A 72089-nucleotide genomic window follows, 5' to 3' on the forward strand; every position below is an offset into this window, starting at 1 on the left:
CTGGCTTGGCTTCTATTTCTCTTTCCTCTAATTCTAGGGTGCAAGGCTTCATTGTCAAGATCACAGGTAGATAATTATTGTATTATTATTGTTATCATTATTATCAATACGATGTTTTAAGATATTTGAATTTTGACGTTGCATTTACTTGTAGCAATATTATTTGGAGAACTTAAGCTTATGAAAAACGAAGTTCCAAGGCAAGTGAAGTTCAACATACTAGTGCTGTGGCTTCCATTATTCTGCTATGCAGACAACGGGCTTTCGTATCCAGTATTGACAGGATTCGAGAAGGTTGAGATGGAGAAGACAATGGACGAATTGATCTCATCGCTGCCCACAATCGACCAAGAGGTAATTCTCACCAACTGGCTGCAAGACTTCACGACAACGTCTTCGGACTGGCCAAATCTCCAGAAATCATATGACCTTTGGTGCCAGTCCACTCGGGAGCTCGTTGCATGAGTTGTGCGAAGAAGAAGGATCACACTGTGTCTTAAGTAATATATCGTTGTAAAAGCCGAGCTTTTTTGCTTGACTGTTATATAGTTGGGTTTATACGACCCAATAGAAGTGCCATATGCACCTTGAGTTCGGCCGTTCCTTTTTCTTCCTTTTTATTTTCCAAACTATTTCCTTGGTTTATATAGCTTTCCTGTATCTTTACCTTTTTCACATCTTTATTACTCCTTTCGTTTCAATTTTTGTGAACGTATTTGTTTGGGCACGGAATTTAAGAAAAAATAAAAACTTTTGAAATTTGTGGTCCTAAACAAGTCAAAAAGGGGCCAGAGTATTTGTGTGGTTATAAAAGCTTATCTAAAATTGTAAGTTTAAGTAAAATTATTTTCAAATTTAAAAAGGAATCATTCTTTTTGGAAGGACAATAGAGGTTCACATAAACTGAAACAGAGAGAATAGTAGTAATAAATATAAGCTACATATCCTACTTCTCTTATTGTAATTTGTGATGATCAACACTATTAAGAGCTAATGGATTCTGAATAGATCAAAACACATGCATTACAGATGTATCGCTACAAATTACAAGCGGATTTTCCTAGGGATTATATAGGAAATTTTGCAGGTAATGTAATATCTTGTGAATTTTGCTATGAAAAAAGGTAATTAATTATTACCTTCATAAGTAATTATTACCTGCGAATTTTAAAATTCTTAAGTACGTCACCTTGGAATTTCGAATTCTCATATAAATTACTTGCAGAATTTTTCGCAAGAAACACTAATAATTTGCAGGAAACTTGATAAAAATTCATGAAAGAAAGAAGTTTTCTTACGGATTCTTTGCAAGTAATTTCCCATGAACAACTTCTTGCAGATTTTTCACAATTGGAAAAAAATATGGAAAAAGTGATTTATTGTTTTAGTTATTTTGTTTTCAATTTAATGTCCCCATTATTTCTTTTGGACTACAATATTTTTTCGATTTAATATAACACCAACATTTCCTCCATAACCCAGCCACCGGGAAAGCAAATCTCAATTTAATTTCTTTCATATTAATTCTTTTATGAGTAAAATATTTTTTAGATTTTATATAATTAAATTAACAACACACCCCAATTATCTCCTCCTTACTCACAACCCACCCCATGGGAACAAGCGAACACTAGCCACATCTTCAATTCCAAACCCAGAAATTCAGTTGCTATAACGATCCAACCGGTCGTTCCGAGCTCTAGCATGTTGTTCGGCAGTTTCAGATCTTAAATAGCTTCACTTTGTATATTATGATTTGCACGTGTAGTCGGTTTTAATTTTCGAGAAGTTCGGAATTGATTTAGAAGAATAACTCTCAATTCGGAAGTTTTAAGTTGGAAGAGTTGACCAATGTTTGACTTTTGAGTAAACGACCTCGGAATCAGGATTTGAAGGTTCATATAGGTTCGTAAGGTGATTTCGGACTATGTCGTATGTTCGGGTTGAGTATTGGGTGGTTCGGGGGTGATTCAGCGCTTATTATCGGAAGTTTGCATTTTGAAGGTTTTGAATTAGCTAAGTTTAACCTAGAGTGGACTTTAGCGTCATCGAACTTTGGGATATGTTCCGGGACCTGATAGGTTCATTTAGTTGGTTGGAACTTGTGTGTGAAGATTTGTCGTAGTCCGGAATGTCTAAGTGTGATTGGGACGCGTTCGGCAAAGTTTGAAGGTTTGAACCTTAAAAAAAGGATTTTGATCGTCGATTCTTGGTTTTGATGTTGTTCATGGCGTTTCGAGCTTTGGTTGGAACTTGTATGTGAAGTTTGGTCGTATTCCGGAATGTGTAAGTGTGATTCGGACGCGTTCGGCGAAGTTTGAAGGTTTGAACGTTAAAAAAGGATTTTGATCGTCGATTCTTGGTTTCAATATTATTCATGGCGTTTCAAGCTTTGGATAAGTTTGGATAAAGTATTGGGACTGGCTTGTATAATTGGACGGGGACCCGGGGGCCTTGGGGGTGTTTCGGGGTGGTGTCAGACCATGTTGGAGTGCTTTGGTACTGCTGGTTCTGGTTTTGTTCTTTGCGAACGTGGTGGGAGGCACGCGTTCGCGATGATGGATTTAGGCTAGAGGCCATTTGTGCTTTAAGTTTGTTGAGCCACGTTTGCGGAGGCTTGGTGCAGTAATGCTTCGCGTTCGCGACAGCGAGATCGCCTTCGCGAAGAAGAAGCTGGGACTGGAGGTTGGCCTTCGCGTTCACGAAGGGCCGACCGCGTTTGCGTAGGGCAGGCTAGGTAAGGCATCGCGTTCGCGGACCCAATCTCGCATTCGCGAGGAGGATTATTGGGCAGCTGTAGATTTGGCCTTCGCGATCGCGAGGAAGCTTCTGCGATTGCGAAGAGGAAGGGCCTGGGCAGAATATAAGTTAGCGAATCGGGAATTTGCTCATTTCAACTCATTTCTCTCTTGCTAAGGTGACTTTGGGCAATTTGGAGAAGCCATGTTCATCATCTATTATAAGGTAAGTGATTTCCACGTGTTGTAAGTTAAATACATGGATTATGTATGGATTTAAACATTGAAATTGGTAGAAATTATGGGATTTTGGAAGAAAAGCTATAAATGGTATTTTTGAGTTTTGACCATGAATTGGACATGGAATTGGTAATAAATTATATATTTGAGTTTGTGATGCTATGGGTAATATTTATCTTCGAGAATTTCGAAAACCGGGCGTGTGGGCCCGGGGGTTGATCTTGTTGACTTTTCGTGTGGATTTGGGAATTTTTTCTATTTGATTAAATTACGAGTCTTTGGGTATATTTTGATTGGGTTGCACGTTCTTTGACTAGTTTTGGATCGTTTGACATTAATTTGAGGTGTCAGAGAGGTGTTGGAACCGGTTATTGAATTTTGGAGCGAGGTAAGTATTCTGTCTAACCTTGTAAGAGGAAATTTACCACGTAGGTGCTATTTTTGTTATGTGCTACGTGTTATGGGTGCTACACACGTATGAGGTGACGAGTGTCCGTGCGTATACTAGAACTCTTAATTATGTCCGAGTAGACTTAGACTCACACTATGTTTCAATTATATTGTTTGAGTTATTCTTCCCTGTTTAAATGCCTTATTATTTTATCCCGAGACTGAACTTGCATAGAGTATCGAACTTTGCTATTTTAGATACTTGACGAGCTACTTGATTAGTCATAAAAATTATACTTCTTTTATAGATTTATCCTGCGTTGTGCGTATTCGTTCAAAAGTTTCTTGAATTTCATAACTCACACATATATTCGTGAGTGGACCACTGACCCGTCAAAGTTTCATATTCTTATGGGATCGGGTTGAACGCCTTAGCAATACTCTTATGGGATCGAGCTAAACACTTCAACAGTACTCTTATGGGATCGGGCAATTTGCCCCGGCAGTATCATGTAATATATTCTTATGGGATCGGTCCATTCGCCTCGACAGAATCGTGAGTAATATTCGATAAGGACTTAGCGTACCTATAAGTCTTTCTGACTTGAGATGTGATGTTTTATTTGGGATTGATCATTATGTATTTTATTCGAGGTAGTATCCGGCATTTGAGAACTTAGTATTTGCCCCTCTGTTGAGGATCGTGCCATACACATACATCTGCTTCGTTTCTTTTACCTATTCTTCATACCTGTCTACTTTTATTGTACTTGATTATTGGACCACTAGTAAGTGTCTAGGTCGACCCCTCGTCACTACTTCTCGAGGTTAGGCTAGATACTTAGTGGTTACGGATTGATTTACTTACTCATACTACACTTCTACACTAATTATGCAGGTACTGAGACATGTATATTTGGTGGTCACACAGGAGCGTAGGTGCAGCTGCTGAGGAGACTTTGTGGTGAGATGCATTCCATATTACGATTCGCAGCACACGGAGTCCCCTTCCAATTCATTATTGCATTTTGTCTAGTTTCTATTCTAGACAGTTATTGTAGTAGTATTGTATATTCTAGTAGATGTTCATGCACTTGTGACACCGGATTTTAGGAATTTAAATTATTAATCTTGGATGTATTCTGTTACGACATTTGGTATTGCATTTTGATCATGTTCTAATATTTTATAAAAATAAAGAAATTTTACATAATTATTTCACCATTATTTTAAAATATGTTAGGAACCATCGATAATCGTGTTGATTAAATTATTGGCTTGCCTAATGGCTGCGTTGTGTGCAATCACGGCCTATGGTGGGAAATGGGTCGTAAAAACTTGGTATTAGAGCACTAGGTTCACTTAGGTCTCACGAGTCATGAGCAAGTCTAGTAGAGTCTTGCGGATTGGTACAAAGATGTTTGTACTTATCTTTGAGAGGCTAAAGGGCTATTAAGAGAACTTCCCTTTCTTGGTTCCTTATCGTGCGACTTGATTTTGGTTGAAGCTTATGTCTTCAGTTTCTTCCTACTCATTCGTACACGATGTCTAGCATTATATCAGTTAGGCACCGACGAGTTGTAAAGATGCTACATATGTGATGCAAGATATTTTTCCCTACGTATGTGGACGGACTACTATCGTCGCCTTGTGGAGGGGTGTTAAGTCATTTCAGTCAATGTTGGTGTTGCCCACGAGTTATGCGCTATACACGGTGTATTGTGATGTTTCTCGCATTGTTATCGCGAAGTATTGGTGTGAACGGTAGGGTGTTTACTTATGCATTGCGGCAGTGAATACTTTAGGATGAGGATTATTCGGTTCGTGACTGGAAGATTTGGTATTTAATTCCAACGCAGAAGAGGAAGTTGGGCTATGGATGTTCATTATTTGGTTGACGGAGTAGCAAGATTTGATATCTCTTAACTTAGTGGAATTCTTGTTTGTATTGTGGTGTCGTCGTCCTTGTTTGAACGAATTAAGGCTCGTCAGTATGATGGTCTTCATTTGTTTGCCTTTGGGGGTATGGTGTTGCGAAGTGGTACCTAAGAAGTGATTATCGGAGATGACGATGTGTTGCGACTTTGGGGTCGAATCGCTATTTTTATTGTGGATGGTTCGTGGGAGATGATCCTTGAGGTGGCTTATCTACTTAGGAAGTTCAAATGTGATGAAAAGAGTTTGCTTGTAATGTAGAGGAACGTGAATGCTTGATTATCATTTTGGGCAATATGTTTGTCACACCCCTTTTTTTAACCCTTTAACCCTCTTAAAATGATAAAAAGTGGGTTTTAAGCTCAAAAGGGTTTTCAATTGAAAGTGACAAGAGTTTGTGTTTCAAAAGTTTTTTTAGAGTCGCCACCTGACATTTGGTTTCGGTGTGCCAGGTCACCATTGTTTTAAAAAACATTTCCTTCAAAACACATTGACCGTAAAACTGACTGCACCAGAAGTTCTGAATAAGGGAATTCATTTGACTCATGGGGAAGGTATTAAGCATTCCCCAAGTCCCGTAACTAGTACGGTTGCACACTTGATCAAATTGGATATTAAGAATACTCAGATCGAGATAGAAACATACAAATAAAAATAAAGACACAAGAGACTCGAGGTTGTCCCCACCTAAATAAGAGAAAATAAAATAAGAGAAAAATACTAAAAGTCTATACCAAAGCTTCCACGATGATGTCGTCCTTTGCTTCTATTTACATATATTGCTGGGCATTCCCCTAAATAAAATAATATTTACAAAAAAAAAAAGCTCTTCAGGGCATTCCTCTGAGTATAAACTAAAGAGAACAACCTCTCACCTTGAATAAAAATAAAATAAAAGACCTAAGGTTTGCCTACCCAAGTATGGTAGGCCTAAACATGTTACTATCGATGAGAGATGAAACAAGAATAACAAAATCTTTCTTAAACTTATACTCTATCTCATTATTGATCAAGCCTCAGGTCCAATTTTAAACTGACAACTGCACGACCAACTTGATTATTTAGGATCCAATTTTGCTTTAGTTCATTATACTGAAACCTATAGCCCATAAACTGATATCAACTAAAGAAATTCAATCGACAACTCAAACAATTATTATCTTATCAATGTAATCTAGCTAAATCAGTGACAAATCATGGACAACTAAATAATAATTAACAACAAATAATGGGATCAAAGCAGAGTATTTAAGAGAAGAATGGACCTCAAGGTGCGACACCCTTTCAATTACAGCAACGGTAGTACGAACAGGAGCCGGGATCGGAAAAGCGAACCACGATCGGAACCTCTGATCGAAATTGCTTCTGGTGATCTCGAACTCGACTTTGGAGCTGCTGTTTTTGTGCGAAGAGGGAGCTGTTTTTTTTGTTCTTCGGCTGGGTTTGGAGCGGGTTTTGACTGGTTTTCGGAGGTGTTTTGCTGCTAGTTCTGGAACAGATTTGAGGTCATTTTTGGAGCTGTTCGCAGCTGTTTACAAGGCTGATTTTTGGGTGAAGTTGGGTGTATTTAATGGAGCCTTTGTAGTATTTTGATGGCTGGTTTCCATGGTGAGAACGTGAGAGAGTAGAAGATGGTCTGCGGCGGCAAAGGATTTTTCCGCTGCTAATCTCGCCGCCTCCCCCTCTGTTTTTTTTTCTAAAATCTCCCTTTTTATCCCTTCCAATTTTGGACTCTCTCTTATCACGTGAACTTGGTGCCCAAGAAAGGATTTTTCTAGAATGAGCAGATGTGAATTGTAGTTTGTTATAGGGAATCATGTGGACATGTGAGGTGAGAAGAGGTGATTGGAGATTGAGAGAAAAAGAAATATATATCTAAAAATAAAATAATAAAGGAGGATAAGGGACCACTTTCACTTTTCTTTCCTATTTTTTAGTTTTGCTTTTTCCATTCTTTACTTTCTGTTTCTCTTTTTTTTCATTGTTTAAAGATAATCCAAAGTAACAAAAACTAAAAATTAAATACTACTAAATTAAAATAGCAAAACAAATTCCAATTGCTTTAGATTAATAGGGAATAAATATTAGACAGAAAAATATAGTAACTATATTAAAGGGATTTAACTACTACTATTACTAAGTATTTCCTAAAGCCTCCAACTTAAAAATCACTAAACTGAGTAAAAATATTTTTGTGAAAGTTTTTTTGTTTTTTTTTTTAATCTTTTTTAAAAATAAATACCAAGACAATTTTAGTTTTTTTTAATTTTATAAGAAGTAAGATAAATAAAAAAAATGCTAGACAAAATACCAACTAGATAAAATCAAGAAAAATATTTTTGTAGTTTTTATTTTTAGGATAAAATAAAGCAAAAAGGTAAAAAATAATCAAAATAGCATTACTACACCTAAAACCAACACTAAGCACTAAAAGATGTAAAATTTCAAGGAAGGTCAAAAATTACATGTCTACAGCTGCCCCCTTTTGACTGGAAACACGAAGAGTTTTCAGACAAAGATCGACGAGACAACTTTTTTGACCCGAACCTTATTTAAAGAGAACAAAAATAAAATAAATATAGTGCGACCGAGTCCTGGTTTTGGACAGCCTACGTATCCCGGGTTATAAGGGAATCAGGTCACGTGTAGTTCAAAAGTGAATGGAGTGATGGAGTATGACGAGACGGGAAGAGAGTCGAGTGAGGTTCCGTCGAGGTTCCGTTCCGCGGTTCCTGTCATTACATCAAAAATAAAATCAAATAAGATAAAAATTACAAGAAAAACTGCAAAATCCTATCTACTCTTCTATCATGAATCTTTTCCCGGTCTTGTGTGCATCTCGAACTGTTGACTCACATTCTTAAGGCGAGCTTCTGCTACTTCTAACTTGAATTGACCCTATTCTTTAGGCGGCCCCCTGGTACTCATGATTTGAACTTGAAAATTGAAACTGACCATGTTCTTCAGGCAGGCATTTGCTGCTCGAACATGAATGTAACTTGAAAGTTGACCCTATTCTTCAGGCGGGCTCTTGCTGTTTAGACTTGAAGTAGACTTGAGCTTGAAACCAATTTCTGATGTAAATACCCTCATTCTCCAGATGGGTGCCTGACGTTCTTGATTCGAACTTGAATTCAATTTGAAGTGGATACATTCGTTCTCAAAATGGGCCCCTACTACTGACTTGAAACTCGAAATAAACTCTGAAATGAATACCCCCGTTCTCCAGGTGGGCGCCTGCAACTGAATTGAAGTCATGTTGAAATAAATCCCCTCATTCTCCATGTGGGTGCCTGCAATCACAATGAAAAAGACAAAATAATGGAAACATTCTGCCCCAGTTTGTACCAGGAACATTTGTGAGTATTAGTCGAATCCCATTATCCAAAAGGGTTCTAAGAATTTAAAGACTAAATCCCATTATCCAGGAGGGTACTGAAGACTAAAAACTAAATCCCATTATCCAGGAGGGTCCTGAAAACTTAAAACTAAATCCCATTATCCAGGAGGGTCCTGAAGACTAAAAAATAAATCCCATTATCTAGGAGGGTCCTGAAAACTAAAAACTAAATCCCATTATTCAGGAGGGTCCTAAAAACTTAAAACTAAATCCCATTATCCGGAGGGTCCTGAAAACTAAAAACTAAATCCCATTATCCAGGAGGGTCCTACAAACATAAAACTAAATCCCATTATCTAGGAGGGTCGTGAAAACTAAAAACTAAATCGCATTAACCAGGAGGGTCCTGAAAACTTAACACTAAATCCCATTATCTAGGAGGATCTTGAAAACTAAAAACTAAATCATATTATCCAGGTGGGTCCTGAAAACTAAAAACTAAATCCCATTATCTAGGAGGGTCCTGAAAACTTAAAATTAAATCCCATTATCCAGGAGAATCCTAAAAACATAAAACTAAATCCCATTATCCAGAAGGGTCCAAAAAATTTAAAACTAAATCCCATTATTCAGGAGGATCATGAAAACTTAAAATTATATCCCATTATACAGGAGGGTCCTGAAAACTAAAAACTAAATCCCATTATTCAGGAGGGTCCTGAAAAACTTAAAACTAAGTCCCATTATCGAGGAGGGTCCTACAAATTTAAAAGCTAAATCCCATTATCTAGGAGGATCCTAAAAAACTTAAAACTAAATCCCATTATCCATGAGGGTCTTGAAAACTTAAAATTAAATTCCATTATCCAAGAGGGTCCTGAAAACTTAAAACTAAGTCCCATTATCCAGAATGGTCCCGAAAACTTAAACTTAAATCCCATTATCCAGGAGGGTCCTGAAAACTTAAAACTAAACCCCATTATCTAGGAGGGTCCTGAAAACTTAAAACTAAATCCCATTATCCTGGAGGATCCTGAAAACTTAAAACTAAATTCAATTATCCAGGATGGCCCTGAAAACATAAAACCAAATCCCATTATCCAGGAGGGTCGTGAAAACTTAAAACTAAATCCCATTATCCAGGATGGCCCTGAAAACTTAAAACTAAATCTCATTATCTAGGAGGGTCCCGAAAACATAAAACTAAATCCCATTATCTAGGAGGGTCGTGAAAACTAAAAACTAAATCACATTAACCAGGAGGGTCCTGAAAACTTAACACTAAATCCCATTATCTAGGAGGGTCTTGAAAACTAAAAACTAAATCATATTATCCAGGAGGGTCCTGAAAACTAAAAACTAAATCCCATTATCTAGGAGGGTCCTGAAAACTTAAAATTAAATCCCATTATCCAGGAGAATCCTAAAAACATAAAACTAAATCCCATTATCCAGAAGGGTCCAGAAAACTTAAAACTAAATCCCATTATTCAGGAGGATCCTGAAAACTTAAAATTATATCCCATTATACAGGAGGGTCCTGAAAACTAAAAACTAAATCCCATTATTCAGGAGGGTCCTGAAAAACTTAAAACTAAGTCCCATTATCGAGGAGGGTCCTACAAATTTAAAAGCTAAATTCCATTATCTAGGAGGATCCTGAAAAACTTAAAACTAAATCCCATTATCCATGAGGGTCTTGAAAACTTAAAATTAAATTCCATTATCCAAGAGGGTCCTGAAAATTTAAAACTAAGTCCCATTATCCAGAATGGTCCCGAAAACTTAAACTTAAATCCCATTATCCAGGAGGGTTCTGAAAACTTAAAACTAAACCCAATTATCTAGGAGGGTCCTGAAAACTTAAAACTAAATCCCATTGTCCTGGAGGATCCTGAAAACTTAAAACTAAATTCAATTATCCAGGATGGCCCTGAAAACATAAAACCAAATCCCATTATCCAGGAGGGTCGTGAAAACTTAAAACTAAATCCCATTATCCAGGATGGCCCTGAAAACTTAAAACTAAATCTCATTATCTAGGAGGGTCCCGAAAACATAAAACGAAATCCCATTATCCAGGAGGGTCCCAAAAACTTAAAATCAAATCCCAATATCCATAAGGGTCCTAAAAACTTAAAACTAAATCCCATTATCCGGGAGGGTCCTGAAAAACTTAAAATTAAATCCCATTATCCAGGAGGGTCCTGAAAACGTAAAATCAAATCCCATTATCCAGGAGGGTCCTAAAAACTTAAAACTAAATCTCATTATCTAGGAGGGTCTTGAAAAACTTAAAACTAAATCCCATTATCCAAGAGGGTCCTGAAAACTTAAAATTAAATCCCATTATCCAGGAAGGTCCTGAAAACTTAAAATTAAATTCCATTATCTAGGAGGGTCCCCAAAATTTTAAAAATAAATCTCATTATCCGAAAGTGTCCTGAAAGCCTAAAACTAAATCCTAGTATCTAGGAAGGTCCTGAAAACTAAAAACTAAATCACATTATCCAGGAGGATCCTGAAAACTAAAAACTAAATCCCATTATCTAGGAGGGTCCTGGAAACTTCAAATTAAATCCCATTATCTAGGAGAATCCTAAAATTTTAAAACTAAATCCCATTATCCAGGAGGGTCCAGAAAACGTAAAACTAAATCCCATTATCTAGGAGGGTCCTGAAAACTTAAAATTATATCCCATTATACAGGAGGGTCTTGAAAACTAAAAACAAAATCCTATTATTCATGAGGGTCTTGAAAACTTAAAACAAAATCCCATTATCCAGGAGGGTCCTGAAAAACTTAAAACTAAGTCTCATTATCGAGGAGGGTCCAACAAATTTAAAAGCTAAATCTCATTATCCAGGAGGATTCTAAAAAACTTAAAACTAAAATCCCATTATCCAGGAGGGTTTTAAAAACTTAAAATTAAATTCCATTATCCAAGAGGGTTCTAAAAACTTAAAACTAAGTTCCATTATCCAGAATGGTCCGGAAAACTTAAACTTAAATCCCATTATCCAGGAGGGTCCTGAAAACTTAAAATTAAATCCCATTATCCAAGAAGGTCCTGGAAACTTAAAACTAAGTTCCATTATCCAGAATGGTCCCGAAAACTTAAAACTAAACCCCATTATCTAGGAGGGTCCTGAAAACTTAAAACTAAATTTCATTATCCAGGATGGCCCTGAAAACATAAAACTAAAGCTCATTATCTAGGAGGGTCCTGAAAACATAAAACTAAATCCCATTATCCAGGATGGCCCTGAAAACATAAAACTAAATCTTATTATCTAGGAGGATCCCGAAAACTTAAAACTAAATCCCATTATCCAGGAGGGTCCCAAAAACTTAAAATCAAATCCCAATATCCATAAGGGTCCTAAAAACTTAAAACTAAATCCCATTATCCGGGAGGGTCCTGAAAAACTTAAAACTAAATCCCATTATCCAGGAGAGTCCTAAAAATTTAAAATCAAATCTCATTATCCAGGAGGGTCCTGAAAACTTAAAATTAAATCTCATTATCCAGGAGGGTCTTGAAAAACTTAAAATTAAATTCCATTATCCAAGAGGGTCCTAAAAACTTATAATTAAATCCCATTATCGAGGAAGGTCCTGAAAACTAAAAATTAAATCCCATTATCCAGGAGGGTCCCGAAAACTTGAAAAATAAATCCCATTATCCAAAAGGGTCCTGAAAGACTAAAACTAAAGCCCATTATCTAGAAGGGTCCTGAAAACTAAAAACTAAATCACATTATCCAGGAGGGTCCTAAAAACTAAAAACTAAATCCCATTATCCAGGAGGGTCCTGGAAACTTACAATTAAATCTCATTATCCAAGAGAATCATAAAAACTTAAAACTAAATCCCATTATCCAGGAGGGTCCAAAAAACTTAAAACTAAATCCCATTATCCAGGAGGGTCCTGAAAACATAAAATTATATCCCATTATACAGGAGGGTCCTGAAAACTAAAAACTAAATCCCATTATTCAGGAGGGTCTTAAAAACTTAAAACTAAATCTCATTATCCAGGAGGGTCCTGAAAAACTTAAAACTAAGTCCCATTATCGAGGAGGGTCCTACAAATTTAAAAGCTAAATCCCATTATCCAGGAGGATCCTGAAAAACTTAAAACTAAATCCCATTATCCAGGAGGGTCTTGAAAACATAAAATTAAATCCCATTATCCAAGAGGGTCCCAAAAACTTAAAAGTAAGTCCCACTATCCAGAATGGTCCCGAAAACTTAAACTTAAATCCCATTATCCAGGAGGGTCCTGAAAACTTAAAACTAAACCCCATTATCCAGGAGGGTCCTGAAAACTTAAAACTAAACCCCATTATCCATGAGGGTCCTGAAAACTTAAAACTAAATTCCATTATCTAGGATGGCCCTGAAAACATAAAACTAAATCCCATTATCCAGGACGGTACTGAAAACTTAAAACTAAATCCCATTATCCAGGATGACCCTGAAAACTTAAAACTAAATTTCATTAACTAGGAGGGTCCCGAAAACTTAAAACTAAATCCCATTATCCAAGAGGGTCCCAAAAACTTAAAATCAAATCCCAATATCCATAAGGGTCGTAAAAACTTAAAACTAAATCTCATTATCCGGGAGGGTCCTGAAAAACTTAAAACTAAATCCCATTATCCAGGAGGGTCCTGAAAACTTAAAATCAAATCCCATTATCCAGGAGGGTCCTGAAAACTTAAAACTAAATCTCATTATCCAGGAGGGTCTTGAAAAACATAAAACTAAATCCCATTATCCAAGAGGGTCCTGAAAACTTAAAATTAAATTCCATTATCCAGGAAGGTCCTGAAAACTTAAAATTAAATCCCATTATCCAGGAGGGTCCCGAAAACTTGAAAAATAAATCCCATTATCCAGAAGGGTCCTGAAAGCCTAAAACTAAATCCCATTATCTAGGACGGTCCTGAAAATTTAAAACTAAATCCCATTATCCAGGAGGGTCCTGAAAAACTTAAAAGTAAGTACCATTATCGAGGAGGGTCTTGCAAATTTAAAAGCTAAATCCCATTATCTAGGAGGGTCCTGAAAAACTTAAAACTAAATCCCATTATCTAGGAGGGTCCTAAAAACTTAAAACTAAATCCCATTAGCCAAGAGGATCCTGAAAACTTAAAACTAAATCTCATTATCCAGAAGGGTCCTGAAAACTTAAATTAAATTCCATTATCCAAGAGGGTCCTGAAAACTTAAAACTAAACCCCATTATCCAGGAGGGTCCTGAAAACTTAAAACTAAATCTCATTATTCAGGCGGGTCCTGAAAACCTTAAAACTAAATCCCATTATCCAGGAGGGTCCTGAAAAGCCGAAAATAAACTTACCTGAACCATGATTTCCTCATCGAGGATCCCTGTAGAATGAATAAAATTTCTTGCCCATGAACCATGCTTTCCTCATGGAGGGTCCCTGCAGATCAAACAAATTTTCTTGCCCCTGTTTCAAACAAATAAAATATTGTTAGTTTGAAAACGTAGTGGTTAGTTTGTTGCATCATTGCTGAAGGTGTCCGCTTCTGCCACTGTCATGCTTCATTCTGACTATCTGCTTCGGGCTAACAAGGAATTTTTGACCTCCTGATCAAACCTCGACCACGAAAACCTTAGAGTGACCCGAATCCCTTACACTCACTTGTTGTATTGCGTTCTCATTCTGACAATTATTGGACCTTTGCATTTACTCAAAATTCAAGAATCACTTGATCGCCTGAACTTCGGTTATCACCACATTGCTCATTTTGAATCATGTCACTTGTGATGTGCTTGGCTGAACTTCGCTTTGTGCAATTAAAAAGCTGGTAGTAGGCTTTGAAATCCTTTCTTGCTTGTTTTACAAAGACTAACTTGAAAGAGACTTAGAAAAATAGAACCAAAAGAACAAAGTGAAGTGATTTTTGGCAAAAGGAACAAAAGAAAAATTTGAATAAAGATGACTATTTGAAGAAGAGTGGAAAAGAGACTTATCTGAGTGAAGCAGCTAGATCCAATGATCATTACATGCATTTCGGATTGATCAGCCTAATCCGTCCGACCAATCACACTTTCAGTTTGTATCATGTCTTCATACTTCAAAATCGAGCCTTCATGATCTAACTTCTCTGTAAAGTCCATGATCCTCATTTGACTTATAGTGCCTCGAAGGGTTTTCACCATCAAGCCTTTCTCATTTGTTCATCTCTCAACTCACCGTCGCCTTACGGTGCCCATGAGTATTTTCACCAATAAGATTCTCTCATTTTAATTTTTTCTCTCAACTCACCATCGCCTTACGGTGTCCGTGAGGGTTTTCACCAATAAGACTATCTCATTTTATTCATTTTTTCTTGTGCCCATGAACGAAGTATTATTCATGATATAAGAAAATCATACCTCCATCTCGCTTGACTTGGCATCCTCAAAGATTGATTGGAAGGTCTTTCTTTGGACCGTAATGTAGGCTTTTGGACAGGGTTAGAAAGAAAGGGTGGCATGAAGGCTCAAAATAACGTAAGATGAAAGGGTTTAAAATTACAACTTTTGAAATCAGATCTTTTGCAAAACTAAAACTTCTGCCCCAGTTTCTTTGAGTCTGGGGAACTTTGAATTTTTATTTTGATGGGACCGAACCTTAGAGTAAGGCTGCCTACGTATCCTTAAAAGGAATCAGGTCGAACTTAGTTCCAACCACAATTTGTTTTGTTTTGTTCTTTTCTTTTTCTTTTTTTTTTTGGTTTTTTTTCTTTTTTTTTCTTTTCTTTTTCTTTTTTTTCTTTTTTCTTTTTTCTTTTTTTCGTTTCTTTTATGTTTTTTTATTTTCTATTTTCTAAATCTACTTCTGATTCCAAAAGAGGGGTATAAAAGAAAATAAATAAGGCTAAAAAGGGATAACAAAGGATAAAAGTGTTTGGGTAGCAGAATAAAATGCCTTCGTCATTCCAACTTTGAACATGCCAAATACAAAAATGCAATCGAAGATAAGCAAAGAAATCATACATAATATCTCTTGACTAGATCAGATTTGATAGCCATACCCATATATTTGCCTTTTATGTCTGTTAAATACAAAGCACCATTGGGCAACACTCTTTTCACAATGAATGACCCCTGCCAGTTTAGGGCGAACTTGCCTTTAGTTTCAGCCTGATGTAGAAAGATCTGCTTCAATACCAGTTATCCGACCTCAAATTTCCGGGGACGTACCTTCTTGTTGTATGCTCTTGCCATTCTTTTCTGATACAATTGACTATAACACATCGCTGCTAATCTTTTCTCATCAATCAAACTCAGCTGCTCTAGCCAGGTTTTGACCCACTCATCATCATAATTTCAGCTTCAGCGATAATTCAAAGGGACGAGGTCTCAACCTTTTTTCCCTCAAATGATGCTTCTTCATCATATTCAACTTCTTGGTTCATTATTTCAAGACTAGACTAGCTTTTAAGATCTGGCTGAAAATTCCTCATGCATGTCGTGTCATTGGAACCAACATAAAAATAACTATACTAAAGAAAAATAAAAATGAAACACACATTAGGAATAACGGAAAACGGAAAACTACATTTCATCAAGAATAAAAGGATAGAAGGGTTTGAATATCAAAACAAGCAAAAGTGAAATCTGGGTTACAACCCTGAAATAACCCAGATAATAGAAAAGAAAACAAAGCAAACTACAAAAACTCTTCCCGTGTGGGGAGAGGAGTAGCTTTTCAATCGCTAAGCTTCACATTCGGTCCAACAGGATGCACATCTGTGTTGCTAGAACCTTCCCCAATTTCAACCTCAGAAAATAGGCTCTGGGACCTCTTGATCAGCTCTTCATCACCTTCAATTACTAGTTTCGGGACTGATGATATTGAATGTTTTGCAACCCCTAACTTGACAAAAAACTTAGAGACGTACATGACAGGCTTGGTAGAGCTCCCAGACTCCCCATCTTTACGAACTATTTTAATCATGTGTGTCTCTGCATGGGCTGGCAAAGGATTTGGTTGATGTTTGGCGTATCCGGGCTCTGGAGTACAATTTGATTTGTATCATTAAGCTCTTGGATTGCCCTCTTCAAATGCCAACACTTCTCTATGTCATTCCCTGGGGCATCAGAACAATATGCGCATCAGAGAATAATCAAAATTCTTTGGAAGTGGATTCAGTATCTTTTCCTCAATCGGCCTCAACACGTCCAATTGCCTCAACCTTCAAAACAAATTGGCATAGGACTCTCCGAGAGGGGTGAAGGTTTCTTTCCGGTGCTGCCTTTCTCTTTTATACTCAGGACCGGGTCGAAAGTTCGAACTAGTAGTGTTTCGGTAGGGTTGTGGGTGTGGTTAAGAGTTTTGTGGAGCTGGTGCATGCCTCTGCGTGTAAATAGGGGGTTGAGCATATGACTGTGCGTGATAAACATGGTATTGAGGGTCTGGTGGTAAAATAATATTATGGTAGATTATATGGAGCTTGGATGTAGCCTTGGGGTTGGGGTCGAGGCTGAGTATATTGGTGAGGCGGACCCCTTGGGCTACGTCGTGGTCCAGAAACAACCATAGCAACATCATCCATTTTCTTCTTAGCCAACAAGTTTCCTGTGCCATTCTGAATTGCCTGTGTGGTTATTTTTATAGCGGAGTAGCTCATGATCTTTCTTGACTTGAGTCCCTCTTCCACCCTTTCTCCCATCTTTACCACATCGTTAAAAGGCTTACCTATGGCTGAGATCAAGTGGCCAAAGTAAGTAGGCTCTAGGGCTTGAAGAAAGTACTCGACCATCTCGTCTTCTTCCATCGGAGGATTGACTCGAGCAACTTCTTCTCTCCATCTGAACCCGTATTCCCTAAAGCTTTCATTAGGCTTCTTTTCTATCTTGGTTAGGGATAGGTGATCCGGGACAATGTCTATATTGTACCGAAAGTGCCGGGCAAAGGCCTGAGCCATATCGTCCAATGTATACCACCTGATAGCATCTTGGTGGGTGTACCATTCCAGGGCTGCCCCACTCAAACTCTGACTGAAATAGGCCATCAACAGCTCGTCCTTCCCACCAACGCCTCTCATTTTACTGCAATAACCTCTCAAATGGGCCACAAGATCTCCATGTCCGTCGTACAGATCAAACTTTGACATCTTAAACCCGACGGGTAGTTGGATGTCAGGGTACAAGCATAAGTCCTTGTAAGACACACTTACTTGGCTTCCTATCCCTTGCATATTCCTTAAAGATTGCTCTAAACCATTCACCTTCCTGAATATCTCATCTTGCTTCACATTCTTAGCGGGCTTCTCGGTTTCAACAGGAGGCTCAACGGGAAGGGTATAACAATAGGGATCTGGGACCTTGAAAGTTGGTTTTGGAGCATAGTATTGGGCATCGTGAACTTTCAATGCGGGTTCATTAGAAGATCGATGGATGGTAGCTTGTGGAGGGACTACAAAAACAAGAGTGGATGTTGGGGTAGTATATGGGTTTGTTTTTGGCCGGTGGAGCATGAAATGGTTGGGACGAGGTGCCAGGGTAGTAGTGATAAGGGGTAAAGCCTGGTGCATGTTGAGGGGAAAGATCAACGGTAGTGGGAATCTGGGATTGTGATAGTGGTGGGATAGTGGCAGGGCTTTCTATGTAATTAGTGGGAATGAGGGTGGAGGATGCCCCCTGATCCAAGCCTGATACATCTCTGCCATCTGTTGTTTCAACCTTTGGACCTCCTCTTTCAACTTAGATTCCGATTCCACAATCTCCCTCGATGGGGCAACAACACCTGTATCCAATTCTTTACTAGCCATGACTGCCTTGCGCTTTGACCTAGTATTATATGGATGACTCGCCAGAGTGCCACAAACTAACCACCATCCTGACTTACAATAATAAAGGTAACAAAGAGGAACAAAACAAATCCAACATGTTAGCGTTAGGGCATTTATCACTTAATAATATCACATTACGTGCAATGCACCTAGCAACAATTTATGGTTCTAGAATGACTTTGAGGGTCACAAGATCATATGGCATCATCCAAATTTGCTCGTTCCAACCTTCCTCTTTTATTGTCTCTTTAACGCTCTTTGATTTACATCATTTTCTTTCCTCTCTTTCTCTTTCTTCTTACTATTCTTTTCTTTCCTCTCATTCCTCACATCCCACAACATCATCTCTTTTTTTTCCTTTAACTTTAAAAATGATTTGATCGAACCCGATATAGATTGCCTACGTATCATGTTCCACATGAATCAGACCAAGCGTAGTTCTGGAAAAGTGATGGACAAAATAAACTAAAGAGCAAAAAGCTTTTTGGATTTTTCATTTATAACTTTTTTTTTGGTTTTCAAATACAAATGGGAAGTACGATGACAAAAGACTCGACAGACTCAGCTAGACTATGACAGACTCTGACATCACCTAAAAGACTCAATACTACTGGACAAGACAAGAAAGTAAAATAAAACATGGAAACAGACTTAAAAATATAAAAAGTCTCCTCAAACAGCTTCTGAAGGCAACAGTCCTGACTGGGATGGTCCTAGGGCGTCTGTCATGCTCAAGCTCTGGTAAGTGGATCCAAACCTGGATGAGAAGGATAAGAATAAACAGAGTTAGTGACTCAAGACACAACATGAGCCATAAAACCTCCTATTGGACACATGCAAGACACGATTAGGGCATTTTTTGGAAACTGGCCTACATGGCCAAAATGTGGCTAGAAATGCAAACTCAATAAGGTGACCTCTAAGACATGGAAACACCTCACGAAGTACTATTTGGCCTTAAACTTCAAGGAATCATAATCCCCAAAATTACTTTACAAAAATGACCCATTTGCAACCTATGTGGCCAAAAATGACTGAGCATGCAAATTCAGCAAGAATGGACCTTAACCTAAGAGGACACCTTGTTGTGGACTTAGGAATCTAAGACATAAGTTAACAAGACACTTTGAGAAAATAGCCCTATTTTGCAAAAAAGGTCGATGTGGCCAAGTATGGCTAAACATGCAAGATTTGGCTACGACCCCCGAAGCTAAGAACTTGAGACTCACTAGGAAGACCGGATCCTATGCGGGTTGCCTACGTATCCCATCCCAAAAGACGAGAATCAGGTATGCATAGTTCGGGAGGATTGGATATGGGAGAAATCTTTGAAAAATGCAACTAATTTGGAAAATTTTTTTTTTTTTTGTCTTTTTTGAAAAATGATAAGAAAGTGTAAAATCTTTTTTTTTGTTTTTTCTTTTTAGAAAACGGGGTAAGAAAACGAAAAGTGATAAATCCCTCAATATTCTCTCTTCCTTCATTTTTCACCCTTCTTTCCCAAACATCAATCCGCCAAATGACCTTTCTACCCTCAAAGATACAACGTTTAGCACATAGGATGATTGAATGTCCTTTTGGGCCGGTGGGCCCATTTGACACAACTTGGACAGGCTTCCTATAAAGGAACACGGTACCTAGGACCGGCTCCTGCTATGTCATAATAATATGATGCACATAGTAATGTCCTAAGGCTGACCTATGTTTGGGGTTCACTAACAAGGTAATTCGGGGGAGCGTATGGTCGATAATGGCTGCTCAAGCTTTCCACCAACTCCATACGTCCGACAGCCCCCTCCTAAAATAAGGGTGACTCAACAAAGAGTTTGTGTATGCGACGCGTACTACAAGATTTGTTGCAGAAAGAATTGAAGCAGGGTTATGCAAGTGCTAACAGTTATAAAGCAGTAACACATAAAAGGAAAAAGTGTAAACACATAAACAACTAGCAAATAATAAAAAAAATAAGCAAAATACAAATCAAACAAAGCAAATAAAGAACATAAAAACCTCAAACGAATATTCTAAAAAGCCAACAAGATCAAGTAATAGCTCAAACCTGTAACTCCTCAGCAGAGTCGCCAAAGCTGTCACACCCCTTTTTAACCCTTTAAACCTCTTAAAATGATAAAAAGTGGTTTTTAAGCTTAAAAGGATTTTCAATTGAAAGTGACAAGAGTTTGTGTTTCAAAAGATTTTTCAGAGTCGCCACCTAACATTTGGTTTCGGTGTGCCAGGTCACCATTTTAAAAAAAATAATTTCCTTCAAATTACATTTGACTCTAAACCCGACTGCACCAGAAGTTCTGAATAAGGGGGTTCATTTGACTCGGGGAGAAGGTGTTAAGCATTCCCCAAGTCCCGTAACTAGTACGGTTGCACACTTGATCAAATTGGCTATTAAGAATACTCAGATCGAGGTAAAAACACACAAAGAAAAAAAAATACACAAGAGGCTCGAGGTAGTCCTCACCTAAATAAGAGAAAATAAAATAAGAGAAAAATACTAAAATTCTATACCAAAGCTTCCTCAATGATGTCCTCCTTTGCTTCTATTTACATATATGGCAGGGTATTCCCCTGAGTAAAATAATATTTACAAAAACAAAATCTCTTCGGGGCACTCTCCTGAGTATAAACTAAAGGGAACAACCTCTCACCTCAAATAAAATACCTAAGGTTTGACTACCCATGTATGGTCGGCCAAAATATGCTACTAGCGAGGAGAGATGAAACAAGAATAACAAAATCTTTCTTAAGCTTATATTCTATCTCATTATTGATCAAGCCTCAGGTCCAATTTTAAACCGACAACCGCACGACCAACTTGATTAGTTAGGATCCAACTTTGCTTTAGTTCATTATACTAAAACCTATAGCCGATAAACTGATAACCCAGCATGTACTCAACTAAAGAAATTCAATCGACAACTCAAACAATTATTATCTTATAAATGTAATCTAGCTAAATCAGTGACAAATCATGGGCAACTAAATAATAATTAACAACAAATAATGGGATCAAAGCAGAATATTTAAGAAAAGAATGGACCTCAAGGTGCGACACCCTTTCAATTATAGCAACGGTAGTACAAACAGGAGCCGGGATTGGAAAAGCGAACCACGATCGGAACCTCTGATCGAAATTGCTTCTGGTGATCTCGAACTTGACTTTGGAGCTGCTGTTTTTGTGCGAAGAGGGAGCTGTTTTTTTGTTCTTCGGCTGGGTTTGGAGCGGGTTTTGACTGGTTTTCGGAGGTGTTTTGCTGCTGGTTCTGGGACAGATTTGAGGTCGTTTTTGGAGCTGTTCATAACTGTTTTTTGCTGCACTTCTTGGGAGATTTTTAGATGGTTTAAGGGGCTGATTTTCAAGAGTTTATTTCCATGGAGAGAACGTGAGGGAGTAGAAGACGGTCTGCGGCGGCTAAGGGTATTTTCGCTGCTAATCTCGCCGCCTCCCTCTCTGTTTTTTTTTTCTAAAAATCCCCCTTTTTATCCCTTCCAGTTTTGGACTCTCTCTTATCACGTGAACTTGGTGCCCAAGAAAGGATTTTTCTAGAATAAGCAGATGTGAATTGTAGTTTGTTAGAGGGAATCATGTGGACATGTGAGGTGGGAAGAGGCGATTAAAGATTGAGAGAAAAAGAAATATATATCTAAAAATAAAATAATAAAGGAGGATAAGGGACCGCTTTCACTTTTCTTTTCTTGCTTTTAGTTTTGCTTTTTCCATTCTTTACTTTCTGTTTCTCTTTTTGTTTTTTCATTTTTTAAAGATAATCCAAAGTAACAAACACAAAAATTTAAATACTACTAAATTAAATTAGCAAAACAAATTCCAATTGCTTTAGATTAATAGAGAATAAATATTAGATAGAAAAATATAGTAACTATATTAAAGAGATTTAACTACTACTATTACTAAGTATTTCCTAAAGCCTACAACTTAAAAATCACTAAACTGAGTAAAAATATTTTTGTGAAACTTTTTTTTTAATATATTTTTTAAAATTCTCCACTCGACAAGAACCATTATCGCATTCTGAACTGATTAGAAACATTCCCCCTCCAAGCATACATTATACAAATCTGATTGCACTGATTCAGGTCCAATAATCTCGTCTCACCCAGTACAAGCCGCTCAGTCATCAAGCCACATCAAGCCCCATCTAAAATCTCATATTACGCCCTTCATGCGCCAACAAGCCACATCTCGAATATGACCAATAAGGAAAGAAAACCCGATTAAAGAACTATCCAGCCCGCATAATGAATAAAACAACCAAACCAATGCTATGAACCTATTTCACAGACGAGAAGCAAACACACAAAATAAGTATAAGGAACTGTATCCAACATCTCACCATTGCGGCATGCAGCCCAATTCACATATAATACCGTTGCAGCGTATAAACCAATACAAAGATCATACCCATAGCGGCGTGCCACCCGATCCACATGTAACAATTTGTATGGGAATACCCATCGAGCCAAAATGATCATACTCACTAGACACACGTATATCAACCACAAGCATGCCAAGTGCATAAACATAACCCTGAGGAGATTGTCATGATCCAAAATTTAACTAGTCATTATGGCACCTAACCTAACCCGCTAGGTAAGCAAATTATCCATAAACACAATCTAAATGAGATTAACAGGAAACCTGTGACAGTAACAGAATCTCTGTACCTGACCCCAATCTCTACTACTTAAATGATTGACACGTCACACCTACATAATCATCCCATAGGAGATACTCCCACAACCTTCCGTACCAAGTAACAAAATCTGAACATCAGCAGCTACCAACCATGATATTTCTGTAGTGCTAGTCAATCTTCCGCAAATCAATACACAACGCCTATTCCACAAAACACACCATTCTCAGGCGACAGTAAAGTAGCTCATGTATACTCTGAACATCTGAAATCTCCCCCGCTCCTTCAAAATCATGACATTCTTGTCAAAACTGAACCGCAACCTTGATTCTTCAATTTCAATTCCACATCGTTGACTGCATCTATCATGCTATTACGCGAGAGTACAAGAATTTTATCTAAACTCCTGAACCACCAGTAGAATAACACTTTATTGGCTAGAAACCTTTCACTTAACTTAATTCAGAAGAAAAATTACAACACACAACCAACTTCCCATAATCTCACAAGACACACACCTTAAATTGTGGTCTAAACTGTCATAACTCTTTCGGGATCCATTTGCACCTAACAAAATCGTCAAAATTGAATACCTCTAAATCAACCAAATTATGGAGACTCCCAATCCACAAGAATTTCCACGAAACACCTATTTGGTCTTATCATACCGAAGGAACCGATTATTTCTCCTATCTTGTTGCTCCAAGCTTATGCTAAACTAACCCAACTTCTTCGGACTTCCTCTTGACCTGCTTTCAAAATAACACTTATCTTCCCATCATACAATGGATCTAAATCAACACTCGCCCCGAGTGACCCCACATCATAAGACCACGTCATCTCAATACCCATAAGCCATTTTATACCCTCTCATGCACTCAATAGTACCTCCTAGTCAATAGTACCTCCTACTGATATGCCCGTTTCGATGAGACCTTCTGCGAATTCGACAATGTTCCTTTCATCTCTCTAACACCGCACGTAGACCCGGTAATAATATAGAAATACTTCGAGCATCTTTCACACTCCACTGAAAAACCCAATCCTCAGCCACACAATGAACCCGAAAATCCTTAGGCACCACACCTTAAATCTCAAACCTACTAGAACCATTGTATGAAGTCGCCCACTCTAAGCTAGTCCGATTATATAACCAAACAACTAGTGCTCCGTTAGCACATGAATACTCCAAAGAAGCAACCGAGTGTACCTTCCCTTGCACATCACATTTACAATGAAGCATAAAATTCGAGTCATCCCACAATCTTCACATGAATCGATAAGGCGAAATGTAGCACACATCCATTAGATTACTTGATCGAATTACCCATGATGTTCTCTTCCTCAGTCATAACTAATCCACCAATGTACCGAAATCTAGAAATTGCAAAGACATATGACCACGTTACCCAATCACCGACTATAGACTCCCCCACTTGGCATTAAGCCACAATCATATAAACCAAGAACACACAATGACTTCTCCTTCTCAATTACCACGATCATGCACTAATACCCAGCTGAATTTCTTGTAAGTTCAGGTTGCACAAATCATAGCACAACCCGAATTATCAACCCCAATGCACACTCAACTTCGTGACAGTCGTGCCATCTTCCTCGGGTGATCCAGACCCGCATAACAGTCTATTCCTCCCATTGGATAGAAGGTAAAACTTTTCATGGGAACTTCATCAGAAATCATGCAACCCCTAACTTCCTCACAGGAGATAGCCCACATGTGTAACCTTATATCGACATCTTCCAATGACATTCCCATGGTTATAACCACTACGAAATAAGTTAATACTCCTGAGTCCACAATTGTCCACCCGCTGTTAGAGTTCATCCATTCCATTAACATCAACTGAAAGTCCAACAATACGTTTAAAGCTCGAAGATATTGTAGACATGTAAATTTTGACCTTCCTCGAAATTTTACATTGTTTAGTGCTTAGTGTTGGTTTTAGGTGTAGTAATGCTATTTTGATTATTTTTACCTTTTTGCTTTATTTTTTCCTAAAAAAGAAAACAACAAAAATATTTTCCTTGATTTTATCTAGTTGGTATTTTGTCTAGCATTTTTTTTTATTTATCTTACTTCTTATAAATTTAAAAATACTAAAATTGTCTTGGTATTTATTTCCATGAATTATTGATTTGACGAGTGGTTATGAGTTTCTGCACATCACTTTCATCATTGCAGTTTTGCAAGGGTTGGAACGAGGCTTTTATGTGTCAGGAGGTATACTACCGGTATTAGGTTCAAAAATTTGCAGCTATTATAGTTGGATGATATTACTATGGGCATATGAGCAATACGGTACATCGTGTGGTTACTACTTAGGTGTATAGTTATATTTTGGTACAACTTGTGGAGATTGATACAGTGTATGTATGCAAGAATCGGACCTTTTGGGAAATTTCAGATATTGGAATTTGGTTCTAAGGCTTGTGGATTAAGGTAGCATGAAGGATATTCAGCCTGGGTTGAGCTAATATGCTACTATGGATTGAGGTAGCACGAGTGTGTACACGGGGAGTTATGTAGTGATTCGGCAGCTTGGGAATGACTCTTGGCACGTTCAAGGACGAACGTATGTTTAAGTGAGGGAGAATATAACGACCCAACCGATCGTTTCGAACTATAGAATGTCGTTCAGTGGGTTTGAGACCTTAAGTAGCTTCACTTTTTGTATTATAACATGCACGTGTAATCGGTTTTTATTTTCAAGAAGTTCGGAGTCGATTTGGAAGAATAATTCTCAATTCGGAAGCTTTAAGTTGGAATAGTTGACCAAGGTTTGACTTTTGAGTAAACGATCTCGGAATCAAGATTTGAAGGTTCCTATAGGTTCGTAAGGTAATTTCGAACTTGGACATATGTTCGGGTTGAGTATCGGGTATTTCAGGAGTGATTCGGCACTTATTATCGGAAGTTTGTATTTTGAAGGTTTTGAATTAGCTAAGTTTGATTTAGAGTGAACTTTGGCATTATAGGACTCCGGGCAATGTTTCGGGACCTTGAATAGGTTCATTTAGTTTGTTGGAACTAGTGTGCGTAGCTTAGTCGTAATCCGTAAAGTCTAAGTATGATTCGGATGCGTTCGACAAATTTTGAAGGTTTGAAAGTTAAAAGAAAGATTTTGATCACCGATTCTTGATTTTGATATTATTTGTGGCATTTCGAGCCTTTGGATAAGTTTGGATAAGGTATTGGGACTAGCTTGTATGACTGGACGGGATTTCGGGAGCCTCAAGTGTGTTTTGGGATTGTTTCGGACCATGTTGGAGCGCTTTGCTGCTGCTAGTTGCTGGCTCTGGTTTTGTTCTTCACGAACGCGTTGGGAGGCACGCCTTCGCGATGAACGATTTGTGCTGGAGGCCATTTGTGCTTCGCATTCGCATTAGGTGAGATGTGTTCATAGAGGCTTGGGGCAGTGGTGCTTCGCATTTGCAACAGGGAGGTCGCGTTCGCGAAGAAAAACCTGGGACTGGAGGTTAGCCTTCGCGTTCGTGTAGGCTAGGTAAGGCATCGCGTTCGCAGACACGATCTCGCGTTCGTAAAGAGGATTTTTTGGTAGCTGTAGATTTTGCCTTCGTGATCGCGAAGAGTTTTCCGCGATCGCGAAGAGGACGGGCCTGTGCAGAATATAAGTTAACAAATCGGAAATTTGTTCATTTCAACTCATTTCTCTTTTGCTAAGGCAATTTTGAGCAATTTGGAGGAGCCATTTTCATCATCTATCATGTGGTAATGATTTTCACTTGTTGTGAGTTAAATACATGGATTATGTATGGATTTAAACATTTAAATTGGTAGAAATTATGGGATTTAGGAAGAAAACTTAGAAATGGTATTTTGTTTTAGTTTTGATCACGAAATTGGATATGGAATTAGGAATAAATTATATATTTAAGTTCATGATGCTATGGATAATATTTATCTTCGAGAATTTGTGAAATCTGGGAGCGTGGGCACGGGGGTTGACCTTGTTGACATTTCGTGTGGAGTTAAAAATTATTTTTAATTGATTAAATTATGAGTCTTTGGGTATAGTTTTATTGGTTTGCATGTTCTTTGACTAGTTTCGGATCATTTGGCATTAGTTTGAGGTGTTAGAGAGGCGTTGGAGCCGGTTATTGGATTTCAGAGCGAGGTAAGTCTCCTGTCTAACCTTATAAGAGGGAATTTACCCCGTAGGTGCTATATTTTTTATGTGCTACGTGTTATGGGAGCTACGCACGTATGAGGTGACGAGTGTCCGTGAGTATGCTAGAATTTTTGATTATGTTCGGGTAAACTTAGACTCGCACCATGTTTTAATTGTATTGTTTGAGTTATTCTTGCTTGTTTAAATGCCTTAATTGTTATTTTAGCGTGAGATTGGACTTGCATATAGTATCGAACCTTACTATTTTATATACTTGACGAGCTACTTGATTAGTCGTGGAATTTATACTTCCTAATACGGATTTCTCACGCATTGTGCGTATCCGTCCGAATCTTTTTTGAATTTCATAACTTACACGTATATTCATGAGTGGGGTCAGTGACCCATCAAAGTTTCTGTCTAATTTCTTTTCTAGACCGTTGTTGTAGTAGTAGTAGTAGTATATATTCTAGTAGATGCCCATGCACTTGTGACACCGAATTTTGGAAATTTAGACTATTAATCTTGGATGTATTTTTGTTACGGCATTCGGTGTTGCATTTTGATCATATTTTAATCTCGAAGATAATGCTAGTATTTTTATAAAAAACATAGCAACTTCACTTAGTTATTTTACCATTATTTTAAAATATATTAGGAACTGTCGATTTTCGTATTGATTAAATTGATGTCTTGTCTAACGACAGCGTTGGGCGCTAGTATGGCCTATGGTGGAAAATAGATCGTGACAGATGCATCACACGAGATTAAGTTGCTCACTATAAAGCGTGAAATGTTACCGTTTTTATCCGATGTGCGATAGCGAGACTATAGCTTGCAACACTTTCTTTTTCATTTTTCATCCACTTATAAATGAAAATGTAAACTAGTTATTATTAATTATATTTTATTTTGTGTGGAGAAAGATGCAGTAAATATGAACTCACAAATTCACAATAGAATTTATATTCAAGTTTAACCAAATCGATCAAATTACGATCATTGACCATTCATATCATGTGTATTTTTTTTCTCTCTAGATTTTTTTTAAGAACACAATTTTGGAAATTAGAGATCTTAAATAAAAAAATTGGTAATAAGACATTTAAATACCTTGGATATCACATTAATTGTTTTTATAATAATTGCTCTAAACAAAAATTAAACATACTTCACATGATTAAGTAATTGATAAAGATTATTTTCCAATTCTGACCACAAACATGTGATCGAGTTAATTCGAAGTTAATCAAGGATGTTTGAAACCAAAATTTAGAAGACATGCAATACTTAAGCCCCAGTTATAATATTTACAAATAAATATCATTAAGTAACATATTATAATTAAGTTTTATCATTTTTAATACATTTAAAAATAAAATATTATATAAGTAGGATATATAATTAAAAACATTAGTTTTTTGTTTAATACAGATCTATCTATTGAAGAAGACAAAACTTCATAATAATGAAAAATATAACTCAATATTTCTCTACTTAAAATTTATACCTAAAATATTCTATATTATTTAGTAATGAAAAATGTAACTGAATATTTTCTCTACTTAAAATTTATACGTAAATTATTCTATATTATTTAGTATATTTTCTAATGATATCATCTCAACATTAGTTATATTTTATAAAAATTATTTTGTTAATAGTGTATAAGTAGCCGCCTTTTCCTAGTGATTTGTAGTATTCAGTTCAAAAAAGTATCACATCATTGACCTTCACATGGGACTTTTGCGTCTATACCCGATTTTGGGATCACAATTGAATCTATACCCACTTTGTAAAAATATTTGTAAGCGTACCCACTTTACGATCAACTTCAAACTTATCGGGTCTGAGGTTAAAAATAATTAGCCTGAAGTGAAAAAATTGCACTTCAAATGCACTTAAGGCCAAATAGGTCTGAAGTGCAACCAATGGTTTCATGCACTTAAGGCTAATAAGTCTGAAGTGAAAAATTGCACTTCAGATGCACTTAAGGCCAATAAGTCTGAAGTAAAAAATTGCACTTCAGATGCACTTAAGGCCAAAAAGTCTGAAGTGCAACAAACATTTTCATTCACTTAAGGCCAATAAGTCTGAAATGAAAAATTGCACTTCAGATGCACTTAAGGCTAAATATGTCTGAAGTGTAACCAATGGTTTCATGCACTTAATGCCAATAAGTCTGAAGTTAAAATTTGCACTTCAAATGCACTTAAGGCCAAATAGGTCTGAAGTGTAACCAATGGTTTCATGCACTTAAGGCCAATGAAGTGAAATTTTTTAATTCAGATGCACTTAAGGCCAAAAGGTTTGAAGTGCAATAAACGTTTTGCTACACTTAAGGCTAATAAATCTAAAGTGAAAAATTACACCTCAAATGCATTTAAAGACAAAAGGTCTGAAGTGCAACAAACGTTTTGTTACACTTAAGGCCAATAAGTTTGAATTGAAAATTTGCACTTCAGATACACTTAAAGCCAAAAGGTATGAAGTGCAACACACGTTTTGCTACACTTAAGGCTAATAAGTTTGAAGTGAAAAACACACTTCAGATGCACTTAAGGCCAAAAGGTCTGGAGTGCAACCGGCGTTTTTATGCACTTAAGGCCAAATAGGCCTGAAGTGCTAATTGCCTAGAAACAGAAATTTATTTTTCGAATTATAACAATCCTATTTACGATTTAATACCTAAATCTACTCCAAATGAGCTCAAATTTGAAACATAACCTCCAAATATCATTCGGAACAAACCCCAATCATCAATTTGTCAAAAACAACAATAAATCTAATGAACTCATTTTGCAATTAAGAAAAAGAAGAAGAAGAAACCCTAAGCAATAGCAAAAAATAAAGCATCATAACAGCTCACCATTGTAAAACATCATAAACTACATTAAAATATGTTCACAACCATCATATAAAATTATTTGTCACCCGAAGAAGAAGAAGAAGAAGAAGGAGAAGGAGGAGGAAAAAGAGGCATGAAGTTGTTTAAAAAGCGGGTACAAGTTAAAACTATTTTAAAAAGTGGGTATAGGTTAAATGGGGGCGACCAAATAGGGCGCCCCATGTAATTTTTACCGTTCATATGGGGTTAGATTTTAACTGAATTTAACTTTAAGATAATTGATAACTATGCATGACATTGCCATCAATAAATAAATTAACTAAATACGATAATTTTATTAATAATTCCATCAAAATTGTTCCTTTAAACTTTTTCCTTTTAAGATATTATTAGGGTGAGATTAATCCCTAATGGCGTGTGACAAAGTGTTTAACAATAATATTCATTAGTAATGTCTTTGTCATTTTTATATTATTATTTTTTAATTTCATAAATATTTTTTAAAGAAAATATCATCAAATAAATATCAGGTAAATTCGTAAGCAAAAACCGCTAGCTAAATCGCAGCAGCAAAATTCCCAGGTAAATCCCCAAGTATGCAAATTCACAAGAAAAATCTCTAGCTAAATCCCAAAATAAAATCCCAAAATAATTTTTCAGATAAGAAAATTCCCAAGTAAATCCCCAAAAAATAAATCCTCAATCTAAATTCTCAAATAATATTCCATGTAAGAATATCCCTAGGTAATTCCATGGTTAAGTATCCCTAGCAAAAATCTGCAGGTAGCATTACATGGGGTTTTTCTTGCAAATTGACAAAAGAAATTGTTTTTGTTCTTTACTTGTGAATTCACCTATAAAAACGATACTTGTAGATTAATTTCCCCAAATAATTTTCCATTTAATAATTTGGCGCAAAATGACGCAAAATTAACCTAGGAACTTTCTTGGAAAATACTTTTCACAGGCAAAATATGTTAGAATATAGGAATTTCATAATTCTGTATAAAATATCGTAAGAAATTTTTGGGAAAAAATTTCCAAGTAATATCCCCAGGTAATTAACACTTTTTTGTAGTGATAAAGAATTTCACGATGCTCTTTGGTCTATACCATTGTATTCTAGGTTATACGCTGAACTTATTGAGTTTTTAAATTTTTATCCAACAAACTTTCATATTCAAATTTTGTCTATCTCGACTCAGATCCCACCAATTTTTGATGGGTAACTACCCGACCGGTCGTTTTGTGTAATTGCGCATAGTTTTCCCTTTTGATGCTTCACACATATGTGTTTATAGTTTTATGACTTACGGGATTGATTGTTTTCGTTCTGGGAAGATTTCAGGTTGATTTAGACCTTTTGGTTCTTGACTTAGAAGCTTAAATTAGAAATCTTGATCAAACTTTGGCTTTTGCAAAAACGATACCGGATCAGTGTTTTGATGGCTCCAATAGCTTCGTATTGTGACTTTGGACTTGGGCGTATGCCCGGAATCGAATTTGAAAGTCGGTAGGTTGATTTGTGTTGTTTTGCCGAAAATTAGTAATTTGAAGTTTAGAAGTTTGGTCATAGGTTGACTTTTGGCTATCGGGTTCAGAATTTGGTTTACTTGGAATAGGTTCATTGTACTATTTAGAACTTGTCTACAAAATTTGGAATCGTTTGGAGTTGAATCGATAAGATTCAGACACTTAGTTGCAATTCTAGAAGTTCTTAAATTTTACTTTGAATTCATGCGTTGTGGTGTCTAATTCGTAGTTTTAGATATTATTTTTATATTTTGATCATGCAAGCGAGTTCGTATGATATTTTTAGAATTGTGTGGATATTTGGTTTGGAGCCCCGAGAGATCGAATTAGTTTTAGATATATTTCAGAATGTTTTGGACTGAAAACAAAAATCTTGTGTGATGATGCCTCTGGTGTCGCATTTGGAAACACCAGGGTCGCAATTGGAACCTTAGCAGGGGGATCACAGGTATCGCAATTGCGATGCCTGGGTCGCAATTGCGGAGATGACTTGGGCTGGGCTAGGTTCGCATTTCCGATGAATGTGTCGCTTTTGGGAAGGGTACAACATTCGCATTTGCGAGGTTTCCTTTAGGACTGTCAGTGCCGCAATTGTGAGCTTTTCTTCACAATTGCCATATCGTAACTGTGACAACTGCAACTGAACAAAAGGTTAGATAAGTCGGGATTTAGTCTCATTTCTCACATTTTAGAACCCTAGACTCGGTAGGAGGCATTTTGGAGAGGGATTTTTCATCTACAAACATTGGGTAAGTGATTCTAATAAATTTCCAACTATATTTCATGATTATATCTTAGATTTAACATCAAATTTATGTGAATCAAAGAGGAAAAATTGGGATATTTTGTTAAGTTTTTGAAAAATGAGAAATTAAGTTTTGAGAGTCGATTTGGACTCGGATTTTGAAACTAATCACATATATGGATTCATGGGGTTTTGGGTAGTCGGAATCTATCCTTGGACCCGAATTTTGACTGCGGGCCCGGGATTGACTTTTGTGACTTTTTTAAAAAAGTGTAAAGATCGTAGCTTTATCTATTTTAATTATTTTTGCTTGCATTGTTTGATGATATTAAGTTAATTTTTGTTAGATTTAAGCCATGTGGATGCAGATTTTAGGGAAAAAGCTATTTCCAAGGGTTGAGTTAACCTAGTTGAGGTAAGTATCTTGCCTAACTTTGTGTGGGAAAACTACCGCTTAGGGTTTGGGATTGATTGTGCGATTTGTGTTATGTGGAAGCCGTGTACGCAAGGTGATGAGTGGGTATACGGGTTATATGTGGTATTTGACTCGTTTAGGTTATTTAAACTCTTTTCATGTCTTTAATTGAATTGTCATATCATGTTTTAATTTTTATTGTTAATCTACTCTTACATGTGTTAGTCTATCCTTAAATACTTTATATGACTTTGTTAACACTTGTTCTACCTCTTACTTGTTGTTCTACCTCTTACTTGTTGTTCTACCTCTTACTTGTTGTTTTGCTCTTATATGCCTAGTTGAAGTTATTGCCTTGCTTATTGCCTTGTTACATTTGTAATTGTTGAATTACTTATAATTGAAGTTGTTATTTCGTGAAATATCTTCTTGTTGAGTTATTCGTATTGAAGTTGTGAAAGAATTTATCACATTGAGGTGAAGTTGTTAATTGTTGAGATATCTTCCTTGTTGAGCAATTCACATTCATTATTATTATCGATATTCTTGTACACATTGTGATTGAGCCATGGGCTATTTGTTGTGAATATTGATATTATTGATTTTTGGCAAGTTGTGGTATATGGACACTTGTGTTGCAAGTTGTTATTGTGTTGTGATATTGATGCGCATGCGGCGATATAAGGATAGAGGTTAATGTGCATACGGCGGCATAAGTGGTATTTATGTGCGTGTTGCTAGTAAGGGAATTACTTGAAGCCACGCGGCGTCATAAGGTAGGCTAAAGTGCGTGTAGCTTTTTCGGAAAAAATATTTTCAAACTACTAAATATAAGGCTCACGCGGCGGTATAAGGAAAGATTGTGATTGAAATTGTGAAAAGTGAATAAGAGGTGGTATCTTGGTTGTGATTCTTGTTGTGCATTTCATAATGAAAAGAGTTATTGGTTGGACGGTTCGTGTTGCTTTTATTCTTCCTTGTCTTATTAGTTTTGTCCGTATTTAACTAATGTGGTTCTCATTAATTGCTTTCTCATGGTTATCTTTATGCTTACGATTTTGTCATTAGCTTACGTTATTAAATTGCTTCGTTAGCATTTATCTCTCTGCTTTTTCATTACTCCTCGTTATTATATTTTGTTCTATTTATCATGTCCTAGTAGGTTTCTTGACCTGGTTTCGTCACTACTCTATGCATCTACACATCTTTTTGTGCAGATCCAGGCACGTCTGCCCATGCTAGATGTTGTTGCACCGTATTTTGCACTAGTCAAGATATGATTCAACTTGTGATTTCTCTGTTATTGATGAAAGAGAGTCGCCACCTAATATTTAAAGGTATACTAGTGTACCTATTTAATTACTAAGTCATGTTCTTTACGGGTCTTCTAACCAATGAGATTATGGGTAAGGGTTCTTGTTCTTTTAAGGAAAAGGTGTTAGGCACCCCTTGAAATCTACATGAGGTAGCTCCATAGGATTTAGACTAAGTTTGGGATCAATTATTTGGAAAAAAGCTTTGATTAATAATAAGGAAGGATCCTTACTGTACACCTAAGGATGATAAAGAATGCAGAGTCTTAAAAGGATATGAGTTCATGAAAGGGTTCATAAGAGATGTTAAAAGAACTTGAAATCGGCACATAAGTGGTCTAAATTTTAAAATAAAGAGATTGAGTTATGAAAATACTTTCATTTGGGGGATGGTTATTTACATAATGATAAAAGGATGTTTGAAAAAAATCATATCTAAAATTTACCTTATATTCAAAGGATTTTCAAAGAAAAGGTCATTTGCTGGAAATTCCTTAAAGCGACGATTTTCTGAAGTTCTGATTTTTTCCTTTGAGAAAACGAGAGTTGAAATCTGGTTTTCCTTTTAGAAATAGAACTGCTTTTCACGAAGTTCTGTGTTTCAAAATCTTTTAAAGAAGAGAAGGGTAAGTGAAAAAACGCCGCAAATAGTGAGCAGATTACAACTTGCGAACTAAAAACCTACTATTAGCTGATTTTCCCTTTTTTAAAATCCTATATTGTTTAAGGTTTGCCTATGTTCATATAATACTAAAGCATAAAGGAAAAAGGAAAGCATGTATTCTAATATATGAGTGTTATATACATGAGAAGTACAACTAAACATTAAACTATTAGAGGCAGTAAACTAAATTAACGAAGGTAGTAATAATGATAAAAGGAGTAAAGGGACAGAGGACTGGTCTCTAGGATTGAGCCTCAAGAAGATAGGCCCAGCAGTAGAGAAGAGTGAACGCAACTGACTTTGGACCCCTGGACGCGGTGCAATAGAGCTGGAATTGAGCATGAGTTCATCAAGAACTCAGAGGCCAATACATTAATATCTAATACATTTAACATATTCCAACTACAGAACATTTTCAATGTACATGACAAATACATGAACAGTTAATTAAAGCAAGAACAATATTAACAAGGTAGAGAAAATCATATATTAATGCGATGGGTTTACTTAGTAAATATTCACATTGGAAACCTTTTGTTATCATTAAACACTAAACCCTTAAAGAACTGAATGTGTCAATGAATTAAAAGCTAAGGAGGGAACCCCACTCAAGATCAAAGCTCGCTTTGGATCCCCCGACTCTTCAAAGTTCCCAAGGGACTCAAGGCCCAGGGCAATGCTTGTGCCGGGGAGGGCAGCCCAACCTAAAGTCGAACTCCGCTCCCAAATACCCTTAATCACTAACGACATGTTTTCCTTATGAGTTTAAGTGCCAATGAGGCACTTCCAATGCGAACTAAATACTAAAGTATTACCTGCCACAATATATATACTTTCCTCTAAATAAAATAATACAAGAGAATACATACTACTATGATACTAAATAGAGAAACATATCAAGGAAAAATAAAGGGAGAGGGGCTAAGTTTAGAATATACACAGTTTCATAATCACATCATTACAGGAATGAATTACTAAGGCATAACATATTCAAACAGACATTGATAATATTACTCGGCAACTTAAAGACATCAAGGCAAATTCAAACCAACAGTCATAGTCAACAATTGTTTCAGAGATATAATCAAGGTCATGGGGCTGAATTCTTATCACGATTACACACTCACTGATTTAAACATAGCGTCCATAAGATATCAACAATATCGTGATTCTAACAGTATCAACCAATTATCATGTTCAAACAACATCAACAAATGGACTTCAATAAGGTTTGAGAGTCAAATCCAATTTTAGATCAACAGTAAGAAGAAGGACTGGGCATGGTTGAAAACAAAGTATGGTGTTACAGATTTAAGCAAAGGGTAAAAACATTCAGTCAACTGCTTATGGGCAAAATAAATGAAGTAGTGACTTCAAAATGGTATAGAAACTCTACACATTACAGAATCAAACTGATCAGGCAAGTGGCGAAGGAGATGAAAACATTGTATCAAACAAGTTTAAACTCAACATGAATCTAGCTCAACATATATGTATGAAGTAACTATGCTTCAATTCTATCATTTGGTTTTAACAGTAAGCCTAGATCATTTCTTCAAGAGAGATAAGCTAACTATAGATGCATGCAGACATTTCAAAAATCATCAGGGGATCAAAGACTGAGGACATGGATGTATTGCACATGTGTATGAAGATCTCCATTGATTATGGAACAGACAAACCTAGTTATGCAATAATTACTAGTTGACTTTGTTTAAACAAATCATGACTTACAATAAAAGAGGAAAATAGTTAATCTTACAGAATGTATATGCAGCAAAGATTCATGAGGAAGGAACAATTTGATGTAAGTAAGATAGTTTCTTACGCATACAATAGTTGAACATTATCATGGGAAAGTCATAGTGATAGCTCAGATATCACTCTTAGAATTAACAGGTACAGATACAGAGAAGAAAGCATATAGGTACTCAGATTCCTTCAACTTAGTTAAGTGACATGGACATATGGTATATCAGTTAAGATTACCACATAGTTAGTAATGATAGTAATCAAGCAGAATAAAGACCATAGTGCTAATTCGAAAGCAGCTTTAACAAAACACAGGCAGACAAGAAACTTCTTGAACATTGTAAGTTCAAACTTAAGGTTTAGGGACAAGGATACAAGTCTTGAACAAATTCAAGTTTCAATAGCTACCAAGTGACAAAACTTAGCTTTTAAAACTCATAAAATTACAGAAGTGCAATAAAACAGGAATAAGCTCATTATGTGTCACTGAGAAGTATGAAGTCTACATTGAACATAAACGTATAAGATTTTAGGCATAGAGACTGTAGGAAAAGCTCATAACAAAGACTAATAGTTATCACTCAACTAATCGATTGTCACTTAAGGAATCATAGCCGAATAGACTACTCGTAAAGGATTATTATACTAAAAAAACATGACTATCAAACATGTCTAACACAAACATCATGATTATGATCTACAGAACTTAACATTAACATATCTAAATTATTTAGAGAGGTGAATAAAGGAAAGGGGAAAGAAAGGTGCTGACCTTCTTAAGGGCAACAGACCAAACGAATTCCCTTTGTTGTTCAAGGATCCCAGAAAACCTTAAAGCTTGAACCAGTAAAGAACTCGGCAAAAAGAGAAAAAAATAGTAAGAGACCTAATTATCAAAAACCCTAATTTCTTAGTGTGTATGACTTTTCAGAGTTTAGGTAGCTCTGGTTTGTTGGTGTTAGATTGTGTTCGATTGTAAGAACATTAAAGACCCCTTTTTATAGTGGAATTCAATGCTCTAGGGCTTTACGAATTCAAAATCAGTAGTGGAGAGTGACGCATGGTAGATGATGATAGCTAATCGAGTGAAAATCAGAAGACAGAGGGGAAATCCAGTAATGATTTTACCTGTGTACTGGAGTGGAGTGAATTGTTGATCGTTGAGGCACAAGAAGCTATCGGTCAAAACCCTAATACCTAGAGGTCATTGCATTTGACCTCTGGATGTCGAATATTGATGATGAAGCCAGCTAACACTTCCTGCTCGCTTTGATTTGAAAGAACAAAGGAAGGAGAAGGCGAGTTTTAAGTTTCACCTTTGGGGTCTGATTTCCTCAAATATTAATAAAGTAGCCTAATGTTGGAAATTAAGGAGTAATTTTATCAAATTATAAAACCTATGTAATGTACATAAAAATGTTATTTTATAATAGTAAATATATTTGTAATTACAGAATATTAGTACTTTGTAATTAATTTTGAAACTAATACTTAATTATTTTATAAAAATAGATATTCATTACTAAGAAAAAATATCTTCAAAGCATTTATTGTAAATTGTTAAGCGTGAATAAATTAATTTAAAAAGGGAGAGTCAAAATTGGTCGTCAACAGACATTAGTGATTGATTTGTAGCGATTTGCCGGAGACTTCAAGGTATACATGCTCAGCGCTCGTAGGCCTCGGAGTCACCTTCCGTTATCTTTTAGTATTGTTATTTCCTTAATAGACAGTGTTGTAATAGGTGTATTGGCTATGTATGGAAATCACTGGTTCATGTTTACTGGTTAAATGGCTTAGATCTGTTAATAACTCAGCATTTGTTAGGCTTACCTGGTCTTAGAGACTAGGTGCCATCACGACATCCGAAGTGGGAATTTAGGGTCGTGATAAGTTGGTATCAGAGCTCTAGGTTCATAGGTGTTTCGAGTCATAAGCTGGTTTAGTAGAGTCTTGCGGATCGGTACAGAGACATCTGTACTTATCTTCGAGTGGCTACAAAACTGTTAGGAAAACTCCAATTCTTTGATTCTTTATCGTGCGAATTTGTTGACTTCAAAATCTGAATCTTTATCTTTTTATTCTCTCACGGATGGTGGGGACACATGCTGCTAGATCTGACGATCAGACACCCGCCCCCTGCTATAGCCGCAAGAGGCTGGGGCCGTGGTAGAGGCCGAGGAGGGGCATGTGGTGCAGCTAGAGCACCTGCCCGAGCTGCGACTTAGGAGCCGCCAGTAGCTCCAGTTGGGGGGCAGGCACCCGAGGTGCCTGTAGTCACCCCTGCACTTCAGGAGACCCTAGCACAGTTCTTGAGCATGTTCGGTACTTTATCTCAGGCGGGGTTGATTCCACTTGCACCAGCCACATCTTAGGCTGGGGGAGGAGCTCAGACTCCCGTGGCCCATACTCCAGAGCAGCGGGTCCATGTTGATCAGGTCCTAGAGGTTATGCCAGCTTAGCTTGTTGTTCCGGTTCAGCTCGAGGTTAGGGCAGTGGCATATGATGAGGAGCAGCTTAGACTTGAGGGGTTCAAGAAGTATCATCCTCCTACTTACAATAGCATAGTTTCAGAGGATGCACAGGGTTTTCTAGAGAAGTGCCATCGTATTCTCTGCACCATGGGTATTGTGGAGACGAGCGGAGTAGCTTTTACTACATTCCAACTATCAAAAGTAGAATATCAGTGGTGGCAGGCTTACGAGGAGGGTAGCCTAGCCGATGTAACTCACTTACATAGACTCAGTTTTCAGAGATGTTTTTGAGAGAGTTTGTTCCCGAGACCCTTTTGCATGGTGCGTGGAGTTTGAGCAGCTGCACCAAGATACTATGATAGTATCATAGTATGCCATTAGATTCAGTGAGTTGTCCAGGCATGCACATGCCTTGGTTTCTACAGCCAGGGAGCGAGTCTGCTGATTCATCGAGGGGCTCAACTATGGTATTAGATTCATCATGGCTCGGGAGTTGGAGACAGATACCCCATATCAGCAGGTGGTAGAGATCGTACGGAGGTTGGAGGGTATGCGGGGCCGTTAGAGAGAGGACATGGAGATGAAAAGGCCTCAAGGTACTGGAGGATTTAGTGGTGGTCACGCTGCAGCTACAACCCATCATGGTAGAGGCTATGTGAGCCGTCCAGTTTATTCAGCACTTCCATCTTCTAGTGATGCTCCGGCTATTCCGAGGTCTCAAGTTGAACACTTTGCTCAGCCACTTTCTAGTGCACCTCCTGCACGGGGTGCCTTCAGCAGTCAGTCTAGTCGATCGGGCCAGGGTCAGTTACAGCAGCCACGCCCACGTAGAGTTTGCTTTGAGTGTGGTGATACCCATCATATGGTGAGGGACTGCCCCAGACTCAGGAGGGGTACACCTCCATAAACTACTTAGGCTCCACGGATTCCACCTGGTCCACAGACTTTACAAGCCATTATTGCTGCTCCAGTTGCCACTCCATCCGCACAGCCAGCTAGGGGTGGGTGACATACAGGTAGCGGTCGCCCTAGAGGCAGAGGCCAGGACAGATTCTATGCTTTTTTGGGTAGGATGGAGGTAGTCGCTTCAAACGCGGTCATCACAAGTATGGTTCCAATATGTCATAGAGATGCATCAGTCTTATTTGATCCGCTATCCAATTATTCATATGAGTCATCTTACTTTAAATTGGAAAAACTGACCGTATACTGCAACAACAACCTGGGCTGCTCCGTATTTGGATATATCTCGTGATTCTTTGAGTTCTCCTATATATGTGTCCACGCCTGTGGGAGATTCTATTGTTGTGGACCGTGTGTATTGGTCGTATTTAGTTCTTATTGTTGGTTTTGAGACTAGAGTTGATCTGTTGCTGCTCAATATGGTAGACTTGATGTGATCTTGGGCATGGGCTGGTTGTCGCCCTATCATGCTATTCTCGATTGTCATGCCAAGATTGTGACACTGGTTATGCCAGGTTTGCCACGGTTAGAGTGGAGGGGTACATTGGATTATGTTCCCAGCAGGGTTGTGTCCCTTCTAAAAGCTCACTGGATGGTTGAGAAGAGGTGTGATGTATATCTAGCCTTTGTGAGAGATGTCAGTGCTGATACTCCTACCGTTGAGTCAGTTCCGGTATTGAGAGACTTCCCAGATGTATTCTCAGCAGATCTTCCGGACATGCTAACCGATAGAGATATCGATTTTGGTATTGACTTGTAGCCGGGCACTCAGCCCATTTCTATCCCACCCTACCATATAGAACCCACAGAATTAAAGAAGTTGAAGGAGCAGTGCAAGAGTTGCTTGATAATGGGTTCATTCGGCCTAGTATGTCGCCTTGGTTGCTCCAGTGTTTTTTGTGAAGAAGAAGGATGGTTCTATGCGCATGTGTATTGATTATCGGTAATTGAGCAAGGTTATAGTGAAGAACAGGTACCCATTACCACGTATTGATGACTTATTTGATCCGCTACACGGTGCCAGAGTGTTCTCAAAGATTGATTTGAGGTCAAGGTATCATTAGCTAGAGATTCGGGATCCGAATATTTTGAAGATTGCCTTTAGAACTCGGTATGGTCACTACGAGTTCCTTGTGATGTCATTTGGCTTGATCAACGCCTCTGCAAAATTTATGCACCCGATGAACAGTATTTTGCAGCCATATCTTGATTCATTCGTCATTGTGTTTATTGACAACATCTTGGTGTACTCCCGCAGTCGGGAAGATCATGAGCAACATCTGAGGATCAAGCTCAAGATCTTGAGAGAGAAGAAATTGTATGCAAAATTCTCAAAGTGTGAATTTTGGCTTGATTCAGTGGAGGTTTTGGGTCATGTGATGTCGAGTGAGGGGATTAAGGTAGATCCGAAGAAGATTGAAGCAGTTCAGAGTTGGCCCAGACCTTCTTCAGCTGCTGAGATTCGGAGTTTCCTTGGTTTGGCCAGGTATTATCGCCATATCGTACAGTGTTTGAGCCAGAAGGGTGCTCCTTTTATATGGTTAGAGGAGTGTGAGGCGAGCTTTCAAAACCTTAAGACTAAATTGACTAAAACCCCAGTGTTGGTGTTGCCTATAGGTTTGGGGTCTTACAATGTGTATTGTGATACGTCACATTTTGTCCTTGCCGTGGTGCTGATGCAAGACGATAGGGTAATTGCCTATGTGTCTCGGCAGTTGAAGATCCATAAGAAGAATTATCCGGTCTATGACTTGGAATTGGCAGCTATTGTTCATGCATTGAAGATTTGGAGGCATTATCTGTACGGTGTCCCATGTGAGGTCTATACCGACCACTGGAGTCTCCAGCATCTTTTCAATCAGAAGGATCTTAATTTGCAGTAGCGGAGATGGTTAGGGTTGCTTAAATACTATGATATCAGCCGATGCCTTGAGTCGAAAGGCGAAGAGTTTGGGCAGTTTGGCATATCTATCGGCAGCAGAGAGGCCACTAGCCTGGACATTCAGGCCTTGGCCAATCAGTTTGTTAGATTGGATGTTTCTGAGCCAAACTGGGTTCTTGCTTGCGTGGTTTCTTGGTCTTCGTTATATGATTGCATCAGAGAGTGTCAGTATGATGACCCCCATTTGCTTGTCCTTAAGGACACAGTACAGTATGGTGATGCTAAAGAGGTTTCTATTGGAGATAACGGTGTGTTGCGGATGCAGGGCTGATTATGTGTGCCCAATGTGGATGGGTTGAGTGAGATGATCCTTGAGGAGGCTCCTAGTTCGCGGCTCTCCATTCATCCGGGTGCCGCTAAGATGTATCATGATTTGAGCCAACACTATTGGTGGAGGAGAATGAATAAAGATATAGTGGAGTATGTGGCTCGGTGCCTAAAGTTTTAGTAGGTGAAGTATGATCATCATAGGCCAGGTGGTTTGCTTCAGAGACTTGAGATTCCAGAGTGGAAGTGGGAGCGTGTTACCATCGACTTCGTCGTTGGGCTCCCACGGACTTAGAACAAATTTGACGCAGTATGGATGATTATAGACAGGTTGACTAAGTCAGCTCATTTTATTCCGATGGTGACCACCTATTCTTCAGAGCAGCTAGCTCAGATCTATTCGTGAGATTGTTCGACTTCACGGTGTGCCGGTATCCATTATCTCCGATCAAGGTACGTTGTTCACATCCCATTTCTGGAGAGCTATGGAATGTGAGTTAGGCACACGGGTTGAGTTGAATACAACATTTCACCCCCAAACGGATGATCAGTCTGAGCGCACCATTCAGATATTGGAGGATATGCTTCATGTCTGTGTTATGGATTTTGGGGTTCTTAGGATCAATCCTTTCCGCTTGCAGAGTTTGCGTACAACAACAACTACCAATCGAGTATTCATATGGCTTCTTATGAGGCCTTATATGGAAGACGGTGTCGTTCTCCAGTTGGTTGGTTTGAGCTAGGAGAGGCTAGGTTGTTGGGCACAGATTTGGTTCGATATGCTTTGGAGAAAGTCAAGTTGATTCAGGATCGGCTTCGTACAACCTAGTGTAGACAGAAGAGTTATGCAGATCGGTTTTTCTCCGGGTTTCACCCATGTAGGGTGTGATGAGGTTCAGGTAGAAAGGAAAGTTGAGCCCTAGGTATATCAGTCCTTTTGAGATCCTTGAGAGAGTTGGTGAGGTGGCCTACGAGCTTGCATTGCCACCTAGCTTATTTGCAATTCATCTGGTGTTCCATGATTCTATGCTTCAGAAATATTATGGTGATCTATCTCATGTTTTAGACTTCAACTCAGTCCAATTGGACAAGTATTTGACTTATATTGAAGAACCAGTGGCGATCTTGGACAGACAGGTCTGGAAGTTAAGATCAAAGAACATTGCTTCGATGAAGGTTCAATGGAGGGGTTATCCGATCGATGAGGCGACCTGGGAAACCGAGCACGATATGTGGAGTCATTATCCTCACCTTTTCATCACCTCATGTATGTTTTTATGCACGTTCGAGGACGAATGTTTGTTTTAAGATGGGGAGAATGTAACGACCTAACAGATCATTTTGTGTAATTGCGTCCCATTTTCCCTTTTGATTCTTCACACATGTGTGTGTATACAGGTGAAACCAAGCCCATGAGATGCCGCGTCTTCCGATGAAGCAAACGGAGCAAGAGACGTAACGCCAAGGAACTAGAATTGAGACCAGGACCCCCTCGTGCCGGGGTCTGGGCAAAGCGCCCGACCTCGGGATTATCGGGGCCATGACCCCGAGTTCGGTTTGAATACCAAAGGCCTCGGAGAGCACTATCAAGTAACTGCTCATGACCAACAAAAAGCTGTGATATCCATGACCAGCCGGATATCACGGCATGGAACTCGCCACATATCGGCAGAGAACCGGAGATTGGTTAAACAGAAGATTTTTTTACCTTTTATAGAATTGTACTTAGGGTAAAACTCTCCTACTATATAAAGGGAGGTCTGATTATTCGTTCAACATATTATAACACGCATATCAAAGTAATACACTCTTAATTTCACTGTTATTCAAAGTTCTTACTCTTGTTCATTAGTGCTTCATTATTGTGAGTTCGGGATCGAGGGAAGACATCTCATTAAGGCTGTTATTGAGTCTGGAATCACCCTTCTTAAGTGGTTTGACAATCTATTACGTCCTTTATCTGTTTAATCTAACGCAATTTATCGTTTGTATTGAACTAATCCATTTATCTTTCAAACCACATACAAATTTAATTGTTATCTATTTTTTAGGGTAAACAGTTTGGCGCCCATCATGGGGCTAAGGATAATAGTGGCAATTTGATACAAATTTCCATAACACACTCTATTTTACACTTGTTCTTTGAGCTTTTAATTTCAGGTTAGATTAAAAATGTCGAACTCCTAATCTACCAATTTGAACGTGAATGCTGAGCCCGGCCACCATGGCGAAAACAACAACATGGTACCCAGCAACGAGTTGCCCCCTGCTGACCCCAACAGAGTCCTAATCGCTAACCCGATCGATGCTAACTCACACGTGGCTATCGAAGCGAACTTGCCTACTAACCCCGAAAATAGCATTCACGGAGGAGCCCGGTCAATAGCCCAGAGTACACACGCTAGCGAAGGTGACGAGTTCAACTTGCGTATGATCTTCAAAATGTTACAGACTCAATAAGCAGCAATAGCCTAATTGCAGAACCAAAGCCGAGCCCTCAGTAGAGTTGAGCCCGAAAAGTCCCAGGAAAATGCACGCAGAAATGAACCGGCCATGGAAAGGCCGGTGAGGCAGAACCCGCGACCAACCCCGAGATAATAAAGATGCTCGAGGAACTGACAAAGCGGGTAGAATCGGGAGAAAAGAAAATTGAAGCCAACGACAAAAAAAGTGGAGACCTATAACTCCAGGGTCGACCAAATCCCAGGAGCACCACCGATGCTGAAGGGCTTGGATTATAAAAAATTTGTCCAATAACCTTTCCCTCGGAGTGCAGCTCCGAAGCCAATCCCAAAGAAGTTCCGTATGCCCAAAATTCTGAAGTATAATGGGACAATCGATCCCAACGAACATGTGACATCTTATACGTGTGCAATCAAAGGAAATGACTTGGAAGATGATGAAATCGAATCTGTTCTGTTGAAAAGGTTTGGAGAGACCTTGTCAAAAGGAGCTATGATTTGGTATCACAACTTACCCCCTAATTCTATTGACTCATTTGCTATGCTCACAGACGCCTTTGTAAAAGCGCATGCCGGGGCCATCAAGGTCGAGACCAGGAAATCTAACCGTTTCAAGATAGAGCAAAGAGATAACGAGATGCTCAGGGAATTCGTATCGAGGTTTCACATAGAACGGATGGACCTGCTTCCAGTTGCAGATGATTGATCCGTTCAGGCCTTCACCCAATGACTCAATCCCCAAAGCTCATTGGCTTCACACTAGTTGAAGAAAAATCTGATAGAATAACCGACAGTAACTTAGGCCGACGTCCATAACCGGTACAAATCAAAAATCAGGGTCGAAGATGATCAGATCGGGGCCTCTTCCGGGCCTGTTTATCCCATCAGAGCTAGTGACAAATCAAAGAGAGACATTGATCATGAACCAAGATCGAATAGAGACCGGTATCAACAGTATAATAGAGATTGAAAGGGCAATGGGTCCGGACGCAACACTGTAAGAAGTGAAAGAAGGAGCGACCGAGGTTAGAATAACTGGGGAATCATGAGCAAAAGCGGTTTTGACAAACCCATCGGGTTTAAAGAAGCACCAAGGTTATCGGAGTACAACTTCAACGTCGATGCCACCGCATTGTATCAGCCATCGGATGCATCAAAGATACTAAGTGACCTCGACCATTGCAATACGATCCTGCCAAAAGGGACCCCAACCTAATGTGTAAATATCATTGAATTCACGACCACAGAACCGAAGACTGCCGACAACGGAGAGAGGAAGTAGCCTGGTTATTCAACAACGAACACCTCCGAGAGTTTCTGAGTGCTTGAGCCAAAAATCACTTCAGGAATAGGGACTCCAACAAGCAGATCGAGCAAGAGGAACCTCAGCACGTCATAAACATGATCATTGGTGGGTTGACTTCTGTCATGCTCTGACCTCGGGGAGAAAGACCGGCGCTCAACCGAGATACCCCGGTTAAGTAAGCCTATTAGATGCCTTCTACCCAACCTTGCCCATTAACTATATAAGAACCAGTACAGGTGATAAACATGAGAAGAGTCAAGTGTTCCACAATATTTTCCATTACTAAAGGATATTCATTTATGATTTCCAAAGTATAACAAGTTTAGTGATATGATGAAAACATGTTCGCCCAAATACCAACACTTACTAGTTAATTCCCAACATCATATACCACCCGCAACATGTCTACGGAGCCTCTAAGTACAGCAGAAGAGTAGTATGGATGTGCCGGCCATAAGGCCCAAGCTATACCTTAAAATATAACTTACAACGTCAGATGACATGAAGCCCGGAACAGAGTAGGGCTCACCAAAATCTGCTGAATAGAGAGTAACTGCTAACGAGCGTCAAAATCACCTGCTGACGAATCACCTGCATCCATTGAAGATGCAGCGCCCCCGGCAAAATGGACGTTAATACATATGAAATAGTACTAGTATGTAAAGCTAAATGTCCACTTTCAAAATAGAATGCCAATATAATAAAGGAAAAACCATAGAAACAGCAAGTCACAATCAACAATATCCAAATGCCTAGTTAAAACATACCAATTTTCAAAATATAAAAAATAATATATAATTTTGGTTGGGAGATCATTAGCACCGATATACCACCGTATTTTTAGCACGGAGTCCGATCACGCCTGATCGGCTAGGCCATCTCCTCACGGACAATGTGGTTTGACATGCGATGCGAAAAAAGGTCTTACCAAGAGTAGTACTACCATGTGAGCAACATGGTGTCCGATCTCCACCCGATCAGCTAGGCCGCCTTCCCACATATGCCATGTGGGTTGACTTTTTAATTCACAGCTAATATCAATCTCATCCCAAATAAGTGGAATAATCACAATCCATCACAATCCACCCCTACACCAGCACGTGTAGTTTCGGGTGTGGGCCATATGACGCACCCTTCCTCGGTTTGCTAATGATACTCCCAAAAAATATTTTTTTTTCTTTTGTACAAAAAGGTAGTATAATTACAAATGTATTCACCTCATCATCTTTCACACTGTATAAACCTTCATTAGTATTTTCAACCACTCACAACAACAATATTTTCTTGGCTCCTTTGGCCATTCACAAGATTCTTTATTCATGGCACGATGGTTGTATTTCATATTCCACACTTTCTTTTCTTTACTTCCAAGGATCACCATCAAACATCAACATATAGAATATTCTGGAAATCACAACTTTAAGTTTATTAGCAATGAAGACTTTAAACAAAATGAATTCCTTTCCAAGAAATTGAGTAAAATGGTTGGCAATCAAAGCACAAGTTAGAAGCATAAATGAGTAACACATCATTTAATCTTGAAATACTTTTCCCAAAGAGGGAAATACATAATTTCAACTCATGAATATATATAAGAGCTAAAGACACACTGGAAACACTTACAAAGCATAACATTCGTTAAAACAGCCACGGTTGGGCATAAGTATAACTCTCATTATATGCATGGTGGCCACACTTTCCATCTCCAACCCCCTCCTTCCACTTTCAAGCATACTTATGGATTATCAACAACAAGGCATTTTAATTCAAGACTTTAGATACACATTTGAGCAACTAACCAAATTAAGGGTATTAGACACATGTGATTTCTTAAACAATTTGACATGCTATTTTTCATTAGAATCACGCTTTAAATCATAACATATTAACACACATCCCATGTTTAATCACCTTCTCAAATAATAACTCAACAAAGAAGGACGTTTGGAATACAATTTGAACGCATATATCTTTTGACACAAGGCTTGTTCGGAATAATCAATTTATAATGAGCAACACGAGACTTACCAGGCCATTATGTGGTTCATTTCTAAAAGAGGAGTTTAGCCAACATGCCTTGTTTGAGCTTTCCTTAAGTTACTACAACGTCCCAACACTTCTAGAAATAATAATCTATAGGAAGATAGTGAAAATCAGATAATAATTAGAAGGATTCACATGGTGTAACTCTCCAAGGAATTTTGTCAAACACCTAATATGCAAAATAGACTACAAAGTTCTACAATGGTATTCCCTTCCTCCCTCAACCAATTTCAGCAAGAAACTAACCAAAATGGTTCATTAATAAATCACACTACAACCTATGGTCACATGCATGGCCTATTTCTAACCCCCACAATATACTAGAACTCATAACCTCTTAGATGAAAGCTTAGAAGTAGGACTTACCCGGATAGATGATAATATAGTGATTGATTTTCTTGATTCTTGAAGGTTGGTGCAAGGTTGGATGATTAGAGTGTTAGGTTTCCTCCTTATCTCTCTAAAATGCTCTTACCTCTCTCTAAAGTCATCAGGTAATTGCCCCAAAATAAGCCCCAAGGGCTATTTATCAAAATGGGGCCGGGTTATAAAAATAAAAAAATGGACCTTCCGAACTAAGGTCTGCGGTCGCAGAATGGACCGCATAACAGGTATGCGGTCCGCAAAATGGACCGTAAAACTGATGCCCAAAAACTGTGCTGCTCTGTACCGGTGTGCGAGAGGTTAGCGGTCCGCAGACCACTTATGCGGCCGCAGAATCGCCCAACAGATTTTCCTTATGCTAACTCTGTGACCTAAGTGCGGACCGCAAAATAGTTATGCGATAGCACAATGGATCGCAAAACAATCCTCAAAATTCAACAACTCCCTGCTCAACTCTGCGACGCTTATGCGGCCCGCAGAATGGATATGCAGTCGCAAATCTTCCCGCATAATTTGGCCTTTCAGCAAAAAAATTTCCACCAACACCTCAATGCATTCTTCAACCCAAAAAGTCCGTACCGCGGTGACACCACGGAACCTTAAATTCCTCGGCAAAATTTTCGGGGCCTTACAACGTCCCCCAGGGGCCAATGTTAATGTGCACCAAAGTGTCCATCACAAGGGAAAAATGGACTCGAGATTATGTGCTAGAAGGAACCGTATCTTTCAACGACGAGGACGGTAAAGGCATCTCGCAACCACACAATGATGCACTGGTAATATCTGTACTCATAAATAAATCTCGAGTTAAGTGTGTGTTAATTGACCCAGGTAGCTCGGCCAATATCATCAGATCGAGGGTCGTAGAACAGCTGGGTCTACAAGACCAGATTGTGCCTGTAGTTCGAGTTCTAAACGGATTCAACATGGCATATGAGACCACTAAACGGGAGATAACCCTACCGGTGAATACCGCTGGAACCGTTTAGGAAATAAAGTTCTATGTGATCGAAGGAGATATGAGGTACAATGCTCTGTTCGTAAGGCCATGGTCTTATAACGTAAGGGCAGTACCTTGACATTACACCAGGTGTTGAAATTCCCCACACCAGTTTGAGTTAAAACAATTTATGGAGAGCAACTGGCCACAAAAGAGATGTTCGCGGTCGATGAGGTGGTCGCAGAGAACTCGAGTTCGGTCACTAAGGAAGAAACCAAATAGCAATCACTGACACTGGCCCCGACCGAACCAGGAAAGCATGAGACGAGCGAGGACGACGACTACGGGGTTCCCAGGTCTTTCATAGCCACTGACGATTCTGATGCCACTAAGGCAACGGTCGAGGAGCTGGAGCAAGTCATACTGATCGAGCACCTGCCCGATCGGAATGTGTACCTGGGCACGGGATTAAGTCCCGAGCTCAGGAAAAAACTCATTGATTTTCTTATAGCTAACATAGATTGTTTTGCTTGGTCCCATATTGACATGACTTGGATCCCGCCTGAAATAAGTACTCACAATCTAAGCTTGGATCCGATGTTTTGCCCAGTTAAATAGAAGAAGAGGCCTCAGACTGAAGTCAAGCACGCATTCAACAAAGACGAGGTATCTAAACTCCTTAAAATATGCTCCATTTGGGAAGTTACATACCTGGATTGGTTAGCAAATGTAGTAGTGGTCCCTAAAAAGGGAAATGAATTAAGAATATGTGTAGACTACAAAGACCTGAACAAGGCATGCCCCAAGGACTCTTTTTCTCTGCCCAACATCGATCGCATGATCGATGCGACGGCCGGCCATGAGATCCTCAACTTTCTCGACACCTATTCCGTGTACAACCAAATTCGGATGGACCTGGGCGATTGGGAAAAAACTTCCTTCATCACTAAATACGACACCTATTGTTATAATGTAATGCCGTTCAGATTTAAAAATGCCGGTGCCACTTACCAACGCTTAGTAAACCGTATGTTCGAAGAACAAATAGGAAAATCGATGGAGGTTTACATTGGCGACATGTTAGTAAAGTCCCTGCGAGCAGAGGACCATTTGGAACATTTGCAAGAAACCTTCAACATACTAAAGAGATACAATATGAAGCTGAACCCGGAGAAATGCGCATTAGGGGTCGGATCTGGAAAGTTTCTCGGGGTTATGGTGTCCAACCGGGGAATCGAGATCAATCCTGACAACATCAAGGCCATAGAAGACATCACCATCATGGACAATGTCAAGGCCATTCAAAGGCTAACTGGGCGTATAGCCGCCTTGGGCCGGTTCATTTCAAGGACCTCCGATAAAATTCATCGGTTCTTCTCATTGTTAAAGAAGAAGAATAACTTCTCGTGGATGCTGGAGTGCCAATAAGCTTTGGAAGAACTCAAGCGGAACCTTTCGAGCCCACCTTTGCATCATACTCCGAAGGCAGACGAGCAGCTATACCTGTACTTAGCGATATCCGAGATAGCGGTAAGTGGGGTCTTAGTCTGAGAAGAGGAAGGTACACAATTTCCTATCTATTATGTTAGCAGGACTTTGGGCGAGGCCGAAACTAGGTATCCTCACCTGGAGAAGTTGGCGCTCATTTTGCTAAGCGCCTCCCGGAAGTTAAAATCATATTTTCAATGCCATTCCATATGTGTCATAACTACTTACCCCTTAAGAAACATAATACATAAACCCGAGCTATCGGGATGATTGGCCAAATGTGCCGTGGAAATTACGGGTACGATATCGAATATCGACCCCGAATCGCCATCAAATCCCAAATTTTGGCAGACTTCATGGCCGACTTCACGCCGACCTTAATACCTGAAGTCGAAAGGGAATTGTTGCTGAACTCGGGGACTTCCTCGAGAATCTGGACCCTCTTTACGGATGGTGCCTCGAACGCAAAAAGGGTATGGGGTTGGCATTGTGTTAAATCCACCCATGGGTAACTGTCACGACCCAATTTCTCCCTCTACGAACCGTCGTGACAGCACCTAGTCTCTACGACTAGGTAATCCTAACACTTTTCCGAAAGTGAAACTAAAGCATGAACATTAAGTACTAACAGTAACAAATATCGAAGCGACTGAATGCCACTCGGCATATACAATTAACACATCTGAAAATGTACAAAAAAATTTCCCAAGACCCGGAATACCGTAAGTCACAAGCTACTAAGAAGTCTTAACCGTTCTATACATCATTTCTATAGAAACAAGAAAATAAACATAGGGGGATAGAAGGGGACTCCGAGGATCTGCGGGCGCGAGCAGATGTACCTTGATGTCTCCAATAAGCAGCAGCGACTGCAACTAGTGATGAGGCTAGTAAGATGAACCTAGATCTGCACACGAAAAATATATGCAGGAAATGGCGTGAGTACACCACAACGGTACCCCGTAAGTGCCAAGCCTAACCTCGGTCGAGTAGTGACGAGATCAGGTCAGGCCTTACTGGTATAAATATAATGAAATAAGACAGAATGAAATATCGCAGTAAAATAAATATGAAAATCTAACAGGAATAGAATCAATGAAAGACAACAGCTCAGAACACAGTGATGACAACAGGGGATCTCCCAAGATACCGTGTCGTAGTCCCAAACGTAAATGTGCAGGGGGATCTCCCGGAATACCTTTTCGTAGCCCCAAAATAAATATGCAAAATAGGGGGATCTCCCGGAATACCGTTCCATAGTCCCAAAGTAAATATGCGGTATAGGGGGATCTCCCGGAATACCGTTCCGTAGTCCCAAAGTAAATATGCAGCGCAACCAACCGAAATGACAATTACAGCAAGAAATCCTACAGTTTAGACTAAGTTCAAGTCAAGGAAAGCAGGTAATTTCACTAAATATGCTGCACAAAGTTCAAATAGGCAGTTAAACAAGTTGTCATGCTATTCTTGTCTAAACAGGATAGTTACATATGCTAGTGTGTTTCAAATAAGGAGAAAACAAGTTATGGCTTAGTGAAAAACAGAGTTTTACAACAAATAGCCCGTATACGTACTCGTCACCTCACGTACAAAGCGCTCGCATATTAAATAGTACCAAATCTTAAGGGGAGTTCCCCCACGCAAGGATAGACAAGGCACTTACCTCGAACCAAGCTCAAATCAATCTGTCACAATGCTCTTTCCACGAATATCCGACTCTGAATGGCTCAAATCTAGCCAAAACCAATTACGTAACATAAATATAGCTACAAGAAACTAATCTAGCTAACGAAATCAAAGCTAAGGCAAGAAATTAGAAAAACGCCCAAAAAGTCTCCCCGGGCCCACGTCTCGGAATCGGTTAAAAGTTACCAAATATGAACACCCATTCACTCACGAGATCACTCGTACCAAAATTATCCAAATCCAATGTCTAAATCCCACCTCAAAACTCAGAAATTCGGTTGGGGAACTTTTCCCCCATTTTCCCAACTTTCTCACTCAAATTCCTTAATTAAATGAAGAAAACAACAATAGATTAATAAAATACAACCCAAAACAAGTTAGGAATCATTACCCCAAATCTTTTTTTGAAAATCCCTCAAGAAATCGCCTTCTCCCGAGCTCAAAAATCAAATTTGTGAATATGAACCTCAACCCTCGATTCTGCCCCTTTTTGCCCAACGATCTTCGCACTTGCAGGCCATGGGTCGCACCTGCGATGCCGCATCTGCGAAAAATCCCCCGCAAGTGTGGAAATTACTTAAGAGGGCTGGGTCCGCATCTGCGATAATGGGGTCCTCACCTGCGCGTGCGCACCTGCGGAACACTATCCGCTTCTGTGATCTTCCTCCGCGCCTGCGAATCCTTGGGCGTATCTGCGGGCATCACAGATGCGGAAATTCGTCGCACCTGTGACCCCTGGTCAAGCCTCCGAAATACGCATCTGCGCCTATTCCTCTGCACGTAAGAGTCCGCACCTGCGGTCTCCCCTCCGCAGGTGCGAAAAACCAGAACCAGCAAAAACTCAACAACTTCCATAAGTCCAAAATTCATCCGTTAAGCATCCGAAACACACCCGAGACCCCCGGGACCTTAACCAAACATACCAACCAATCCTAAAACACCATACAAACTTAGTCGAGCCCTCAAATCGTATCAAACAATGCTAAACTCACGAATGTCCCTCCAAATCAAACTTAAAGAAACTTGAAAATTCCAAATTCGACAACCGATGCCGAAACCAACCAAACCACGTCCGATTGACCCCAAATTTTTCACACAAGTTATAATAAACACTATGGACCTACTCCAACTTCCGGAATCGGAATCCAACCCCGATATCAAAAATTCCACTACCGGTCCAAAACTTCAAAAATTTGACTTTCGCCATTGCAAGTCTAAATAAGCTACGGACCTCCAAAACACAATTCGGACACGCTTCTAAGCCCAAAATTACCCAACGGAGCTAACGGAACCAACAAAACTCCACTCCGGAGTCGTCTTCACATAGTTCCGACTACAGTCAAAATTTTAAGACTTAAGCTTTCATTTAGGGACTAAGTGTCCCAAATCACTCCAACAACCAAAATGAAACCTCCCGGCAAGTCACAATAGCAGAAATAGACATGGAAGAAGCAGTTAATAGAGGATCAGGACTATAACTCTAAAAATGACCGGCAGGGTCGTTACATCCTCCCCCTCTTAAAACAATCGTTTGTCCTCGAACGAGTATAGAGATATACCTGAAGTGGTGAAAAGATGAGGAAAACGGCTGCGCATATCCTGCTCGGTCTCCCAAGTCGCCTCCTCGACCGGCTAATCCCACCATAGAACCTTTACTAAGGCAATGTTCTTTGACCTCAGCTTCCAAACCTGCCTGTCCAAAATAGCCACTGGCTCCTCAACATAGGATAGATCCTGGTCCAACTGGACTGAGCTAAAATCCAACACATGAGACGGATCGTCGTGATACCTCCGGAACATCGAAACAGGAAATATCGGATGAACTCCCGCTAGGCTGGAAGATAAGGCAAGCTCATAAACAACCTCCCCAACTCGCCGAAACACCTCAAAGGGTCCAATAAACCTTGGGCTCAGTTTGCCCCTCTTTCCGAACCTCATAACGCCCTTCATAGACGAAACCCGAAGCAGGACCCGCTCTCCAACCATGAATGCAATATCACAAACCTTCCGGTCCGCATAGCTCTTCTGTCTGGACTGGGCTGTGTGAAGTTTATGCTGTATCACCTTCACCTTCTCTAAGGCATCCTGAACCAAGTCCGTACCCAATAATCTGCCCTCGCCCGGCTCGAACCAACCCACCGGGGACCGACACCGCCTACCATACAGAGCCTCATACGGTGCCATCTGAATGCTGGACTGATAACTGTTGTTGTAGGCAAACTCCGCAAGTGGCAAGAACTGATCCCAAGAGCCTCCAAACTCCATCACACACGCACAGAGCATATCTTCAAGAATCTGAATAGTACGCTCGGACTGCCCGTCCGTCTGAGGGTGAAAAGTTATGCTCAACTCCACCCGAGTACCCAACTCCTGATGTACAGCTCTCCAGAACCGTGATGTAAACTGCGTGCCCCAGTCAGAGATGATAGATACCGGTACGCCATGAAGTCTGACAATCTCACGAATGTAAATTCGAGCCACCTGCTCGGAAGAATTGGTAGTCATCACAGGAATGAAATGAGCTGACTTGGTCAGCCTGTCCACAATCACCTAAACTGCATCAAACTTCCGCTGAGTCCGTGGGAGTCCAATAACGAAGTCTAATAGTGATCCGCTCCTATTTCCACTCCGGAATCTCTATCTTCTAAAGCAACCCACCAGGTCGCTAATGCTCATACTTCACCTGTTGGCAATTTAGATATCTAGCCACATACTCTACTATATCCTTCTTTATCCTCCTCTACCAATAATGCTGCTTCAGGTCCTGATACATCTTCGCAGCACCCGGATGAATGGAATACTGTGAGCTGTGAGCCTCCTGGAGAATCAACTCACGCAAACCGTCCACATTGGGCACACATAACCTGCCCTGCATCCTCAATGCACCATCCTCCCCAATAGTGACCTCCTTAGCATCACCGCGCTGGACCGTATCCTTAAGGACAAGCAGATAGGGGTCATCATACTGACGCTCCCTGATATGATCAAAAAGAGAAGACCAAGAGACCATACAAGCTAATACTCGACTCGGCTCAGAAATATTCAATCTCACAAACTGGCTGTCTAAGGCCTGAACATCCAATGCCATAGGCCTCTCTACTGCTGGTAGATATGCTAAACTCCCCAAATTCTCTGCCCGATGACTCAAAGCATCGGCCACCACATTAGCCTTCCCGGGATGGTACAAAATGGAAATGTCATAATCCATAAGCAGCTCTAACCACCTCCTCTGACGCATACTGCAAACTCCGGTGATCAGTGTAGATCTCACAAGGAACCCCGTACAAATAGTGCCTCTAAATCTTTAAGGCATGAACAATAGCTTTTAGCTCAAGGTCGTGGACATGATAGTTCTTTTCATGCACATTCAGCTGTCTGTATGCGTAGGAAATCACCCTGCGGTCCTGCGTCAACACCGCGCTGAGGCAACTCGCGAAACATCACAATAAACTGTATAAGACCCCGAACCCGAAGGCAATACCAATACTGAGGCTGTAGTCAAAGCTGTCTTGAGCTTCTGAAAGCTCCCCTCACACTCCTCTGTCTACCTGAACGGAGCACCCTTTTGGGTCAGCCTGGTCATAGGTGCTGCAATAGAAGAAAATCCCTCAACAAACCGACGGTAATACCCCGCCAAACCAAGGAAGCTCCGGATCTCTGTAGCTGAGGATGGTCTGGGCAAACTCTACACTGCTTCCACCTTCTTCGGATCCACCTTGATCCCCTCAATCGACACAATATAACCCAAGAATGCCACGGAATCTAACTAGAACTCACATTTTGAGTACTTTGCATACAACTTCTTTTCTCTCAAAGTCTGAAGCACTGTCCTTAGGTGCCGCTCATGATCCTCCCGAGTCCGGGAATACACTAGAATGTCATCAATGAATACGATGATGAAAGAATCAAGATAAGGCTGGAACACACTGTGCATCAAGTGCATAAAGGCTGCTGGGGCATTGGTCAGCCCAAATGACATCACAAGGAACTCGTAATGGCCATACCGAGTCCTGAAAGCAGTCTTCGGGATATCTGGCTCCCGAATATTCAACTGATGACAACCTGAACATAAGTCAATCTTAGAAAACACTCTAGCAACCTGCAACTGATCAAATAAGTCATCAATACGAGGCAATAGATACCTGTTCTTCACTGTGACTTTGTTCAACTGGCGGTACTCAATACACATCCGCATAGAACCATCCTTCTTTACAAATAAGACAGGAGCACCCCAAGGTGATACACTGGGCCGAATGAAGCCCTTATCAAGCAACTCTTGTAACTGCCCCTTCAAATCCTTCAACTTATGAGGAGCCATACGGTATGGAGGAATAGAGATGGGCTGAGTGCCCAGCAACAAATCAATGCCGAAATCAATATCTCTGTCGGGCGACATGCCTGAAAGATCAGTTGGGAACACATCTGGATAGTCCCTCACTACTAGAACTGACTCAACTGTAGGGGTATCAATACTGACATCTCTCACACAAGCTAGATACGCGTCACACCCCTTCTCAACCATTCGTTGAGCTTTAAGCAATGAAATAACTCGGCTGGGAGTATACTCTAAGGTACCTCTTCACTTTAATCGTGGTGAGCCTGGCATAGCCAGCGTCACAGTCTTAGCGTGACAATCAAGAATAGCATAATGGGGCGACAACCAGTTCATGCCCAAGATGACATCAAAATATACCATGCTTAGTAATAATAAGTCAGCTTTGGTCTCAAAACCACTAAGAGCAATCAAACACGACCGATACATGCGGTCCACAACAAGAAAATCTCCTACAGGAGTAGACACATAAATATGGGAACTCAAAGAATCCCGAGATACGCCCAAATGTGGGGAAAAATAAGAGGATACATATGAATACGTAGAGCCTGGGTCAAATAATACCGACACATCTCTATGACAGACTGGAACAATACATGTAATGACAAAGTCAGAAGCAACTGCCTCTGTACGAGCCGGAAGAGCATAATACCTGGCCTGGCCTCCCTCTCTAGGGCGACCTCGACCTTCCCCGACCTCCACTTCGAGTTGGCTGAGCAGGTGGGGCGGTAGCTGGTGCAGGAATCATAGCTTGAGGACCCGGTGGAGCACATGGTGGCTGAGAAGTCTGTGGAGGTGCAACCCTCCTAAGTCTGGGGCAATCCCTCACCATATGGCGGGTGTCGCCATACTCAAAACAACCCCTCGGAGGGCGTGGCTACTGTGACTGACTCGGGCCAAGTCTGCTGGGCTGGCCACTAAAAGTACACCGAGCAGGAGGCACACTAGATACTGGCGGTGCATAATAAGGCTCCTGGGACCTAGAAGGGGCTGGAACACCACTGGCGGCTGGAAGAGATGAATGAACGGGGTGACCCATATAACTCCTACCATGGCGGGCTGTTGGGGCACGAGCTCCAGAATAAGAACCAGTCTCTCGAGACCTCTTGGCCTCTCTCTCCTCTCGGTCCTGGGCAAGCGTGCCCTCCAATCTCTTAGCAATGCTGGTAAGGAATATCCATCTCCAGCTTCCTGACTATACTAATCCTGATACTGGGGTGGAGTCCCTCAATAAATCGTTGAACCCTCTCTCGAACTGTGGCAACCAAGGCCGGTGCATGTCGGCCAAATCACTGAAGCGGACTGCATACTCTGACACAGTCATAGCACCCTGGTGCAGCTACTCAAACTCCGCGCGCCATGAGTCCTTGAGGCTCTGAGGGACATACTCTCTCAAAAATATGTCCGAGAACTGAATCCATTCAAGTGAAGCTGCCTCATCTGGACTACTCAACTCATAAGCATGCCACCACTGATAGGCTGGTCCTCTAAGCTGGAAAGTGGTAAAAGAAACCCCACTCATCTCCGCTATGCCCATAGTACGGAGAATGCGATGACACTCCTCCAGAAAACCCTGAGCATTATCTGTAGCCAATCTGCTGAAGGTAGGTGGGTGATACTTCTGGTACCTCTCAAGTCTGAGCTGCTCTGCCTCAAAAGTGGTTGTCCTAGTCTCATGCTGAACCGGGGCTACCGGCGGCATGGGAATGAACTCTAGGTCCTGATCAACCTGGACCCTCTGCTCAGGAGTGTGGGTTGTGGGAGTCTGTGCGCCTCCCCCGGCTTGAGATCTGGCGGGAGCTAACGGAATCAATCCAGCCTGAGCTAAGGTGCTGAACATGCTCATGAACTGGGCTAGAGTCTCCTGGAGGGCTGGTGCAGCAATAGGAACCTTCGGTGCCTGCCCTCCAGCTGGATCTGCTTGGGACTCCTCTGTCGCAGCTCGCGCGAGTGCTCTGGCTACACCGCGTGGCCGTATTCTACCCCAACCCTGGCCTTTGGTGGCTCTAGCAGGGGGAGCGGGTGCCTGGTCGTCAGATCCTCCGGTACGGGTCCTCACCATCTGCGAGAAAGAATAGAATAGAGAATTTTTAGAATTTGATGCCAATAACTCGCACGACAAGGAATCAAATAAGTATGTTTGTTCCTAAGAGTTCCATAGCCTCCCGAAGATAAATACAGATGTCTCCGTACCGATCCGCGAGACTCTAATAAACCGGCATGTGACTCACGACTCCTATGAACCTAGAGCTCTGATACCAACTTGTCACGACCCAATTTCTTCCTCTATGAACCGTCGTGACGACACCTAGTCTCTACGACTAGGTAAGCCTAACACATTTGCGGAAGTGAAACTAAAGCATGAACATTTACTACTAACAGTAACAAATATCGAATAAGCAACTGAATGCCACTCGGCATATACAATTAACAGCTCCAAAAATATACAAAACAATTTCCCAAAATTCGGAATACCGTAAGTCACAAGCCACTAAGAAGTCTTAACCATTCTATACATCATTTCTACAGAAAGAAGGAAAATGAACATAGGGGGATAGAGGGGGACTCTGAGGATCTGCGGGCTTGAGTAGATGTACCTTGAAGTCTCCAATAAGCAGCAGCGACTGCAACTAGTGATGAGGCAGGTAAGATGAACTTGGATCTGCACACACAAAATATGTGCAGAAAAGGGCGTGAGTATACCATAATGGTACCCAGTAAGTGCCAAGCCTAACCTCGGTTGAGTAGTGACGAGATCAGGTCAGGGCCCTACTGGTATAAATATAATGAAATAAGACAGAATGAAATATCGCAGTAAAATAAATATGGAAATCTAACAGGAATAGAATCAATGAAAGACAATAGCTCAGAACACAATGATGATAACAGGGGATCTCCCTAGATACCGTCTCGTAGTCCCAAACGTAAATGTGCAGGGGGATCTCCCGGAATACCGTTCTGTAGTCCAAAAATAAATATGCAAAATAGGGGGATCTCGCAGAGTACCGTTCCATAGTCCCAAAGTAAATATGCAGTACAGAGGGATATCCCGGAATACCGTTCCGTAGTCCCAAAGTAAAAATGTAGCGCAACCAACCAAAATAACAATTACAGCAGGAAATCCTACAGTTTAGACTAAGTTCAAGTCAAGGAAAGCATGTAATTTCACTAAACATACTGCACAGAGTTTAAATAGGCAGTTAAACAAATAGGCATGCTATTCTAGTCTAAACAGGATAGTTACATATGCTAGTGTGTTTCAAATAAGGAGAAAACAAGTTATGACTTAGTGAAAAATGGAGTTTTACAACAAATAGCCCGTGTACGTACTCGTCACCTCATGTACACGATGCTCACATATTAAACAGTACCAAATCCTAAGGAGAGTTCCCCACGCAAGGTTAGGCAAGCCACTTACCTCAAACCAAGCTCAAATCAATCCGTCACAATGCTCTTTCCACGAATATCCGACTCCGAATGACTCAAATCTAGCCAAAACCAATTACATAACATAAATATAGCTAACGAAATCAAAGCTAAGGCAAGAAATTAAAAAAAAGCCCAAAAAGTCTCCCCGGGCCCATGTCTCAGAATCGGGTAAAAGTTAGCAAATATGAATACCCGATCACTCACGAGATCACTCGTACCAAAATTATCCAAATCCGATGTCTAAATCCCACTAAAACTCAGAAATTTGGTTGGGGAACTTTTTCCCCATTTTCCCAACTTTCTCACTCAAATTCCGTAATTAAATGAAGAAAATAACAATAGATTAACTAAATACAACCAAAAACAAGTTAGGAATCGTTACCCCAAAGCTTTCTCTGAAAATCACTCAAGAAATCGCCTTCTCTCGAGCTCAAAAATCAATTTTTTGAATATGAACCTCAACCCTAGATTCTGCCCCTTTTTGCCCAGCGATCTTCGCACGTGCGGGCCATGGGACGCACCTGCGATGCCGCATCTGCAGAAAATCTCCCGCAGGTGCAGAAATCACTTAAGAGGGATGGGTCCGCACCTGCGGCAATGGGGGCCGCACCTGCCCGTGTGCGCCTGCGGAACACTGTCCGCTTCTGTGGTCTTCCTCCGCTCCTGCGAATCCTTGGGAGCATCTGCGGGTATCGCAAATGCGTAAATTCCTCGCATATACAACCCCTGGTCAAGCTTCCGAAATCCGCATCTGCGCCTGTTCCTCCGCACGTGCGAGTCCGCACCTGCGGTCTCCCCTCCGCAGGTGCGAAACAGCAGAACCATACAAAACTCACCAACTTCCCTAAGTCCAAAATTCATCCGTTAAGCATCTGAAACACACCCGAGACCCCCGGGACCTTAACCAAACATACCAACCAATCCTAAAATACCATACAAACTTAGTCGAGCCCTCAAATCGCATTAAATAATGCTAAAATCATGAATCACCCTCCAAATCAAACTTAAAGAAATTTGAAAATTCCATATTCGACAACCGATGCCGAAGCTAACTAAACCACATCCGATTGACCCCAAATTTTTCACACAACTCATAATCAACACTACGGACCTACTCCAACTTCCAGAATTGAAATCCGACCCCGATATAAAAAGTTTCACTACCGGTCCAAAACTCTAATAATTCGACTTTCCCCATTACAAGCCTAAATAAGCTATGGACCTCCAAAACACAATCCGGACACGCTCCTAAGTCCAAAATCACACAACGGAGCTAACGGAACCGACAAAACTCCATTCCGGAGTCGTCTTTATACAGTTCTGACTACGGTCAAAATCTTAAGACTTAGGCTTTTGTTTAGGGACTAAGTGTCCCAAATCACTCCAAAAACCAAAACAAAATCTCCAAGCAAGTCACAATAGCAGAAATAGATATGGGAGAAGCAGTTAATAGGGGATCGGGGCTATAACTCTAAAAATGACCGGCCGAGTCGTTACAGTAACGTAGTTAGATAATCTTTATAACTGTGAAATTGACGAACAATGAGGCCGAGTATGAGGCCATGATTGCAAGTCTCGGATTGGCTAAAAGCCTGGGGGCCGAAGTGATCGAAGCTAAATGTGATTCCCTCCTTGTGGTGAATCAAGTCAATGGGACGTTTGAAGTAAAAGAGGAACAATTGCGGAGATACCTGGATAAACTACAGGTAACTCTACATCGATTCAAGGAGTGGACCTTGCAACACGTACCACGGGATCTAAACAGCGAAGCCGATGCTCTAGCCAACTTGGGGTCATCTGTTGATGAGGATGAGTTCAACTCAGAAACGGTCGTACAACTCATGAAATCGATAGTGGAAGAAGCCCACACCGAGATAAACTCGACAAGCTTAACTTGGTACTGGATAAACAAGTATATAGATTACCTAAAGATCGGGAAGCTACCCTCGGATCCTAAAGAATCAAGAGCTCTACATACGAAGGCGGCCAGGTTCAGCCTGTCCGAAGATAACACCCTATTCAGAAGAACATTCGATGGCCCACTTGCCGTAAGTCTGGGGCCGGGAGACACCAAATACGTTTTGAGTGAAGTTCACGAAGGCACCTGCGGAAACCACTCAGAGTCCGCATCGGTAGTCCGTAAAATAATCAGAGCCGACTATTACTGGATCGATATGGAGAAACATGCTAAGGAGTTCGTACCGAGACGCGACGGCTGTCATAGGCACGCACCGATGATCCACCAGCCCGAGGAGCTGCTGCATTCGGTCTTGTCACCTTGGCCATTCATGAAATGGTTAATAGACATCGTCGGTCCGCTGCCATGGGCATCCTGTAAGGCTCAATTTATATTATTTATGACTGACTATTTTTCTAATTGGGTTGAAGCTTGGGCATTTGAGAAAGTCAGAGAGAAAGAAGTTATTAATTTTATTTGGGACCACATAATATGTCGGTTCGGAATGCCGGCCGAGATCGTATTTGACAACGAAAAATAGTTCATCGACAGTAAGGTGAGCAAATATTTTGAGGACCATAAGGTCAAGAGGATCCTATCAACTCCCTACAAACAAGACCATACTCCAAAACCTTAAGAGGAGACTGATCGACGCCAAAGGAAAATGGAAGAAAATTTTGTCCGAAGTCCCGTGGGCGTACCGTACGACCTCAAAATCTAGTAGCGGGGCCACCCCATTCTCGTTGGTCTACGACGCTAGGAGAATCAAGTTTCAAGTTCCGATATGCGACTGAAGAGTCAAACGGTGAGGCCATGAACATGAGACTGGAACTATTGGATGAGAGGCGCGAGGCTGCCCTTGTCCGGTTGGCCACCCAAAAACAACGGATCGAAAAGTATTACAACCGGAGAGCTAACCTTCGACACTTCAATATCGAGGACTTGGTATTAAGAAAGGTGGCATTGAATACTCGAAACCCAAACAAAGGGAAGGTGGGGCCGAACTGGGAAGGTCCATATTAAATTATCAAGATTACCGGTAAAGGTTCATACAAGCTCGAAGCAGGGAATGATGAGCAACTTCCAAATACCTGGAACGTGACCCACTTAAAACGATACTACTGCTAAGGTACGATACCATTCTTTCTTATCTTTATACACATGTTACTGTTTAATAATCGGTGTGGCTAACAACTGGTTTCCACCTCCATTTTCACTTATACACCCAAACACTTCTCTTTCTTTCTTCAAACATATCTTCCTTCTACTTTCCCTCACTTTATTATCTTCTCTGTTATCATATTCTCTCTGCAAAATTCTATTCCTATAAATAGGTCCTCCTCCATTGTTGCAAATTAGTCCTTCTTCAGTGTTTCTTGGTGAGCTCTCTTTCATTTAAGATTTTTTTTCCTTTTTCTTATCAAGTCTTTTTTCTTTCCAAAATTTGATGGGTTTCTTTGTCGAGATGGTTAGAACGAGTAATTCTACATAGAGTCTTCTTTCTTTTTCTGTGTTGATAATTTAGTTTAAAGGTATTTTTCTCATTGATTTGAAAAAATATCTTATCGGTTGTTTGCATATCATTTTTCACTTCTTCTTACCGTTTGATATTTCTTGAACATTATATATGTCAGGAGACTCAGGACTACGATATGACCATTCAAAGTTACCGCATGTGAGTGTTTTGTCATTTTTTGCTCATATTATAATTGAATGTTGTTGAATATTGAACGCTCCAAATAAACCTTGAATGCTAGCATAGCCGGGAAATGTTTCCTCACAATTGTTGCTTAGCTCCTGTGCGGCTTACGGTAGTTTAGATTGGTATGTTAACTGGTGCTTAATAGGAATCTTCAATTCTATTCTTGCATTAATTTATATTCATAAATTTTTGGGTGTTTCCTTGTCTATGTAATATCAGCGTGTTTGCTCTCTTTCCTTTATTTAATTAAGTTAACATCTACTATTTTAAGGAATTTTGCTTAAATAAGAAAAAATCTGGACTCTTTTTTTTTTTTTTTTTGAATCTGCAAAATCTGGAGTCTTGATTTAATTTTGGTTAATCTGACGTTCTTGCAAATGTTTTGTTAATGTATTTGACCAATGTAGGGTTATCATTCAATTTTGTCTTTGTTTTTCTAAATACTTAGACTGCTTTTTGGGGAATAATTCATTGCAGTTTTGAAATTATGAAGCTTTGTTCCAAAGGGTTTCCTTTATTCAGACTAATTCAAGATATTTACTCAAACTAATCAACCCGAGATAGTCCAATTTAGGGTTGCAGGATATTCCTGGAGAACTTTATTTATCATTATGAATTTTCATAGTTATCAACTAATAATGGAAAAGGTTATCAACTAATAAGGGGAAAGGACTGGACATGATTCCATGGTTAATAGGGAGTGTACATGTCTGTCATTTTCTATTCCCTAAATTTTGCCTTGTTCCTTTCTTTAACTTATTGCTCCACTTCTCCCTGTCTTTCATGTGCAGCTTATGGAAATAAACCATACATATTTGTGTGAACATCGATCCTAATTCACAGGTACAATTGTGTATCGCCCCATCTTTAGACTAGAAAAAGAGCTTGATTGGCTAGATTTCTGCTAAAGTGTTGCAGAGGCTAATGACATTCTAAAAAACATGGACCAACTTTTTAAAGGAATCACTATATTTATCTATTCAACTAATAATGTGGAAATAAATTCCTATTAAAGTTGTTTAAGTGAGTTAATTTAAGGCTTTAGATTTCCTAAACTGTTAGGAGAAGTAGATGTTTATGAGACTTTAGAGGTTAATGAATATTAGTTGGCTATTTGAGTTGACTCGCTTTATATATCCTTGAAATTCTAGACTCTAGACATGCCCTATTGTAACTTTATTTTTATGTCACGAGCTGTTTTCAAGACTATGTCAAGGAGCACATTCCACTGGTTCCATCTACTGTAGCAACCATATTGAGAATGCAGTAGCATGATTGCTTTGTCAGGGTAAGTATTATGTTTTGCCCTGTCTCATTCATTTTTCTTATACATATCGACCAGGCATGGTTTCACTATTTGAACTTCAAGTGAAATTGAGATACTGCTTTGAATATTTATTTCAAGTAAGAACTAATATTTATGAATGTGCGTGCTTTCCTCTGATTCGGTTTTTTCCCTGGTCTTCCTGAGACTGTTTTTAGAAAACTGGATCCTAAACCTTCTCTTTCTCACCTAGCAAATTAGGAGACATTGATGAATAATGAGAATGTATTTTCATGATTCTGGAGGTCCTTATTTGATGTCAATAAAGAAATTTCTACATTTACTCATGATGACGATTAATTGATTAATTCTTACTATAAAGAATCAAATAAGGAATTAAAGAAAAATTTAAAAGACCGAATTTCGGTAAATTCATGAACTCCGTTAGATTATTCTTAGCTTTATCTCAAAAAGAAAGGTGGTGTTCTGAGAGAAGTGGAGTAAGTACCTCCTACTTTTATAGATTTGGGCGAGTTTGTAGATGAGAATTGTAGTTGGAGTTAGGTTGGAGAGAACTGTAACTCTGTGGTATCCAGTATCACTATAGAAATTAATTTAGAAGTGACATTGTTCTTTGTTGCTTTAGAAAGTAATAGGAGACTGATAAAATTCTTAATTTGATCCATTTCAAAGCTCGCATCTTTTAAGCAAAAGAGAATGTCTGCAGCTGCTTATTTAAGCAACATGTCCTTACATTTCTTGGAAGAAACACTCAAAATAATTGAGAGAATTCATAGGGTAACTTTTGACTGTTGTCTTTCCTATATGAGTTAGTAATTGAAGCTATTCATGGATTATTGTTCCTAAACTATCTCTGAAGAGATCCTATGATCTCTCCTTTCTATATTCTGAATTTCATACGGCTAATTTTAGCATCAAGATACAGAATTAATTAAAGCTCCAGTAAGGGGACATATTTAGGAACCCACTAGCAGTTAGTACTATGTACTCTGCTAATTTTTGTTGTAGGTATATTATTTGAAAATTCGATGTGTTTAAGATTTACGAATATTTTATTAGTATATGTATGTGTTATGTTGCAGGACAAGATCTGAAACAGATGGTTAACAATTGTGAATTGTTCCACTTCTCTTGTTTGCTCTGTTATCCTCTAACAAATTAGAGCAGAATAATATTTTATACCTTTCATATTGGTTCATTGTTATTTTTCCTTTTATAAGGGAGTTTCTATCTTCCCTTAATTTTTTTTGAAGGTTGTTTACCTTGTATTCAATATTTATATTGAGGTGTTAATAAAAACTAATTTATTAAATGTTTGTTGTGTTTACGGTTTTGAATGTTTTTGGAGCACTTCTTTAATAGACACACAAGGATGAACAAGAAGACGAAATCTATAATAAATCTATATTAACATATTCAGAGCACTTCTTTTATAACACTTGTTACACCCCATATTTTCGTAAGAGTATGTCGTAAGTCAATTGATGTATTCTCAGAAATGAAATCATCTTTAAAAAGTTTATAAAGTAAGTTAATCATGTTACCGTGGAGGTTATAAATACTTAAGATCATGAATACCAAGTACCAAGAGGGTCAGAAGGCTTAGAAGTTAAGCGAATTGAAGAAAATAAATTTCGTCGAAAGTCGACAAGTTGGAATGTTATAACATGTACTTTTGGAGTGAGACTAGGGTGCTTAACATTATAAGGAGTTTATGTTATGAGTTATTCTAGTCGTATGATAGTCGTGTATAATGTTTCGAAATCAAGAGAGTTATGGAACAAAAGTTGGCAAAGGTCATCACAAGTTACATTCATAAATGTGCTGAAAATTAGGTCAAATGTAGCTGCGTTTTTCTATAAATATACTTGAAATTACGGGATGATCTACCTACCAAGTTGAAGATCTACGACTCTAGTTTCGAATGGCTTTAACTGTTCCTCGATACAATATCGAAGAAGAGATATCCGTATTTTTGCGAGATTATGCAAGCAACTCTCATTGGACCCACAAAGTCAGTGTAAAACTCCAGCTTGTATTTAAGTCAATACTAAATCGTTTTAACTCATTTTCCTCGTCCAAAACAATTCCTAAACCCTCCTTAATACTCTCCAAGTGTTCCTCCATGATTCTAGGGTGAAAACTTAAGATAAAAACATGAATCCAACGCTAGAAATCCGGTGGTGCTTGCTAGATCGTAGTTCTTCATCTTGTGGCTGTTTTGGAGGATTCTTCAAAGTGAAGTAACCTCAGGTTTCGTGTTGTTCTTGTTGATTAAGGTAATAATCAGTCTCTCCTTCATATATATTAGATTTTTAAGGTGAACTACAAGTGTTTACACGCCAACTTGAACACCAAATGTTGATTCAAGAAGAGAATACAATACCTACAATGTTGTGGTGTCATTGAGGATAGTTGTGGGCTGTACTTAGCTGAAATTTCATTTTGTTTCTACTGGTTAAGGTGAGTATAACATCCTACTATATTTTCTTGAAGTTGTTTGTGCGTTGGTTGCATTATTTGAGCAAAGTACTACAAAAGGAGACTTGAAATAGTTTGAGATGTTATTGATTTTAATGGACTGTTTTGGAAAGGTTGTTTCCATGAACTTTAAATGGTTGGAAACCTTTGAAAATGACTTTCTTATGATGTTGTTATTAATATTATCTACATGTCGAACTTGTTGTTGGTATTGTGAATGAATATGAAGGGAAAGGACAATATAACAATGAAAAGTTGTACTTGTTGTTGTTGTTAGATTGTTGGGCTGTTTGAGGGTGAATTGGGAGATGAATAGGAGGTTTGAAGTCCTCCCATTGTACTTAATATCATTATGGCTATGTTGTTAAGTTAATGAATAAATGTCTTTGGGGTTAAAGGTTTAAAAATGGATTCAATTCGAGCTTGCCGTTTGTCGTGTTAAATAGTAGTTTCATTGGTGATATTTATGCACTTGTTGTTTTGTAGCTTGATTTGTGTTGTGGTGCTGAAAGTATATAGGTGAAGGTTTTATGGGTTCGTGTTGGTTGATGGACTTGGGAAAGCAAGGAAAACATGGGAGATGCTGCCCGTTTTAATATAAAATAAGCTTGTCGTTCGTTATACGATAGTTGCATCTTTCGTAGCTTAACGATATCATTATTATCGTTCATGTAGATTGAAGTGTGACAAGAGGAGTTCAACGTGGTTATTGGACAGATTGTGATAAGGTATATTAAGACAGTTTCTTCTTTCTTTTGATATGATCTAAAGTGAAATTAACGTAGATGATATGCTATTTTATAACGGATCTACTCCTAGCAACTAAGGCTGTCCATGTTTTTCTTTCCTTATAAAGTTATTCTAAGAAAGTATGTGTGATCCGTGAATCCTATTGAAGTTCATATTGATGGTATGATGTCCATAATGTTAATCGAAGGGGCAACGACCTTACGTCACTTTGGAAGGTTGAAATTGTGATTCAATGAGTCCAGCATGCATTATATATATGTATCTATTTTACTCTATGGAGTTGCGCTATAGTCAGTCGGGTACGACACCTATTGTGCAACCACTGATCATTTGGGTTTACCGAGCTCCACGTGACCAGGAATGATTCTACCGAGCCTTATGATGGTCGGTACATTTTTACTGAGTCCTCTTCGAGGCCGGGTACGATATGATGATGACGATGCCCACAAAGGCGTATGTCATTAAAGTTATATGTATATATATGTATCATGCATTTCATGCCAGTCGCCCTCAGAGGCACTCATATGTTATCTCTATCTCTCTTTACATTACTATTCTTATCTATGCTTTCTTATCTTACTTACTCGGTACTTTATTCGTACAGACGTCCTTTTTCTTGGGGATGTTGCGTTTCATGGCTGCAGGTCCCGATAGATATATTGGTAGTCCTCCTTGTAGGCTATTAGCTCAATGGAAGGTGTTGGTGCACTCCACTTGCTCCGGAGTTGCCTATTTGATCAGTATGCTTAGGACATATATTGACTGGTATGGCGGGGCCCTGTCCTGGCCTTTATGATGTTTATGTACTTTTAGAGCCTTGTAGACATATGTCATATATATGGATGATTGTATGGCCTCGTCAGCCTATGATTTGAGTGTATAAATGATCATTTCGGTCTTATAGACCTATGTGTCACATGTATAAGTTAGTATACAATGTTTGGTCGTCCTATGTCGAGTATTCTCTTATGTTTAGTTCTGGTTATCTCATGACGGCCTTTCCGGTTCATTTACCCATGATAGTATGATAAGAAGGATACATTACGTTGGTACTCGGTTGAGTTAGGTAATGGGTGCCCGTCACGGCCCTTCAGTTTGTGTCATGACGAAAGTGGTATCAGAGTTGTTCTATCCTAGGGAGTCTACAAGCCGTGTCTGGTAGAATCTTATTTATGGGTGTGTTGTGTACCACACTTATAAGCAGGAGGCTACAGGGCATGTAGGACTATCTTTCTTTCTTCTTACTTTAGATCGTGTGGTAGAGCTCAGTTGTAATAATTCAGACTCCTAAATTCTATTTTAGTCGTAATACAACGATACCTACATCCAAAAAGACATTTGGTGAGAGATTGAATGTGGCTCCAGCCAGTGTGGTGGCGAACACGCTAATGTCTAAGCTATGATGTTTACCTTGTAGACGGAGGTGGCTGTGGAAGATTTGAGTAAGAGGAACTCGATTTTGCATCATGTTTATGATGAGTAAATGTTAGGTCTTCAGCAGATCATGTGTGTACTAAGATGTGTGAGCTTCTTGATAAGGATCCCTAAGGCTTGAATATCTATCCACCCATAAGGAAAAAAAAGCAAGGAGAGAATCGGAAGGTAGATACAAGTTTCAACAAATAAAAGAAGCAAAATGAAGAATGGTACGAGGTACCCAGTTAGTAAAGATTATGAGTTACAATTCAGGAAGAGACATATAAGTATTCCGAGTTACCTTCAACAGTAATAGAGATATTTAGACTTGACAACCCCCATCTCAGTTATGCCCTATGGTAGCTAACATATATTGTTTAAAAGAATGATGGGATATCAGGATCCTGCTGGGGTTAGAGTAACCCAAAATGGTTGATGGATTGTTAGCGTTAGCTGACATTTCTGAAGGATATTGCAAATATGATAACAGTTCTCCTTGTGAGACACCCAGATGGTGCACTCTAAAAAAGTACATGTCATGACCCAAAACGCATTATAGGTCGTGATGGCGCCCAACGTCGCATGTAGGAAAGCCAACGGTGAACTACCAACTTAATTATGCATTTTATTAATTTTGAAATCGTGAATTTTATTCGATAAGGAAATCAACGCATTAAAATCATGGAAACTTAAAATTTAAGTAGAATAGATAATAAAAGTGTGTAAATGCTAAGCAAAACCACAAACAACTTCTAGAACATCCCAAAACCCGGTGCCACAAGTGCATGAGCGTCTACAAAAGAGTGCAATAATAATACAACATCTGTCTGGAATATAAAATAGACAGGATAAAGTAAATAAATAAGATGTAGGTTCGGTGGGCTGCGGTGCGTAGCATAGAAAGAAGCTCACCATAAAGTCCCCTCAGCAGTTGCGTCTACGCGCCAAGATGGCCACCAAATAAACCTGTCAGATGCTGCACATTTAGTGCAGAAGTGTAGCATGAGTACGTAAATCAGCGCATACCCAGTAAGTATCTAGCCTAACCCCAGAGAAGTAGTGACGAGGGATCGACATCGACACTTACTAGTGGTCCAATAAATAAATATGATAACTCATAACAGATATGAAGCACAACAGTAGTAGTGCAATAAAAACTGTAACTAACATAATCCTCCAAAAATTTCTTTTAACGAAATAAATCTCACAAATCTCATGTGCCATCTCAATAGATCTGAAATATCAAGTGCAATCTCAAACGGATGAGGAATACCATATAAAATGCCAGGCCTCAATAGAAGGGTGATCTCGTGAATATCCACACTGATAGCAGTATAACGCACGACTATGCCGAGGTTGTACGACCCGATCTAGAGTGGCATGTACACTGTATAGGGTCGACCGGCGCGAACTAGAGATGCATCTCAATATACTGCCGAGACGTTTGGCCCGATCCACAGGAAAGGAAGAAACTTATCGAATTACAAGTCACGTGCTTACAACACAGGTTCAGGAGCAAAAGTAAACATGACTTTTACCGTTTATCAAATATCGCCAAACAACTCAAGGTGATAAAGCTCGGCCTAATATATTCCGAAATAAAGTTCAATTATAAATTCACTTAATTAATATAGCAAAATGAGTTCAATTAATTCAAATATTACATGATAAAGTCATATGTCTACCCGGACATAAATATGCTTTTAGCTACGTACGGACTTTCATCACTTTGTGCGTACGTAGCACCCACAACTAGTAGCACATAATAATTTTAATACCTACGGGGCAGATTCCCCCTCACAAAGTTAGACATGAGACTTACCTCGCAACAAAGTTCCATAACCGGTTTCAACGCCTCTCTAACACCTCAAACCAATGCACATCGATCCGAAACTAGTCAAACAATGTGCAAACCAATAAAAATATACTCCCATACTCATAATTGAAATTTTTGAAGATAAACATTACCCAAAATACCACGAAGTCAAATATATAATTTATTCCTAATTCCATATCCAATTTCGTGGTCAAAATCTAAAAATACCATTTCTAGGTTTTCTTCCAAAAATTCCATAATTTCTATCAAATTTCAATGCTAAAATCCATATATAACCCATGTATTTAACTCGAAACAACTAGGAATAACTTACCTTATGATAAATGGAGAAAACGATCTTCAAGAATCACCCCAAATCGCCCCACATGAGCTCCAAGAACTTAAAATTGATGAAATGAG

At 39.4% G+C, this 72089-nt stretch overlaps 2 protein-coding genes and 2 long non-coding RNA genes across 6 annotated transcripts in view; 2 read left to right on the top strand and 2 right to left on the bottom strand.

Annotated features, from left to right (window-relative positions):
• Positions 1–675, top strand: part of LOC107816961 (uncharacterized) — a 5331-nt gene extending 4656 nt beyond the window's left edge. Inside the window, exons 2-3 of the mRNA XM_016642712.2 lie at positions 1–66; positions 155–675. The exon at positions 1–66 is cut by the window's left edge and continues 469 nt beyond it. Coding sequence (XP_016498198.1) covers positions 1–66; positions 155–465 — 377 coding nt within the window. The 3' untranslated portion in view covers positions 466–675. The remainder of the gene's footprint in view (positions 67–154) is intronic.
• A 5261-nt stretch (positions 676–5936) lies between these two features.
• LOC107816962 (uncharacterized) lies at positions 5937–7340 on the bottom strand. Its single transcript, XR_001655092.2, has 2 exons — positions 6569–7340; positions 5937–6097 (listed from the first exon to the last, which is right to left on the bottom strand). It is a non-coding gene; the product is annotated as an uncharacterized LOC107816962 (long non-coding RNA).
• Positions 7341–7606: 266 nt separating this feature from the next.
• Positions 7607–22084, bottom strand: LOC107816963 (uncharacterized). Of its 2 annotated transcripts, XR_012697364.1 has the most exons (3): positions 21513–22084; positions 8160–19217; positions 7607–8035 (listed from the first exon to the last, which is right to left on the bottom strand). XR_012697364.1 is itself a non-coding variant. In XM_075226625.1 (2 exons), exon 2 carries the CDS (start codon positions 18200–18202, stop codon positions 17099–17101), a length of 1104 nt encoding a protein of 367 aa, XP_075082726.1. In that variant the 5' UTR covers positions 18203–19217; positions 21513–22084; the 3' UTR covers positions 7607–17098. The 2 variants fall into 2 exon arrangements, 1 of the variants encoding a protein (XP_075082726.1); XM_075226625.1 differs by having other exon boundaries at positions 7607–19217.
• A 41303-nt stretch (positions 22085–63387) lies between these two features.
• On the top strand, positions 63388–69340 carry LOC107816964 (uncharacterized). Of its 2 annotated transcripts, XR_001655095.2 has the most exons (6): positions 63388–63598; positions 63854–63894; positions 64713–64764; positions 65127–65209; positions 68363–68415; positions 69042–69340. It is a non-coding gene; the product is annotated as an uncharacterized LOC107816964 (long non-coding RNA). The 2 variants fall into 2 exon arrangements; XR_012697365.1 differs by lacking the exons at positions 68363–68415; positions 69042–69340 and adding an exon at positions 66289–66404 and having other exon boundaries at positions 64713–65209.
• The last annotated feature ends 2749 nt before the right edge of the window (positions 69341–72089 follow it).

The sequence above is a fragment of the Nicotiana tabacum genome, chromosome 12 (assembly GCF_000715075.1).
Source record: "Nicotiana tabacum cultivar K326 chromosome 12, ASM71507v2, whole genome shotgun sequence".
Taxonomy (NCBI): Eukaryota; Viridiplantae; Streptophyta; class Magnoliopsida; order Solanales; family Solanaceae; genus Nicotiana; species Nicotiana tabacum.

Coding starts and splice junctions, on each gene's coding strand:
- LOC107816963 (XM_075226625.1), bottom strand. CDS start 18,202: ATGCACCAGGCTTTACCCCTTATCACTACTACCCTGGCACCTCGTCCC.